This window comes from Acipenser ruthenus, chromosome 10 (assembly GCF_902713425.1).
Source record: "Acipenser ruthenus chromosome 10, fAciRut3.2 maternal haplotype, whole genome shotgun sequence".
NCBI lineage: Eukaryota > Metazoa > Chordata > Actinopteri > Acipenseriformes > Acipenseridae > Acipenser > Acipenser ruthenus.
Genome location: NC_081198.1, coordinates 46,637,747 through 46,698,694, shown reverse-complemented (window position 1 = coordinate 46,698,694; position 60,948 = coordinate 46,637,747). Strand labels below are relative to the sequence as shown.

The 60,948-nt window shown below is 36.2% G+C and overlaps 1 protein-coding gene across 3 annotated transcripts; it reads left to right on the top strand.

Annotated features, from left to right (window-relative positions):
• Window positions 1–261: 261 nt before the first annotated feature.
• LOC117412190 (rho-related GTP-binding protein RhoE-like) lies at window positions 262–32,579 on the top strand. 3 transcript variants are annotated; one of them, XM_059032381.1, is made up of 7 exons: window positions 262–504; window positions 2,874–2,983; window positions 17,254–17,425; window positions 17,857–17,944; window positions 25,940–26,049; window positions 26,839–26,973; window positions 28,421–32,579. In XM_059032381.1, the coding sequence occupies exons 3-7, from the start codon at window positions 17,276–17,278 to the stop codon at window positions 28,667–28,669; spliced, it is 732 nt and encodes a 243-aa protein (XP_058888364.1). In that variant the 5' UTR covers window positions 262–504; window positions 2,874–2,983; window positions 17,254–17,275; the 3' UTR covers window positions 28,670–32,579. The 3 variants fall into 3 exon arrangements, with proteins under 3 accessions (XP_058888364.1, XP_058888365.1, XP_033876190.2); XM_059032382.1 differs by lacking the exon at window positions 2,874–2,983; XM_034020299.3 differs by lacking the exons at window positions 262–504; window positions 2,874–2,983 and having other exon boundaries at window positions 17,084–17,425.
• The last annotated feature ends 28,369 nt before the right edge of the window (window positions 32,580–60,948 follow it).

The following is a 60,948-nucleotide window of genomic DNA, read 5'->3' as shown; positions in this document are numbered from 1 at the left end:
ATCTGTGCATGCCTTAGGTACAATATACAGTGCATAGGCAATTTCACTTATAATTACTGTTCATTTTATTTCGTACTGCACATCACAAACAAAAATATACAAAACAATTAAAAACAAATCATTGATATCGTACTGTTATCATATGCGCACGCATTGCACAATAACACAAAGCAAATTAAATATCTACTTGTTCACGCGGTTTTTATTTTAGCCAACCAGGTGTTCACTTGAGTAATGCACTAGCAAGTCGCAGGGCAGTGACGTCAGCTCCCTAGCAACACGCCTCCTGTGTCGGGAATGGGTTCTTTCAGTGCAGCGGGTTTGTGCATTTGAGAAAGAAGAGGAAGACTCATGAAATTAATTGGAGACTTAAGTTGATGAGAATGAATTATCTTCCGCAGTACGAATTAAATCGGCGTGCTGCCTTTTATATGAAAAATGAGAAAAAGCAGGTTGTGTAGAGGAGTTATACTGGACCCTGACGCCCCGATAAAACGAGGGATGGTGAGTATTCGTTAGCTTTTTTTTTTTTCTATGGGTCTCGTTATATCGCGGCCCTCGATATATAGCGGATTTATATTGGACCCAGACACCTGCGATATATCGACTGGGTGGTGTACATTGAACCACACAGGTGTGGCACTTTGAAGTTTGTTGTAAACCCATGTACAAATTAAAAAGGACATGTTTTTATTTCTGGAATAATAGCAGTAGTATCATAGCATGCTACTGTACTTCTATATTATTAGTAGTAAACGTAGGCAATGTTAGCACATCATGGAAAACAAATACTGAGATCAAACACATGGGGTTTGGCTGTGTACACATTGTTATTGTACACTGACAAAGATATAGTTTTGAGTGCTGCACATACAATGACTATTTGTCCCTAACCACTATTCTCTTGAAACTTTTTTTGCCTAACATTTACTGTTGTTTGTCTAGATTCAACCCTCTGATAAAAACTTCAGCTTGCTCTATTAGTATTATTAGGGTGGGTCGTCCACCCGAGTGGGCTGTCTACTTTCACAATGACATTCCAGAACCAGGTGTGGTGAAACGTGGTTATATGTCTGAATACCTTGTTGATAAAGCTGCTCTTCAAGTCTGACGGTACACTCGCTTTGTAGCAACAGTATCATTGGTTAAATTAGTAAATGATACGGATCATTCCTCCAAACATTGTTCATAAATGCTTCATCTCTTGACTAATTGATTCCAGAGATATATGTGCAATATATACAGTTTATAAATATTACACAACTCTTCAAAGCAGGCTGCAGCTGTACCCAAGACACTTTGTGGAAGTTTTCGTTTGTGAAATGTATGTTTAATTCAGTTCAATTAATACTGGCCGCAGGGCACCAAGGTAAATGAGATGGGACACCTTTGCAATTGAGATGCTGATTGCTTAACATCTTTTGAATATATTTGAAGATGGGAAGATCTATTTTGGGATGCCAATCTATTTAGGAAGTGATCTAAGTGGGGTAAAATGGAAACTAGAAAATAATTCTGAATGTATCCATCTCTACCAAGACTTTGGATGGTAGTGCATTTTACAAATTATAACAAATAACCTGCGTCGTCCGTAATTTTAAGGTGATTACAAACTGTGCAACCTTGGATCTTGCAGCGAATGATATGTGCATAGCACAATCAGGTTCCACGCCCTTATTGTACATATATAAAAACAATGACAAATGGATATACTGTACAGTGTAATGTAAAGCTTAGTCATATAAGTACACAAGGAACTGGATGTGAGACACTAAAACACATTGTACACTATATCCATAAAAAAGCATTCCTGCTGCTGATATCCATTACCCCATTATTATCCTTGTACAGTATATAATGATAGTACTGCATATGGCTTTCACATCAGAAAATATAAATCAATAAACAGTTATGCATTTTTGTTATCAATGTGTTTTAACTAAGATTTTAAATCAGCTGTCTTTTCTCTATGTACACTCTGGGCTCTAATACATTAAGTACAGATCAGGATTATCATTTTCTAAAGGTTTTTTTTGTTCGTCTATCCTGCTGCAGGTTGGTTTGGGATAGTTATCCAAAAAAAAAAGCAGCAAACAAAGCACAGATGCTGTTTGATTACAGGTATCAATAGCAGTGTATTACTTTGGGACATGTTCCCATAATAAAAAAGCAGACGTTTCAAATATCTGATTAGGTATTGCCCAGGTGATACTAATGGATTCAGTCTCCTATTATAAAGGAAATACATTAGCAGTCATTATTATACCATCTTTCTATTGTAGTTGGATTTGATTTTTATAAACCACTTTCTTTACCTCTTTAAAACAATTGTCATGGTTATTTGTACATTTTTATAAATCCACTTAAAACTAACAGGAACAAAAGCTAGGAAACAATGGAAATGAGCATGCAATGTGTAAATGCAGTAGATCTAATTACTCAATAGTCAGTAACACACAATTAAAGCCAAAGAAATATAGCTCTGATTAAGATGAATAAAGCTAAAAGTATTACAAACTTCAGTATTTTAACATTCAGGCTTAGTTAAAAATGACTTCTAAGACATTAATGTAGTTTTGCTGAATTGCATTTTGGGGTGCACTAAAAATCCCTCACTTGGGTTTAGCCGCCATTATTCCCTGAAGAAAACTGTTTTTTTTTATTTTTTATGTGAGACACACACTCCAAACACAGTTGTCATTTCTAATCTCTGTTCATTGGTGCTAGTAATGGCGTATCCACACTAGAATAATTCAGTAAAACAGAAGTAGTTCCCTAATAGAGGCTGAAAGTGTTAGAGGCTGTTACAAGGTTAATGATATGTCTGAAACAATACCTTGATGATTTATTATGTTCAAACCCTAATCGCACAGCTCACCTTCCAACCAACTGGCTGCATCATCAAAGGGTTCTCGAGCAGCATGGCTGCTCAAACCACACACGGGTATAGAGTGGACACTTGGAGAATCAAAGGAACCAGCAGGTAAGACACCCAGAAAAGAATCCACATCTATAAACAGATATAAATAGTAAAAATTCCTTAAATCTTCATGGGCTGTAAGAAAAGTATATATACAAAAAAAAAAACATACATGTGACTGATTATGTTTTTTTTCTTCACTTTTTTGTTGTGTAATAGTCTAAGACATAATCTTGTTAAGTGTTAAGATTAAAATACATGTTTTAGTGGAATCTTAATGGCACTAATTAATTTCTCCCCTGAAAATAATCAGTACATACAAAACCTCTATTTGACTGGCTGATCCCTTGATCTGTTCAATTAGACCCTTTCTCTGATGAAAGCTAGAGAGTCCCAGCTAGTCTGAAATAACATCCTCATCTAATCGGCAACACGATGCCTGGTAACAAGGCTTCATAGGCCCAAACTTTATATCTCTTTAGAAGTTTAAATTAACTGGGCTGTGGAGGAAACCCATACTGTACTGTACAACTGCGGATATGTCTGGGGGTCATGGGAATCGTCAAGTGCAAATACCAAAGGAAAACGGTATAGCACTCTGCTAACTTAAACATTATTTCAAATAAAATCAGCAGTCCACTTTTTGTAAGCTACTATTATAAGCAGAAGGAAGTTTCTTTGTCACTCTCAGTAAGTGATGGTTAGTGATGGTTCTTATAAGTGTTTTCGTCATAGGTCCTGCCCCTTATCCTATTTGAAACAAACAATCCAACCAGGCTGATTGGCTGATTTTCAAACAAACAATGATAAGCATAGAGCTACTAACTAAACCATGATAACACTTTGAATAGTCATTTTACAGTGCCCAGAGGCACACAAATAAATTACCTCATGCAGTTTTGAGAGTGGCAGACTTTCGCAAACAAGACAAAGCAGTAATGAGTCAGTTTTCACCAGTAATAGTATGTCTAGAGCTGTATGCATATCTGTGTTCTGTGATGCTTTTATTACAACAACACCTTTTCATAAATGTACTTGATAAACCATATTGTATATTCTTTATATATATATATATATATATATACCTGTGAACTTGATCAGGGTAATTGATGGAAAAACTTTGTCTTCAGACCACACATACTGTAGTGTAAACTGTACAATAAAAAACACGCATTCCATTGGACTCTGACGGCTGAAGAGGATGTTGTTCTAGGTGGCCTTTGACACTTTTTATTCCTTCACCCAGTAGGTGAAGCAAAACAACTGAGTGTTAGAAGCATTTGTATATCACTTTTTTACGAGGTGTCAAATGTATTTCCCTTATGTCTAGGGCAGGGTCAGTCTGAACCACGTAAGAGTATACTTTACTTTTAATGTGATATCTTGTAACAATTGTAAGTCGCCCTGGATAAGGGCGTCTGCTAAGAAATAAATAATAATAATAATTAAGTACTCCATTACCTAAGGGATGAACATCATACATCAGGAGTCAGTTTAGCAAAGCACTTTTAGGTAGTAGTCTACTAAATCCAGTTTATTACTGTAGAAGAAAATAATAATATTTTAATAATTTAGACCAGCTCAGCTCAGCAACACTATATTGTTCAGTCTTGAAATAATGTGTGGGAAACAGATAGAAAGAATGCAGGTAGAAGATATATTTGTTTGATGGCTTAAGTGGAAGCTTACGTGTTGAAGGTTTCAAGTTCCAAATGGAAACTTCTGTAACTGAATTCAAAGTCTTATACCTGCACTGTGTACTGTATCTGAACATTAAGAGACAAGTTAGAAAAAGTTAGCTTTTTATGTACAGTACTTATTTTTAAGTTGGCGTTTTATTGACCCCAGTTTCAGCATGTCTCGTTTAGGGTCATAAACTATCGGTTCTTATATTCCATACTTGGTTTGGAAATACTATTGCAATTCAGAATCATAAAAATGCATTTTACCCTCCACCTAATCCAACAGTAAATGTCACTGATTTCCTGACTGAATACATTGAGACATGGATCACTGTGGGCAAAAAACAATTAGTGAAAGAAATTGGGCATGCCAGCCATTTTTACAAGCCGCTGACCTGATCTGGTCCTCAGTTACATCCTAAGGACAACTATCTATTGACCTGTGGGTTGTGGCTTAAACCTCTTTTCTCATAACATGTGCTGAAATTAAAGATGCCCTGCTCAGAGACCCATATGCCGTGAAGAATGCTCATCATTCAGTACGCAGGGTTGCTTTATTTCAGTTCAGCAAGCATGTGCTCACAAAGAGGTCCACTCAGTGATGAGCATTTGTCCACAGTAGGGCAGGTTTGGAAAGCCAGCATTCCTTGGCACATCTCTATGTTTACTTTTGTTTTTAAGATGGTTCTGTTCTTGTTGAATGTCTCTGCTCTTTGTGGAATGGTACTGTTATCTACTTAGGGGAGGTCTATTCAGTTAATCTAAACAGTGGCAGAACTAAATACAGCTAATGTTTAGGTTATTATAAGCACTGTTCCTGTACCAGGTTATGAAAAACAACACATCTAAGAATACATGTGTGTCTCTCCAGGGTATTCTTGTCTTTAAAACCATGTAAAATAACAGGGAATGCTGTATGTTAATTATTTAAATGGCAGCAAATAAAATAAAAAAAACACACAAGTCCTAGGTCTTAAAAGCATTAAAAAAAAAAAAAAACCTGTACAACTGACAAATAGAACAGCCACTAAAACACAGCTTCATGGATCACAGACATTTCTTTTTCTTATTCTTGCTTGATGAATCCTGGCATTTCCTAGACGAGGAAGCTTGTCAGGAAACAAAAATAAAAATCATAAATTAAAATATTTAAATAGGATACTAAGACAAACAAGCATAGATTCTGGAAGTATGATGTGCCTTTTCTTTTGAAAAGCAGTTCAGTTACAAAGAGAGATAATGTCATGAAACATGGCAAGCTAGCTGACACTGATATCACATAACTGAGCTGTTATTTGTATTGGGTAATCATTGTGCAGTATTTTTCTTTTTGACAATGCACAAGGCTTTTCTTTGTTGTGAATATGCAGTAGACCTCAAGAAACGATCCATATCTTGTTTCTTTTCATGTTGTTCCATGTGAATCAAGACGGATCCTTACCATTTAGAAACCACAGGTTAGTTACATTCAATGGAGAAAAAAATATTTTGTGGGCTTCACTCTGAGTCGGCAAGTGATCGAAATTTAGCGACCAAATCTATACATTAAAGATTATTTATGTAGTTCTAATTAACTATAGTGTTAAGGTTTAAAATGCCTACTTGTACAATGCTTTCTAATTATGTTTCTAATTATGGACGTTGGTGACAAAATTAGTTTATTAAAGCTATGTTAATACTGGTATAGTAAAAACTTGTAGAACTATTGTTAGGCTAATATTCAATGTTGGTTTTTTTTGTTTTTTTTTAAAGCTTACTATTCCAGTAAGCCAAAGCTTCTCTGCTGTGCCCCACTGTATAGTTTTAATGCTCCACACTGTACAGTATTGCTGGAAACATGAACATTGTCAATCTAATATATGATAGGCGAGCCACAACACCCTAAGTGGTCCAGATTTTGTGAAGTGACATTAATAAGGCTGCAGGCATCCCCAACACTGGCTGTCAAATCCATCTCCTGATTGACCATCCGTGGTAACTCCTCAGAGAGATGGGTATAAATGATCTAGTTTCTTCCAGATACTGAGACCAACTCACTATTGTCTGCAGGCTCATAAAGTCGCAAATTTGCATCATTTCAGCAGCATGTTAAGGATAATGGATAAGCTGCCACTAGCATAGCGAAATATTCCATTTTGTTCCTATTTGTAATGTCAGATTAAAAAGATCTGGTGCTCTGTGATAATTACAATTACAATTTCTCTATTTATTTGTTTTTCATGTTTTTTCTTTGTTTTCAGCTTTATAGTAGCTCCTTTTTTAAACAAGAAAGTGATGTCAGACCATCCTTCTAATTCCCAGCCTATTCCAGTTGCGCTTTCAACGCAATATTGCTTTCCTTTAGAAAAGTGTAAAGTATTATTGCTAGTAATTGTATTTACTGGTGTGCTTATTCTTTGTGAATAGATCCAGTAAGCAACCTTGAAAACTTGAAAAAGAACTATCTTTGTTGGACTTAGAGAGCAAAATCTACTTGACATACAAAGTAAAACTAGTAAAACAAATAATGAAAGCCTGGCTATTTATCTTTTCAAAGTTACTGAATATTAAATATACCGTGCCACGGTTGCTACATGCATTTCTACAAGAAGTTTATTGCACATCAATGTAGCTATATTATAGCACCCCACCCTCACCCTAGAGTACCAGACTTCCAAATGACAACCACAAATATAACATAGACATTTGCTAAACTTGTTTTATCAGTGGAAGTCATTCAATACAGTCTGCAAGTCTCCATTCTCAATTTTAGTTGCTATCCAGACATGATGTATAATAGCAGGCTATAAAGTTCTAAGTGGGGGTATGGAAATGACCAAATACAGGCCAAATTCTTTAACTTTAAAGAACCTCTTTAAACAGTCATTGGATGGTCAGTTGTTCTCTTTACTTTTCATATGATTGGCTGTTGCATTGTGCTAACATGTGATTTAATTGTTCTGAGGAATACATATATTGAAAATCAACAACAATATAAACCGGACACCTTTCCTTTTCCTGTAGTTTATTTAAAAAGGGAATCTGGTCACTGTTTGTTATGCAAACATCGATCCCATACTGTGCTAATTGCAAACCTGCAGGGATTGTGATTCTCCTGCTGCTTAAACAGTAGCTGCATTGAAGATTAGCCCAGCTTCATTGCACCCAAACACAGAAGGTACTAAAGCAATCACCCTCTAGTATTTCCTGTTTATAGGGGTATCTCTGCAACATTTCAAAACAGAGGGTGTTGTCAAGGTGTCGAGCATCATAAAAAAGTCAAGATGCTTTTAAGGATCCTAAGGGCTGATATAATGTGTGCAGAGGTCTCCACCAGCCTGCAGTCGTGCCACCTTAGATTCCCCAGATCTCATCAGATAAACAAGCTTGGGCCTGGTAATGGCTTAGCACATGAATGGGAAGGGACTCATTCAAGAAATACCAGCTGTGTTGCAGAAAGTGGTGTTCGAGGGTCACTGCTGTTGAAAACGACACCTTTGGAATGGAAGTTCAATGGAAATGTGTTTGTGGTAAATCTCTTGCATCTTTCAAGTACAAAATCATTTTTAGAGAGAATGTACAGTACTATCCATAACGGTTACTTCGAGAATTCATACTTCATCCAGTCCTTATATTATATATATATATATATATATATATATATATATATATATATAATATATAAACGTAACACTCTACTCAATAGAATATACAAGTTTTGTGTTTTCTTTTATTTCACCCATACAGTTATCTGGCGCCAAGACAGTTGTTCTCTTTATTCCTATACATGTCTGGGAATAAAACACATGAACAAAAAAACCTGACACATCAATGCTGGTGGCAGAAATAATGCCATCCTAAAGTTTCCCTTAGGTCTTTTCGAACAACATGCTGCATATTTGTGGTGAGGAGGATATAAAAATAAGATGCAGTATGGTTACAAAGCAAAGCACAACAGGCTACTTAACTTTACAGAATTACGTTCTGGCTTTTGTGGTGCCATACTGAATATGGTTGGTGCCTTCTTGACAAATGACCAACCCCCCAGTCCTTTAACAATGGAACAGAGTGGCCCTCACTTTCCCCATCAGACAAGTCTCTTTGGGCATGGACTGTCTCTTTAGAAACTCAACCTACCTATCCTGCTTAAGTCAGACAGGGAAAACTAGTCGGAATACATCATAGGGTGGTAACCCTGTCACTCAGAATATTTTTATGATAATACCTAAAACTACAGCTAATAGTAATGAATACAGTCAGAGGTGCTAATTGGCAGGCACTATGCAAAACCCACAAAGCATTAAAGGTAATATAATGTCCCAAGGCACTGTAGAGAATGTTGGCTTCCAATTAAGAGGCAGGAAATGCAACTATAACTAAAAAGGTTTTGGTCTAGAGAAAGTCTGGATTTCCCTAACACCACTTTGGAAAGTATTCTGATGGAAGCGGTGTAAAAGCCACAGGAATGGCCTGCAAAAGGAACATATTGTTAAAAGACATAGATTATGGCTAGGGAACAAATGGCTTGGCCATTTCAAATCTTTAAAGCCAGGACATAAACCTTGCAGTTAACTGTTTGTACAAATGGTAGCCAGTGATAAAATTGCAGTTGCATCCTGATGCATGCTAAATTGAGTGAGTGAAAACTTTGAGCGTATTCTTTAAACAGGACTAGAAAGCAGGATGTTGAAGTAGTCTTCTTGGGTGAAACCAAAAGCAGGGATCAAGGTCTAAATCCAAGGGCATGTACTGGGATCTTAGGAACCTGTATATGGAAACTTAGGTGCTTTGTAAAATATGTGTAAAAGGTTTGGAACAAATACTGTACATTGGATGAACTCATTAAAACAATTAATTTCTCATATCTCCAATCTGCACCACTGTATGAAATTCAGGGTCCATGGTTTGTGCTCAGCACTGTATGTCAACAGCCTTAACACTGTCCTGTTCATACCACTTGTCGTAAATTTAAAAAAGGGATGTTGTGGAGATGTTTCTTTTTTTTTGTTGTCAGTTAAGCTTTGGTTTCAGTTGGGACTTTCAACATTGCTAATTAATAAGCAAAGTAAAAACACGATTAACATTCTGCGAAGGCGCAGGAAACTCATCAATAGGATGGTCTCAGACAGAAAACCAGCAGGGAAATGCGTGTCTGGAATATACTCTGATGTTCTTTGAAATCTTTATTCTGTATACTACATTATTAAAATGACATGTAACACCTGTAGTTAAACCAAACGTTATATGGGGAATGATCCATCCTAATGCTCATTTCATCCTGTTTCAAGGGTGAGGTAAGTAGTAGATTTTGAATATCACCATGCACAAATATTTATAGTTAAATTAATTAAAAGGAGAAGACTACAGAAAGTCACATTTGGATTCACAGCTATTGCTTTTAACCACCTATATAAGGCATGTCTGAAAATCTGATCTAAACTTACAGTTGTTTCTGTGTAAAGCATGGCTATAAATAACCATGGTTTTATCCATTAAATGCCAACTGAAGTACGCGATCGAGGCATTTACTGTGTGGCACAAAATAAAGGCATTACTTTATGGCAGTAATGAGGAGACTATAATGCAGGCGGGTATTAATGTTCAGGATCATGTCTTTGAATTTTTATTCAAACATTGTCAAAGAACATCAAATATTTACACCAATTATATTTCTCAATGGTCTATTTTTTCTTTTTTTTTTCTTCAAGGTACAGCTTCTTCAATAGGCACCTTATACCCAGCTTGCTCTGCACAAGACTTCTACGTGTTTGTTCACAGAGTACTCTGGAACAATTTCAAGTAACCAAATATTGAACGTTTTATGTCATCATTCTGTATCACGGCTGACAGAGAGCTGCACTACTTTACGGTATATACATTATTACATTCTAAATAAAAAATTACAGGTACGTTATTAAAAATAGTTGCAGTAACAAAAGGGGATGTATAACGCTATATTTTTCTGCTACTTAATCTTAAGACCAGTAACAACATGAGTAGTAAGCTGAGTTCACCAGCAATTTGTTAAATATAAATAATACAACTACCTTACACTAAATAGAATAAAGTAAAGTATAATTGCCCTAGTTCATTTAAAGAGCATTTTGTTGTTCATATTTAATCACGGAAAGTATTTGAGATTTAAAATATATACTTCATGTATCCTTCAAGCTGTATTGTGCACAGCCTAATGTTATAACAGATGGTATAAAACAGTAGAATGTTACTTGATTCACATACAAAGCATGCTACATATTTGATTTAAATAATAGTGGTGGGACTTTGTATTATTAAAAGTCTGACTGACCTACAAACCAGCTCAAAAGTGTCTCATGGACCAGGACATTTATACCAGTGGCGGCTGGTGGGCAAAAAAAATGGGGAGGCAGAAAAAAGGCAGAGGTTTTGGGGTCAACAACCTCAACATTGGTAAACTGTTTTTGAGTCTGGCAGTTGACTTCAGGGTTGACCTAGTTACTTTTCAGATTGGTGACACAACACTGATCGTGTTGAACAGCAGTGCTGAGATCTAGAATGCGCAGAATATTTGGATTCTGAACTACTTCTTTATACTGATGACAAAGCAGATCAGTCAGTCATGGCATTGTAGCAGATAACCAAATGTTTGTTAACTTGTAAATATGTCGCTGACTTAATGTCTAATGCACATATATATATATAAACCTGTCGTTGCCAGGAACTGCAGCCTTGTGCATTGAAACACTACTAAATCTAGAACAGTGAGGACAACTGATTAGGTTTTGTTGTGGGAACTGTAACTCCTTCAGTGACCTATTGTATAAATAGAAATAGCTTGTCCCTAGCTGTTACTGTAAATCTGGTGTTTCCATGGTTGGTATTCACTTGACCCATCCCAAATCCACAAACAATGAATTTACACTTGCCAGTCAAACTTAAAACATGTGCTCAAGTCTCTTAACCGACAAAGAATGGGTTAGTGTCTGTAAAACTACATATTTAAAAAATAAATAACGTAAGTTGTATAATTTAATAGCAAAAAGACTGCTGTGATGTAGATGTAGCATAAAATGCACATCTCCCTTATAAAGATGGCGACATCACAGTTTCATTTTGTATTGCTCTAAACCACTATAGATCATGTATTTTGTTACAACTGCCCCCCTTAAGCATTTTTGAAGACATAAACTATCATGTTGAAATTCAAATGGTAATATAAAAAAATGAATGCTGAAATATTTTCATTTGAATTATACAGTACTTTATATGAAATGATCCTTTAAGTAATGCATGTATTTTAAACTGTACATGCACATCACATTCCTGTTCAGGCAGCAGATGGGCCTTGGGACCCCAGTGTATTCTGTTGCATAAGCTGAACCACAGGTGCAGTGTTTCACTTACAAATGGATTCCCCTTGTGGAAGACTTACAGTATCCATCTCCAGTTCTACACTGTGTTTCCAGTCAATTTAAAGCAAACACACCTAGTGATCCTAGCCATAACAAATCCTTGCAACAAAAAAAAAATGATATAAAGGAAGAAGATAAGATATTACAAGGTCTTGATCCGTTCCAGTTTTAGAGTTCAACCTTATTTTTAAATAATTTTAACATTTATTGTTTTGATAAATAGCATCCTCAATGAATCCATGGGGCAATTTGCAATCATGTGTTCTAAAAAGAAAAAGAGAGGTATAAATAATATGTAACTAAAAAGTAACAAGTTATTGTCCTGCCAACATTTGAGCTTATGATTCATAGTCATTGCTGGATTCCAAATTGTATTGGTCAAAAGGTCCAGATGTTAAAATGACCTAAATTGTGACCTGTGCTGTGCCAGTAGATGAAAAGGGGTAGGTTTCATGTGCAACGGTGGCAGTGATTTTCAGGTCTGATTTCTTTCCATTGATTGAAACTCCACAAAACAACCTGCCAGCACAATGCTGATGTCACAGGGTTGAAAACATGCCAAACCATTAGTTCAGAATAGATGTAACTTGACCTTTTAGATTGAAAACAGTGGGCAATAGTACAATAAAATACAAGAGAGGCACTACCACCAACCATTATGAAACAACAATACAGTATTATCTGCATTTTGTGCAAAGGCTATGTAAAACATGTTAACACTGTGAATAAAAAAAAAACATCTACTTTCCTTCAACAAGCTGTGTGGAACAGTAAATGAGGAAAGCGAGGTAGACTGTTTAAATCTCACACCTCAGGAATGCTCAGGTGTTCATCTTCTTATACTGTTTACACAAGAATTATAGACTGGTCACCATGGATACATGCTTAAGGCAGGAAATTCCAGCTGCATATTATCTAAACCAAACTGAAATTGTTTAAACAGCAACATGCTCAGAAAGCTGTAGATCTTCATTTTGCTGTAGAGAAGCCAAAGTAAAGTCAATTTGCTCTGGTATGGTTGATCTACTTTTCTCACATGAATATGTGTTTAAAACCAATACTACTACTACTACTACTACTATTATCACGACTACTACTCATCATCATCATGATGCATACAAGTATGTTTATTTATTTTTTTGTATTGGATAGCAGACTGTTAACCATAAAATTAGAATAAGATTAAAATAAGATGGCCTGTGTCCCAATACCTTCACAATGCTTTTGAGTATTGTCAAATGTTCAAAAATCTTATATATATCTCTAATATTCATATTAAAAATTTAAAAAACACATTTACTACTTATTCAAAAGTAAATATATCTAAATATCTTTTAAAAAAATGAGTCACCAAAAATAAGGACAATAGTCAGAATTCCCAAGGAACATGAATTAGATCATTGGCCACCTAGATTGAGACCACACCCAAAGTACTGCATTATTAAAATTACTCAGATAGGGGCTGTGGTTAGAATATACCATGCTGTCACCTGACTAAAAAAAAAACAAAAAAAAAACAATGCAACATCCCAACTTTTAAACCAACATTTGTTCAGACCAAAGTCAATTAGCACAGTCTGGTGACGATTTTCATGTTCATGTGAATTGCGGAGAATGAGGCGTTAAACCATATAAACCTGCTTCATTTGCCTCATGCAAACACGTCCCCTTAGGAGGACAGATGTACATTTATCCACAGATGCTCACACCTCTCCTTGCCCTTCTCTGAGCGGAGGTTGCTGGTGGGAGAGCTGGGCCAAATGCCTGTAGATGTCAGCTCTCCACGCCTAGTATCAACATTAATATTGCATTGCTATGACAACCAAAGCAAATGCCTACAGGCCAAGTCATTACGAATACTTTGCTTGCAAGGATCTTTTGTTTGGATTTCAGCAGGCAGCACAAAATGCTAACTGTAATATGCCAAGAAATTGACCAATTAAACTGTTGTAAGACATTAAAAGACAGCAAGTTTATATATTATGTTCCACAAATCTTACTGTGGCAGGGCAAAGACCCTGCAGATTGTAAAGCTCTGTAAATATTGTATGTATTATGTATTGGAGCAGGGATCCTAGTTGGATGCTGTATTTTCTTCTTTATTTCCTCTCCAACATGCAGGCATGCCAGCTGTGAATGTTCGTCTGATCTGATTGGAGAGGAATTGAAGACATGAGTGAGAATGTGGCTAGGGTCATTCATCAATTAATATGTGAGAATGTGGCCAGGGTCATTGGTTCATTGATTCTTAATTTAACTCAGCCACCTGTGTGTGAGGGGAATGGCTTGTCCTCTCAGGTCAGTAGAATCTGACCACTCAAGAGAGCAGAGTCTGTGCACACTTCATGTAAGATAGCTGTTTACTTGACGTAGTGCCAAGGGTGCTCTGGGCCTGGTTTGATGACCCCAATCTGGGCAAACCCCCCCCCCCCCCCCCCCTCCCCTAAAAACAAAAACCCCAATCAACACTAAGTGATTTTAAAAAGCAACCTAACTAGCCTTCTCTGAAGCAATGTCATTAATTATCTGTCGTAGTTGGAAAAAAGAGATCTGTTACAGATAGAAATAACACTGCAGGAGCCAAGGACCCCACGTCGGAAGAAAAGGGCAGGAAGAAAAAAAAAAGGAAGAATTACATTTTTGGGCTCTTTACGGGCCCCTCACAGGCCCAGGCCTTGTTCCACTGGAACCGTTGGAACCCCCCTTTCACACGGCACTGATGACGCATCCTTAAAGGGTCAGAACATTTATTTGGTGGTTACTTGGGTTTTTTATTAATAAATGGAAGGGTGCAACCCTGTGTTAAAAGACTTGTGTGACTTATGCTTGTCTGCCTGCCCATCGGCTGACCTGTCATCTTTACCTTAAATGCAGTGCTAGTGATTAATTGGTTAGTTGAGATGGCATGCTTTGAGATTTAATAATTACACCCTAACAACCAGATGCTGGTAATGATCTTACCATAGTATTTAATCTTTTAATTTCATATGCATGTAATGTGGTGTGTTCACCTTGGCAGATCACAGGATTTTACAGATGAGACAATGTCAAATACGCTGCCTTAAAAGGCTACCCTTAAAAATGCTGTATATAATATATAATAACTCTGCAGCTGATGCATAGTTCACACACCCTAGTCTCTGTAAGTTGCCTTGGATAAAGGCATCTGCTAAATAAACAAATAATAATTAATATATGATAAACTGAAGTACCGTAACAGGGTGACTCTCCCCTGTGCTCCTTTTAAATTAATATTTCTTTTAAAAAAAGGTTACTGAATTTGCGCTCAGAAAAATACTGGGCAAATACTAATACCCACGTCCAAGCAGTTTAGCATCATGTGTGTGCCCCATACATGCTTGTTTTTTTGTCATTCTCCAGAAATGTGTATTGATATTCTATGATTTGCACTGAACCAAATGATTTTCGGGGGGGGGGGGGGGGGGGTATCAATTGATAAAATCCACAACATTTCCTGACTTAACTGTAAAACATTTTGTTTTTAATCTCTATATTCGTTAATACTGTGACCTGATATTACTTAAAGAATCTGTTATTCTTTCTACTATTATTATTAGTGTAGTGTAACTGGAACATAATTTAATAATTTTAGTGTTTATTTGTAATACTGGGCTACTGTTCTGGATGCTGTTTCAAATAAGTACTGGAATAACCTTAGTGTGTTACATGAACAACCTAGGATATAGAAGGCAGGTAGTTAGTATTGATTTTGTTTGTGTTGAGATGACATTTCAGTGTGGAGTAGTGGTTAGGACTCTGGACTCTTGACCGGAGGGTCGTGGGTTCAATCCCAGGTGGGAGACTGCTATACTCTTGAGCAAAGTACTTTACCTAGATTGCTCCAGTAAAAATCCAACTGTATAAATGGGTAATTGTATGTAAAAATAATGTGATATCTTGTAACAGCTGTAAATCGCCTTGGATAAGGGCGTCTGCTAATAAATAATAATAATAAAGCAGGGTGGAAATATAAAAATACTGTGCTAAATATATCAATGCTTATGTTTGTCTTTTTTCAGTACATTATAATCTGCTTTAATTTAGGAGATTCATTCCCTTACAATATGTTACTAAATACATTCCTTTACAATATGTTATTGTGGCATTTTGCAACATTTGAGAGAATTATCATTTAATCTTCTTACGCAGAAACTCCTTAAAGGGATCATTGGAAATAAAAAGGGAATCTCATTAACCCTTACTGATGATGCATTACTCGATATTCAAGAGTTAACTTTTTTTTGTTAAAATAAAACAAAACAATAACAAAAAACAAAAACAAGAACATCTGCTTGTAAATCCCTAAGTAAATGACAGGCTCAACCTTAATCCTTAATCCGCTGCTAGAAGGGGAAAGATTCTTGCTTTGCTGGAAAGTAAAGGTTTAGACTTGAATGCTATGCAGACAGGTGTAGGTAGATGTATATCAAACACACAGCATCTTTGATGCACTTCAGTATGTGTTTGCTGCATAGCTCCACAAACAAGTCTACAGCATTTTTCTCATATTAGTTTTGCTTCAGTGTCAGTTTACAGATGTTTGGGTGGCTGCTGTGTATTTAGCAAGAATGAACGTGACTGCTGCATAATGATTGTATATTCTGGATAGTTCAATACTATTTCTATTTTAAATCATGAAAAATATGCATGGCACTAAACAAAACACACATGTTGTTGGATTGTACATCATCCTTGTTTTATTAATGCATCATTGTTTGCATTATATATATATATATATATATATATATATATATATATATATATATATATATATATAATGATACTGTCGTCTAAACAGTTGTTTCTTGTTTAATTTTACAATACATGGTAAGGTCAAGCACTTCTAAAGTTGTATGCATTGTCCAGACAGGCTAATAAAATGTGTGTATTTTTTCATACCAAAGTGATCTAATTTGCTCAGTATTTACCTAAAGTATTGCTAGGGGGCGCTTGACTTGTAGTTTTATCTGCAGCACCCCTCAGTAATGCAAGTCCCTCTCTTGCCATATTTGGAAAAGTAGGCTCGTCCTGTGTGTGTGCTTGGAATGCGAAAGAAAGGGATTGGTTAGAGCGACGTATATAAACCGGCACATGTGGTACAGAAAGGACAGACACAGTAAAAACTGGTGCGTGTGGTGTGTGGAAGGAAAACTACTTCATATAGAATTAGGAACAATTGCCTTGGTTTGTTGTCTGGGAGATTTCGAACTGTTTTGATAGCACAATCGTTTTTTCTTTTTTTCCCATTGCTGGTTTCAAGGACGATTTAGAAAATAAAACCAATGAAGGAAAGAAGACAAAGCCAGAAACTATTTAATACATCCGGGATGGATCCTAACCAGAGTGTGAAGTGTAAAATAGTAGTGGTGGGAGATAGCCAGTGTGGAAAAACTGCTTTACTTCACGTGTTTGCTAAGGACTGCTTTCCTGAGGTACGTTGTGGTTTTTGGCATCGCCTAATTTGGAATAATAATAATACCCAAACTTATTTTCACTTGCGAAGAAATCCCATTTTCTTTGCCCTATACTGGATTAAAAAAAAAAAAAAAAAAAAGGATTTTTCATATTTTATCATATAGCATACAGTAACCTGGCTTTTTATTATTTTGAACGTTTGCTTTGCTTAGTTTGTTCTTTATTGGTAGACCGAAATGTAGCCTATATTTCCTATGTCTTAACTAGTGTCTGATGTAGAAGTGGAATTCATCGGCAGTGTATAAGGTCCCTTGCATAGATTATGACAGAATGTATTTTTACCAGTACAGTACAATCTTAGTTTAGGCTGCTGTCCGACTGTTACATTGCTTCTTTTTAATGTGTGACTGGCGTTATTTATCTCAAATGTGCTTTCCTTTTCATTTAGAACTACGTCCCTACAGTGTTTGAGAATTACACAGCCAGTTTTGAAATCGACACTCAGAGAATTGAACTGAGTCTCTGGGACACTTCAGGTAAGACAACAACAAACTAGCCTAAACACTTCTGTGCCACGGTAATGACATTCCAGTCTAGTTAGTTGTAGCCTAGCTTAACAATACAATGTTATGTCATACTGACTCTTACATGTTCTACTGCCTTGTGACGTCTGTGCACATCGATTACATTGTATTTTCCCCAAGGTCTCTCAACCTGTAGCCTACATTACGTAATCAAATGAATATGTATATTATAAGATTAAGTCGACCGAATCATTTTTTGTATATATGCCAGCCCAGTCTTCCAGTAAAATGCTACTGAAAAAATGAGATGCAATGTAAACATGTATACAGTAAGTGTAGATGGGGACAGTCGTATGCAGTTATTTGACCATTGCTCGTGTATATACCAGTGCAGTACTTTATATAACGCCACCCATTCATGCAATACATAATTTGTAATGTGATAAATCTAACTGTAATATTTTGGATGCAGTAATATGAATTGCATTACTACTGTTGTACTGCATTCCGAGTTACTGTGTCCAAAATACTGCACTTTATGGCAGTAATACTGTAATAGGGTATAAGATTTCAGAATATTCATAATTGAATTTGTTTAAAAAGGGCGTTTCTGTATGCTGGTGTTCATGTTTTTCCACTTGGTATTTCAAGTTGTTGCAGTTATAATATATGAAATGTCTTAGACCTGTAATACATTTTAAGATTGTCCTGTCCATTTAAGACCCGTGTCCCCCCCCCCGCCCCCTTGCAGACGAATTTGAATATGGCTTTGATTCTTTGCAAACTGCAGAGCACAATAAAAGCAGGACCTAGATCAAAAGGAGCAATATCTATAGCCATGAAATACTGGTTAGGGGAGGATCAGCAAACTTCAGTGCAATATTTCTGTAACAGTTTTCCACTTCCTTGACCTGCCTTGTTTAAGATCCAAAGCTAGCTGACGTTGTGTTGCTGGCATGAATGGAATAAATGTGATTGAGTGCAGAGTCAGGCAGGAGCGGTAAATTGCCCTTCTCCCTCCCACCCCACCCCAAGACTTGCTCAACAGAAACACAAAGGAGGACCCAGCTGATCATTGCAAGCCAAATGCCCTGTTATATCTGTATCGGTAGCATTAGAATTATTGTATACAAAAAAAAAAAAAAAAAAAAACGAATACAATTACAAGCTTAAACACTCCATTCCGAGGGATGCATACAAAATCTTGCAGGCAGGCAAGCTGGATGGATTACATTTTGTATCGGCTTCAAGCTCTGTATTCCCCTGATCCCTGAAGTCTTTTTGGAGCTAGACTGTATGACAATGCATATTATACTGTCACTGCGTAGGATCAGTAGTTAAGATGTTTGATTTGTGTGCTGTATTCCCTTGCTTGGGAGGTGAGCATGCTCAATGTAGTTAGGGCAGAAGTCCAATATATATATTTTTCTCTGCAAATCATTAAAGGCAAAGCTGCTTTTTAGTTCTTTCAAATAATAACAGTGAAAAAAATCTGCCAGATTCTACTCACTAGAATAAATATTTGAAGTTTTCAATTGGCCTTGTATGAAACTATAAACCCCAACAGAATCCGTTTAGCAAGGTCTGGCAATAATTAACAGCTATTGTTAAATTCTTCCCGGCTCGCCGTAATTGGCTGAATTCCTTGCAGCCATCTAACCTGCTTGTAAGCAGACATGTACAGCTGCGGTCCATAGCGGGCTGGAGGGCAGGCCAACTGACGTCTGCCAGTTAATTCCTGCTCTTGCCCGAACGCATCAAGCCATTCAAGGAGCTTCATCCTTCAAAACAACAGGCATTTCCTGAGCAAAACCAAACATGCCTTAGAGTGTTTAAAGTATAGGATTTGTTACAGAGGGAGTTGAATTGTTTTTTTTTGTTTTTTTTTTACTGTCTTTTATTCTTTATCTAGACTTGAACTGCTATCTAAAAGCCAAGTAAAGTAATTGCTGAATCTAAATATATTTAGTTTTACACTGGTGTAACGTAAAACCATTCATAGCTACAAAGAAACTTTAAGAACAAGTAAAAAATAAATTACTTATTGGGTCAACTGGACCAGCAATAAACCTGTCAACCAATCAATTCCACTATCCTTAAATATCGGATGATATTTGTCTAGGGTAACCCTTCGACTTAAGGCTGGTTTATTTTTCTCCTGTACTTAAGGCTTTTAATGTCAATAACATTTGTAAAAAGGGGCATAGTTGTCATTTAAAGTGTTGGATGGGAATATCAACCCTACTTTGTATCTCATTCTCTCTCTCTGCACTCTTCTGTGCCTGCCCTTTCCCAGTTAATAGGAATGGAGGTAATGTTTATGATGTAAAACAAAGCTCTAAAAGATTAAAAATGGAGGAATAGGTCTCTGTGCAAATTCCTCAGACAACCTATAAATCCAGAAATATGATAATCCACTCATTTGTTTTCAATGGATAAACTTTGAACAGCTGCACAGCGAGCTGAGAATGTATTCGACGGCTGACTTTCCTCCATTGTGAATTTCTTTTTTTTGTTTGCAGAAGCATTCATGTTTTATTCTTTGTGAAAATTCAGTTGAAGGGCTCAGCGGGTGTGTCCGTTCTTCCATGTCAGTTTACATATATCTTTGACCTGTGTTTGCATATCGCTGGGAACAAAAGAACGCCAAGCATGCTAGTCAAAAGAAGTTGAGGAAATTGTAGTATAGCTTGGGATAGTGCTACTGTAATTTGTTGGTTTATAATCTGTGTACGTGGTAGGAAAGGCTTGTGTTCTCAGTAGCTGTTACAGTTTTAGGCAGGGGTGATCCAGAAATGTCTTGGTTTTACAGACCGAGATGCAGAACAATTTACATTTGTGTGGCCATGTCTGCACATATCCCTTTTGAGGAAGCTGTTAATAGCCCTATGACCTCCGGGGGGATGGGGGGGGGGGGGGGGACTGTACCTATTAAATTGACACTTCTTAATCTGTGTAAGTGACTGGAATATTTAGTGAGAAAACGGGCTGGGTGTATGTCGGCTAGAGCAGCTGTTAGATTGACTCTTTGAGGGGAGTCTATCAAACATCCAGTCCAATCAATACCTGCTTCTGCTTATCGCTGGGCAGGCAGAGACTGAGACAAAGGGCAGAATGAGATTCTGCAGCTCCACTGAGGATCCTGCTGACCCTTTAGAGAAGGCTCTTTCACATGCCTTTGTTCTCTGGTTCTCTCCTCCTGGGTTAATGGATCTGCATTGTCAGTAGAACAGGGTCTGGTTTGGAGTTCAGTTACTTGCTTTAGTCCCCATAAACACTTAAATTCCTTTTAAAAGAAAAACAGAGAAAAAAAAATATATGCACAGGTTCTGCTAAATCTTAGAAATTCCATGAGCAATTTATTTTAAGACATGCATGATTACCATTACTTGAGAGTAGATGTTAAAACTTCATGCTGATTTGAACTTGACTCTCACCAAATAAGAAGTAGCTTTACAGTAAAGTTATGTGATCCATCTGCATCTCCATCCATTTGTTTCCTTCCATCTGATGATGTAGATATCCTGGTGTTGATGGCTGAAGTGTAATGCTGCCTCCAGGGATCAGCTTATTTTGCCTCCCCAGTGCATCAACACACACAACGGCTGCGATGCTGGCTCCACGGATCAGCAACATTGCGGTCTCCTCAGCGCATCAGCATGACAACTTCCTGGATTGAGCAAATTAGGGTACATCTCTGGGGTCTTCAAGTGGGCACCTTCCATCCTCTGTGTTTTGTCGACTAGCCCATGACACCTCAAGAGGGCTCCACTGATTCTGGCGTCCCAGCATCACCCCCCTCCGTCCCCCACTCCACTCAACCCAGCTTACTTACCTGTACATCAGTGTTTCTTTCTTTCTGTTGTGCTTGAGATCCCCAGCCAGAATCTTTCCGTCTCAACCACAGCCAGTTGCTGCTCCTCTCTGCTGCTTCAGATAAGTTCTTCACTGTGCGACGCAACTCTTGTAATCCTCTAATTCTTTTAATGTGTTTATATATATATATATATATATATATATCTCATGCATTTTTACAATAACTATATAATAATAATTATACACTATGCATCTTGGTTACCTTGGAGTAAGTTAGTATAATCCTGCTTATTGGGAACGTACAGTACATGATATTAAATTAATTTATTTTCAGTGGTTGGGTATTGTTACAGATATCTCATTACAAAACTCACTGCTGAGTAAATGGAAGCTGCATGGCTGAGATTCCATAGACTATTCGTAAGGGTTGTAACTTTTACAGTACAATGGAACTGTTGTTGCTGCATTACAGTGACTGTTTTCATAAAAAAAAAAAAAAACCCTGCTGATGAGACAGACAAATCTGTCATATTGATTTTATCATTTTAAATCCTGTTATATTTGTATACACTGTCTACTTTTTTTTAATGAAAAAATATATATTTTTTTGTCTACTAAAAAAAAAAAAAAAAAAAAAAAAAAAGTGGTGGACTACTCGGTAAATGTGTCGCGTCCAAAGTCCTTTTAGAAAATAATGAAGACCCAAAAATGTCGACCGTCTGGAGCATTAGCATGTAATTAAATTCATGGATGCCTTTGGGGGCCTCAAACAAATTAGCTGTCCTTTCAAAAGACACATGCCAGGTGTCGGCAGAACTGTATAATTAATTCAATTGGGATCTGCTGGAAAGGTGCCTTGTTTGGGAATTAACACACATTTAAGCAACTTGAAATCTTCACTTATCCACACTTTGGTTTATTCCAAAAACAAAATACACTGTGTCAAATAAGGCTCTTTGTTCATCTCCTTTAAATGCAAGCTGTTTGCAATGGAAGTGGTTCAGTCCCAGCTGTAGACTTTAGTTCAATCTGGCTTCAGTTAAAAGTGAAGTATTTGATATTATTTATATATATATATATATATATATATATATATATATATATACTGGTTAGTTATCTTAATGGAGACCCTGGTTACATATGAGAACCACAAAACCCAATAACCATCTGCTGTTCATTGTTCAAGAGAGACCCTTTAATTGAATGAAACATAAAACTGAACAACCTCATACTGACAAGTGTCTAGCAGCCATAGCAAAAGAGCATGTTTGTTTTAAGCGGTTGATACTAGTGCACAATACAGAGCCATATGGCATTAGGTATGAGTAAACATGAGTGGCATAGCACTTTAAAATCCTTTTATGGTATGATTACCTTATATACATTTTAAATGCAGTTTAGAAGCATCCGGTATGTTCTCCAGAGTGTCGGATCCATAAGTACTTGGTGTTTACCATTGACATCCTGTCTGATATTTTACTTTGAACTTTGTCTAAACAGGCTGTTCTGAGCTTGTTAAATATGAACTGGATGTTTCCACTCTTCCTTGGTGCAGTTTGTGATTCGTACCTGGAAGTTACATTTTTTGGAACAATTAACAGGTTTAAACTGTGAGAAAATAAATGGTTATAAAACACTAGATGTCTTTGCAGGTATCTCTTCCAGGCCATTTGAATAGCCCTGTTTAAATAAATAAATAAATAAATTAAAAAAAAAACAAAAAAAAACATAAATCAAACAGACAGAGGTGCGTTTCCAGAATAGGCCTGTGGTGAAACTTCATGGCATGCTGTCACTTTGGAGTATGGAAGTATGTCAGACTGCAGACACATTTGTCATGCCCTGTTTTTATTTTCAAAGACGGAGAGGAATAAAAAAATTAATAAAATTCTAAATTCTACTGAAATAATTCAGTTCTACTCGCCAACAGGCAGGCAATACATGTAATTTTGTTTCAGGTCTCCTATGCCCAGCGTTTGTTTCCCGCATCAGTAGTTCCACCTCATGCATGTGGGTGGCAGTTGTCCACTTTAGATACCACAGATCACTAATTGCTTAAGTAATGGTAAGGGCAATGCAGGGCTGCCAGAACCGATGGGCTGTTTGGAAAATAGATTTCGGCCTATCTGGGTTTTCTTAAAACTAGCAAAGAAATCTGTAACGGCTGGTAAACCGGCTTCTGGATTCAATAATTCGTCTTTTTGATTAATCTGTCCGTGGACGCTGCAGAATCAGTGTCAAGGGGAATGTCCCTAATAAGAAACCAACAGGACAGGATAAGCATGAAAAAATTCAGTTATTACTAAATTTATTTGTATTTATCGATTTTGTCATTTCCCTCTTGGAAAAACGAAACCACAAACCTTGTTAAGACACTTTCTTTAAAACAGCCTTTCTAAACCCAAGTAATTTTCTTTTGCTGACAAGTGACTCATTTAAAACGGCCAAAGTTACCTGCTTAGCACTAGTTCCAACTAAAAACGAGCTAATCGCCTCAATGACTTAATCAGTGAATATGTTCATCACAAGCATATCCATGGTTACTGAAATAAACTGTCTACATGCTGCCTTCTTACAATATATATTTTGTTTTATATTAATAGTTCTCGGTAACCCAACTGTTTTAAAAGGTATGAAACAAACAGATGGGTAAACTTTTGTTTCTGCACTGCCGTGAATTCATGTTTCAAGCATAAGGAAGGGTAACTCCTTTATTTCAACTGCCAAACTCCCAAAGGCCATCTTCTACTTCGAAAACAAAATTCCATAGATTCCTCGCTCTGTTTCTATATGTACGAGAGCTGTTCACACAGTCATTCCACCTTGACGTAATGCTATACATACTCCAGAGAGGAGTTTCAGTCAGAAGTGAGTTTGTCCAAAAAAGGCTACAGATCTTGGAATTTCAGTCTGGGAATCTGTATAGCACACTGAGAAATATCTGACTAATCCAGAAGACTTTTTTTTTTTTTAATGTAACAATTCTGACTTATAGAATCTACTTTTTTTTCATAAATCTGCTTATTGATTCACAAGTTTACTTAATTAAAATACTGCAATGGCACTTGACGACAAGGTGAAATTCAACACAAAACTGATATGCACTCCTAGACTTGAAAATATAATCAATATGTTATACTTCCCATTCCATAGTGTCAGGGTTAGCAAGCTGTCAGGCGGTACTATGAAATAGCTGTAAAATAAAAGCAGCTGCTACCTCAGTGTTTAGATTTGTTAATGGCTTCTGTCAAATCAAGTTAATTCTAATCTCATAGACTAGCAACACAAGTGTTCTGTCTTTGGTCAATGATGCCATTTTATTAAAGACTCAATTTTTAAAGACTCAAATCCATCAGTGCCAATACATGTCCTTGTTGTAATACCTCACCAATTGTTTTATTGGTAATTTTATTTTAAGCAATTCTTGAGAAAAATAACTAATTCCAATAGTTCATCTGTAAATGAGACCACACCACACAGCTGTGGTTCGACAGGGCCTCTACTACTTGGTTTTTAATATGTAGAATTAAGTGACGGTACTTTAGGACTTGGTCAATTTTAATAATGAAGGACATGATTGGAGCAGAAACCTGAACTAAGAAAGGCAAGGTTGCGTAACCCTGTATGATTGCTGGAAAATGTATGTATTTATGGTAGGCCCAGGGGCGTATTTCCAGCTAGAGAGTATTGCATTATAATTGAGATATTTTATCAACCCATAAAAGAAATATGAACCGCTTCAGTAAAAGAAAGGAAGTGCTTAAACATTTTGGTTACCGGTTCCAACTGCATTAACAAATCATTAGTAAGCTCCCTTTGTCCTGCAGCAATGATTGTAATCTGAAGATATATAGTACTGTAGTATCCTTTCATGTGAGATTGTAATGATTATGTTGGAAATGGCTGGAACTTCATTGTGGATCTCAGTGTGAAGGACATTCCTGCCATGGCTGCAGTTTTCAGGGGTTTGATATTAATTGTACAAGAAGTTTTGTTTTTGGCCTCATATGGCTTAATGGTGGTCTCATTGAACAGAAATGTATGTTTGTTTTTGTTTCATGATAATCACTCCTTTCGATGCTATTTAATCAAATTATGCTTTTGAAAAAAAAAAAAATAAATCTGGATACAGTTAAAGCAAGAATGAATATTCTGAAAAGGTAAATGATCTCGTCTGTTTTTTGTTTGCAGGGTCCCCTTACTATGACAACGTGCGGCCTCTCTCCTACCCGGACTCTGATGCTGTTCTCATTTGCTTTGATATAAGCAGGCCCGAAACCCTTGACAGTGTCTTAAAGAAGGTGAGTACTGGAAATAATATAAAGCATGTTTTCTAGTCAAATGTGGCCATCACAATGTGGAATCATTTCCCAGTGTGTTCTAATGTTTAGCACATATGTTATCCGGTCCCCTAGCTTTGGGTTGCTCCTAGCTTTTTAAAAGTGGTACGGTCATTTCCTAAATGTTTCCTTCAGTATGTTCATGCCCCCCCCCCCCCCCCCCCCCCACACAGAGAAATAGGTAGCAATTCACTTGGAAGAACTGCTAAAATGTTTGTCAGCTGGCCCTTCAAAGGATAATACTTGCCTTTTGAAACATGATGTCAGCTGACATGCCACTGTTTTGTAACCTATGACTTCAGTGTCTGAGTCAGCGTGGCAGTTGGCCTGTGAAAACAATTGCCAGACTGAGCACCGTACAAATGCTATGCTGTGGAGCATAGAAGTCTGAATTTAGGTTAATTAGTCATGCACAGTGTACATATTAAACTGTAGATTACAAGTTTTTTTTTTAATTGAAAAGAACTTTACAAGGTAGTGACTACACTTCTGCTAACACTGTTCTGGTCACTGTACTGTCTGAATGTACATACAGTTTAGGATTATAGCTATTACAATGATCTCGAGCAGATACATTGTGAATAAAGGAGGAAGTTGGGCTAATTCTCTGAAATTCAGCCAATACTGAAATTATACAAACTATATTTCATGAAGAGAGTGATTGTTGCCACGAATGGAGTTTTGACAACTGGATATGTAAAAATATAAATGCTTGTTGTGCTTACATGCACTTTTTTTTTTTTTTTTTAGTGGAAGGGTGAGATCCAAGAGTTTTGTCCTAATACTAAAATGTTACTAGTGGGATGCAAGTCCGATCTCCGCACCGCTCTCAGCACGCTAGTAGAGCTGTCCAATCACAGACAAACACCAGTATCGTACGATCAGGTAAGCGTTTTTGTCTTTCTGTTCACATAGAACCAGTATTTTACATGATGACTAATAAAAACAAGTTGTTTCTGCCAAAAATCCTGATGGGACTAATCTGACAGGGCTAAGCCAAAAATACACAAACGTGTACAGATCACTTAGTGCCACAATGTTCTGTTTAAAAAAATAAATAAATAAAATAAAAGTGAGAACTTGTATTTCCTTTTTTTTTTTTTTGGTCAGTTCAAACTGGTTCATTTGAATGCATGGGTGTGGTGCATTGATGCAGCATTATTCTTCTAAATTGCTCTTTTTGGTTTTCTTTACCCGTATTAAGAGTTTAAACTCTTCATACTGAAAATGAAGTAACAGTACAAGTGTCTTCTCTTTCAACAGACATTATATTCCCAATGAAGGTACACTGTGTAAACTCTTTCACGGGCGTCTTTAAAAATAAAATACTTAAGCCCCCAAGATTTCTATTTGCTCGGTATGTTAGCAGTAGTGCTTAACAATGTTAAACTTCTCTGCATGATCAATTCATTTCTCTTTCCTATCTGACAGTTGTTCAAATGACTAATGCATTTTAACTGTATATTTAAATATATCAAATGCATCATTTGGAATTATATAGATGGGTTTACTGTATTTGTATTGAGTCAAATACAATACTTAACAAATGTTTTGGAGAGTATTATCAGGATCTCTCCCACAAACGATCACTGCCTTCTACAAAAAAGAACAAATATATTTTGAGGCAGCCATTGATCCTCAGAAGAAAAACTACATGTCTAAAGCAGACTGTGCAATTAATCTTAATCACACAGACCATGTATAAGGCTTTGACATTTTGAAGTTGAACTAATTCTCGTTTGCTTCATTCTCATCCATTTTATTTTATAATCTTTAAGAGCTTTTTGGAAATTAATTTAATGGTGAGGAATTAGAGTTCAGATTGAATCCATGCCATTAAAAAAACATGAAAGCAATGTTACATTTGATCAGAATTAACAGTTAAACAGTAATTTTATTTTTACGTCAACAATTAATTACAACTTGTATAAAGGGAAAAGTGAGAAACAAATTGGTTAATTAACATAATGTCTGGTCTTTCCATAGAATTGTTCATGCACTGCATTATACACTTGTTGATTCTAACTGAAAGCAAGCAGTTTGAAACAACTCCTTACAATAATGTTTAGAGTTGTGTGGTGTTTTTTTTTTTTTTTTTTGAGTGAAGCAAGTGGTGTCAAAATATTAAGACTTCTGAAGCAAAGTCAGGCTATTCCCGATGCCACTAAACTTGGAATACGGTTGCTGGTGTTCTCCAGCTGACAGCGTGTATTCTAATGCAACTAAAAGTTATTTCAAATTACCTTTTGGGATTCCCTTGCAAAGTAGCAATAATTTGGATGGCTTTAAAAAGTTGTGCATTTTTTTTCATTTCTTTTCTATCTTTTTCCAGGGTTCCAACATGGCCAAGCAGATTGGAGCACCATACATAGAGTGTTCATCTTTGCAGTCAGAGAACAGCGTAAGGGACATTTTTCATGTGGCCACCCTGGCATGTGTAAACAAAATGAACAAAAATGTCAAACGCAACAAGTCAACAAGGGCAACCAAGAGAATTTCACACATGCCTAGCAGGCCAGATCTTTCCGCAGTCACCTCAGAATTGAGGAAGGACAAAGCAAAGAGCTGCACAGTAATGTGAGGAATCTGAACTGGAGGGACGGAATGCCAATACTTTTATGGACAAGAAAGGCGGCTGGTGAAGATTCAACGAGGTGCACTGCCCCACAGATGTGAAACAAGGGCTCTGTCAGCACTTTAAAGGATTTTCTTCACCCTTGGTTGTGGTTTTTATTTATATGCTTTACAACCAGAGCAGAGCACTGGAATTAAGGGTGTAATTGAAGCAAAAAAAAAAGTGTCTTCACTGTTTCTGGGGGGAAAAAAAAAGCCAAATACAAACAGAGAAAAAAACCTTAAGGTCTCAAAACTAAATATAAAGTTATATGAACTCTAAATAGTCATTTATAATTCACTCCAAATGTATTTGCCTTTTTACTTGAGCAGTCATATCTGACCCAATTTCCTCCATCAACAGGAAATGACCTCATTCTGTTCTAGCTTCTGGAAGTGACATCTTGACAGTTTGGGAGTTTAGCAGGAAAATGTCAGTACTGCCAATTTCTTCAGGAAAAGGATTGATATTCTCTAAGCAGCATAGCTTCCTGAAGGAAATGTGAAAAGCACAACCTTTTTGATGTTGCTTCATCTCTCTCCTAATGGGATGATTCCTCACCGATCTAAAAACATACCGTAGGCTGCTGTGCTCTTCAACAAAATGGATTTCATGTGCAGGTTCTGCAGCCCAGTGGTGCAGGACGCATGGCAACAGATGCCAAATAGCAGAACATCACTGTGGTTTAATCCAGTTTAAGACCGCGTTTGTGTTTAGTTGGCTTATTAAGTATTTGCTCTGTATTGAAATTCATTTTGCACCATCACAAAATGTCTGAAAGCAAATCGATACCCAAAGAGTTTTCAGGATTAAATTCTACAGGGTAGTACCGTGGGTGCATATTTGCAGACATATCCAATCCCATTGCTCAAGTCATTCAGCATTGCTTTCATTTGCCTATATACAAACGGGTGATCGTTCCTAGTACAGCAGTACTAGACAGCAAGAAGTTGCCCAAGTATAGTCAATACATTTTCATAATGTTTAAGGTATGGCACTATAACTATTTATCTGAATTCCTTTATAAACTTCGCAAGGACTAAAGAATCCTTTGCACCTGGTGGCCTGACATTTTATTTCTTATATAACGGTTTCCTCGGCTATGCAACGGTAGCATATCGGTATGGCTCAGTAGTTTGACAAAACAAATGTATCGTCTTTAACTCTATTGGTTGAAGGGCACAGCAGCCTAAAAAGAAAACCGTAATACTTCATTTATGAAGGGTTTTATTTGGGATTATCTGAATAAGAAGCATAGACCGGGTACTGAATACAAAACAGCCCCACAATATTCAACATGTAACAATTCTCATAGTTGCACTTTGTTTTGTTTTGCAAGAGGAACAATATCGTTCCTGTATTTATAATACCCCACTTAACTTTCTATGCTTTCAGATTGCTGCATCAGTATCCTTAAGGGCAGTATTATAAACTAGCTGGCAAGTGCTTTCTGTATTTAAATGTAAAGAAGAAAAAATTAAGTTATATATAAAAAAAAAAAAAAAAAAACCATTCAGCATCACTTTTTTGAATGTTGAAGTCCATTTGTAAGTGTTTTGTTGATGTTTCTGCAGTATTTATTGAAGTATAATTTTTTTTCCCCTTTTGAAATAAATACAAAAACAAACTATACATTCTTCTTTCAGTGAGGTTTATTGTATGAAATGTTGTAAAGATATAGAAATGGTAAAACACAGTACATCAGTTAAAGTATGGTAAACTGCAGGACTAATGTACTAGCATTCACTAAAGCTGACACATGAGCATTCAGTGGGATTTGCATACAGCCCTCACTTTTCCTTGGAAAAGATTTGTGGTAACCCAGAATTATAATTAAAAACACATTTAATTTGGAAATGTACTTTAATCAACAAAAATGTTAACAGTTAGGAAGTGAAGATACTCCGGACAAACAAAACCAAAAAATTACAATCGAAAGATGTGTCTTTTGAGAGAAGATGGTGGAGAATATGTACAGTATAAAAATAATACAGACCTGGTAAGGGCCATTTACAGTATAAAATAGACTTGGTAAGGGCCTTTTACTTCTGGAAAGTTCTTATATTTTCCTATATATATATATATAATATAATGGGTCTGTTCTTGATTATAACATTCTTATTAGCCTTGAGAGCCATAACCAGTTTTGGAATGTAAGAGGTCATTCTGAGGAAATAATATTTGATGTGGCATTAAAGGATCTCTGTTTCGCTGCTTTTATGGGCTGTGTTTAGGTAAGGATTTCTTAAGAACTGCAATGCGTCGAACTCTAATAACAAGGGGGGGAACAGACAGCAGTAATTTCACAGCCTTAAAAATAACATCGTTCTAAAAGAATCTCATCATACATTCAATCAGGGATCAGAAACATTTACACTTTGATAATTCTTGGAACCATTAAAATACATTTAATCTTAGTCATTATTTTTCTTTTAGCTGATACATTTGGGTTATTTATCTGATGCTCAAACATATCCCAGATACTCTTGTCCAGACTATTCCATGCCATAGGGGCGCTACTTGCTAAAAACTGGCAATAAGTTGACTGGAGCTTTTCTTGAATTAATATAAATACCAAATAGCTCCACATTGAACGGTATGCCAGTTTCATGCCAGTGACAGATGAAACCAGTGTGTCTTCAAGCAACTCTGGCCTGTTTACCCTGAGTACGCCTTGTTTAAGTCAGGCCAGGTCTTCACACTTGATTATACAGCAAGCTTTCTGAGCATTACTCACACCTGATCAAATAATGTCCTGGATTCATTCATTAAACTGGGATTACAGCGATGCCTATCTATGGTTCATAATATGGCCTACCAGCATGATTCTTGTCATGTCATCTACTGTGGTATACCGTGGAATACAAGTAGACATAGTAAAAGCACCTTTACCATTTAAACCTTTATAGTTCTATGGACATTTTAAATGGGGAGTTTCAGCTTATTCTGGCTGCATTGCAATTTATTACCTTTTGTGTGACCAAAAATAATAAAATAAGGAAAGCAATTTGTTTAAATAAAAATACATTCATGATACTATTTATACATTTTTCCATTATACAACGCACCATGCAACACAAGGGCAAAGGTGTAGTAAAGCATTGTGAAAGCATTGGAAAGCACAGCGAAGCATAGCAAAAGCAAATTAACGTGTGAAATTACCAGGATAATACCTTGAAAGACCATGAATACATTTAGAAAGCTAACTGAGCATGCTAAGATTATACATTTAGTGGCAATTATGATTGAGTTTTATAATTACTGCTATGCAAAAAGACCCCATGAAGCCGGAAAATGACCAGATAAGCATTTGACTCTTTATTCACAAATGACATGTTAACATGTGAAAGCCATAAACCTGAAGAACGACAGCAGGGGCACGTAATGTATAAAATAATAAAATAAAATAAAATAAAATACTACAAGAAGGAAAAATTGTATATTCTGTGTAATGCTTTCCTAACTGAAACATAAACGTTTTATCATTAATATTATTTCGATTTAAGAAAAAACATACTTTATTCTCTGGTTTTACTTTTTTCTTTTATTTTCGACATGTTTCATACAAAGAAATAAATAAATTTTGTATTGCTAATGAGGAATAATATATTCCACAATTATATTAACCATCATATGCTTTCATCACATAATTGCCTGCACTGTAGATCAAAGATCACAGTACCTCACTGTCTCTGTACTGTGCATGTAGCATCTATGTCACGATGTACGTTAGGTGGGTACAGATGTTTTGACAGTTTTTTAAAACTGTATAAACTGGTAACAAAAAATCAAGCACATGAGCATAAATAAAGGTTCCCACTGAATCATTGAATTATTGTACCAATCAATATGTGAATAAAAGCCTTCATACACTCAATATGTACCAGTAATCCAATAAGATTGGTAATGAATGACTAGAATGGAGTTATTTTCTTTGCTGTGGTTTCAGCTATTTCTTCAATGGATTATGTCTTATCAATAAAACACTACACTACTTTCATTTAAAATTTCAGCTGCTAAAGGAGACAAGAGATATGAGAAAGCTTCCAAGAGCAGATATAGACTGAATCTCAATAAAACAAGGATGTTGATTAAGAAATGCAGTAAACAAAACAACAACATGATTATTCCCACTTCTTTTTATTTTACTTCATGGTACTGATAGAACACTGTGGTGCTGCCTAGTAAACTGCTGAAAGAGCCTTTAGTTTTAAACAATGATAATTAATTCTCAACTTCGTTTCCATAGCAATGATGTGTAGCACAAATTAGTCAATACAGTTTAAATAAAAGCACTGCTGCCACCCCCTTCCCCTTGATTCCTTTAATATTCATAAATATAAAATCAACACAAACCTTTAATTTTGGTGCTACATAATACAACCTTTCTGAACACAACCATTTTGTACACACATTAATTAATGAATTAAAAAGTTTGCTTATAGAAAATCCCATGCTACCAATAACATTTTGTGAGGTGTATTATGTTCTACTTGCTTGCTACACTAGTTCTGTTTTATAATTGATTTTAGCAGTATGAAATCCTCAGGGCACATTAGAAGGTCCCAATTTAATTTGCAATTATGAGTTTGCAGGGCTACAGCATAGCCAACAGGTCTCTTGAATTGTATCATTTGGAAACTAAAAAAGAGATGGGGTTTGAGCATGCAGTCTACTACACGTGACGTATAAAGCACAATGCATATTACTGCCTTAACATCATCCTAAACCACATGAGATAACATCTCATATAATAAGAGACACTCTACACACAACTTAGTACCTTATATTGAATCCTTCTGTTTCTCTTTCCTTGAGAATGGCTCTCTAAAAATGAATTGTTGCACAAGTCAATGTATGTTTATGCTTCAAATACCGTATATACTTATAAACACACAAGCATGCATGCACGCACACACACACACACACCACTAAAATGTGGTTATCTCAGGAATAATTACTGTGAAATGCATAAAGTAGAATGTAATGAGTGCTGGTTGCTGCAAGGTGTATTTTAAGAATTTTCATCAGGCAAAGATAAATCTGAATTTATAGTCAGGGTAGGAAGCCCCTGAGGGCAATAAGTAAACTCTCTGTATGTGGGGGTCTGCCCTGCAACACTGTTTTGCAAGTCCTTGAACCGAGAACTTTGTATCATCAGAATATTCAGCACAACTCCAAAACTATAAAAGAGAACAGTCTCAGCCAAAGAATGGAGGCATTTGTCAAACTGATATCTGGCATTCTTTGTTTTTATCAAATTGGTAACTGATTTCCAAACAAGAATTTAATTTGCCAAAAGCCATTGTTCAACAGTAAGATTTATTTGTTCTAGCAAAGGTACTGTCTCATAGAAAATGCGCTACTTAGTTATTTTTCCTACATTAGGAAAAATAAGAGGTTAACAATTTATATTTGTTGCCAGAGGAAAAAAAAATGTTTTCAAATGTACTGTATCCATAATGATTCAAAAGATATCTAAATTAATTTGGACTTGCCAGCTACTTTGAAAATAAAAACTGGGAATTAAATAAAAATGAAATTAAATGAAATAAAATTAAATAAAGTTTTTATAAAATGAAAATCTAAAAAAGAAAGAAATGCAATGGAGAAAGCCTCTGAATTCATACTCACATGTTTTAATTGTTTGGCCAATCTAGAGTAGCCAAGAAGCACACAGATTCCAACCAAATTCTGCAAATGACAGTAATCAGTTTCACGCTTCAAACCATACTTTTTTTTTTGTAATTTTTTTTAACCAAATCCCAAATATCTGATCTTTTCATTAAACTGTCGCTCAAACTGTGGCTTCGATAAGTCTTTTTACATGTGCTCATCCTTTCTTGCCTGTAGTGCTAATCCTCTTTCAATCATGAATACTTCTTTATGGGGGGCTTCTCGGACCCTGATTAGCTTTAATCTTGGACCACGTAATGTTACCTTAGGGTAACCCATAATTTGTGCTGTTCAGGATCTGCGAAACCAGCCAGTTATTTATGACATAACTTGAAATGTTCTGACATAACTTGAAACACACACCAGGGATAGATTTCCAATTTAAAAGGAAATGAAAATGTAGACACTTTCTAAGAAAAGCCAGTTTGCTTATAGGAGGAGGCTGAGGAGGCTGAGGAGGCTGTGTGGTCCAGTGGTTAAAGAAAAGGGCTTGTAACCAGGAGATCCCCGGTTCAAATCCCACCTCAACCACTGACTCATTGTGTGACCCTAAGCAAGTCACTTAACCTCCTTGTGCTCCGTCTTTCGGGTGAGACGTAATTGTAAGTGACTCTGCAGCTGATGCATAGTTCACACACCCTAGTCTCTGTAAGTCGCCTTGGATAAAGGTGTCTGCTAAATAAACTATTAAATTAATTAAAAAGCCAATCTTAAAATCATAAGCACAATTGCAATAATGAAACCAACAAAAAGGTGTGTTTCACATTTTAAATGCCTTTGAAGGAATATCAAGTGACCTGCTACTGGGCATTGGCTGGGTTATTATGGGAACTATGGGGAATTTAAAAAATGACATCCTCAATAAATAATATCTGGTGATAGAAATTAATCATTATTGCAAACCGGTGACCATAAAAACACAGGCTTGACATAGACATTTAAGATTAAAAAAATGGAATCCCTGAAATGCTCATAGATTTGAAGTTTTAAATAAAAATAAGCATTCCTAAGCCTTTGAGAAATCTTTTCATTAAAACTAATAAAACTAAAACAAAGTTGTTTCGTTACTTTAACATTTGAGCTTTGTTTGTAGAACTACTGATGGAAAGGCTGCTGAAGGGAGGTGAAGATGCTGTTTTTTATGTAAGGAAGGCTTTTGCAATCGGTAGGAATGGCTTTGCATTATACTATAGCACTGTTGACTAAGCTTTCGTTCAACAAGCATTTCATTTTCATTCTGCAAGCGTTTAATTCTACGCATCTGTAGTGACGGCAGCAGTGTAAAATGTTCTTATCACGTAACGTTCCTGTCAGGTGTGAAACACATATACAAAATAATAGCATGTTTATCAAATTAAAAAACAAAAAACAGCAATGGGAAATTAGTGCTTTTCAGTCCTAAACTAAACCCGCTTTACAGATCAACAAAACGTGAAAGTGAAATGCCCACTCACGTGAACGGAGAAATCACATTTCTTGCCAGTAGAGTGTGAGAAGGTCAATCCAGTTCTCCACGAGGAAAATGAACTGACAGTTTCCTATCTAAATCATTTACAAGAGAACCTCATTTTATTTTTTTAAATATGAATGGAGCACTCTCACTTAAGAAGGAATTCACATTTCGCATGTGACTGTAGGCTTGAGCCTGAGGGCTACAAAAAAATATGAGGGAGGCTACCTTGTTGAAATGCTGCAAGAGGTTATCTACCCGGGCGCTAAACTACTCCTCCACAGGTACCAGATGAGTGAAAGGGGGATTCAAATCCTAAATTAGAAGCACAGGGGTCTGACAAAGCCATCAGAGGCCTGTTTTTATATATATATATATATATATAGCAAAGAACTGGTTCTGAATTATTCATGGGTTTCATTGAAATGCAATTGTTTCAATCCAAATTCATCTTTTATATATAAAAAAAAAATGAAGTATTTGACGTAGGAAGTTTTGGAGACGCCTGGTATTGCAAATTCAAAAATGATTACATAATTAAATTTAGTTTAAATAGAAAATAAAAATGCACACATTCTCTTATTGTAAGGTAAATAAATATGGAAAAATATTAATAGCAATAAATTCTTCATTGCATACTACAGGATATACACTTTTAAATAATGCTTGAAAATCACATTTCTACAATTGAAATGTCATCTGTATACTGTAAGAGCTATTCTACTGGAATTCCTATAGATTTGTAAACAATTGAGATCATTAGAAACATGAAATCTTTTTATATACAGTGTGCAGTAATAACACTACAGTATAAAGGCTCACACATGCATGGTATTGAAGAGACATGGAGACTTAGTGAGCTTTGCTCTGGTGTGTTAAACTGCTACTCTGGCAGCACATTATTAGTTTACTTTTTCATCACTGTCAGTTTAGATATCTGTCTCCAGAGCTTGACTGCCTAGGTCGAGGATTTTCTGTCTTAAGATGATAGGTGAATGTTTGTGTGAGGGAAAGCATAGAGTCAGTAGATGTCACACTACAGTCCTACTAACACCTGGTCAAGGCTTACATTGGACCTGTAGCTGTAAGGCACAGTGCAGGAGTGTCCTGTTAAAAAGTGTGATACTGTACAGATATATATATTACATTAAAAACCTGTGCTGGTTTGTGGTGCTGGGGCATTTGGGCATTTGTTGTTAGTTTTACCCTAACCAGGTATTTCCATATTTTCTAACTAGTCTCTGTCTAGAATCCTCATGATAATTTCTTAAAAAGAGTGGCATCCATGTGATGGGCCTTTGAGCCTTTGATAACGTCTGTACTGGTTATTAGCTTCAAACTCAGGGGGAACATCTGCTCCCCTCTATTTAGAGATGATCATTCATAACAAGGAAATACATTTCAGCCAGATCCCTTTTGAAGGGGGGGCTGTCAGCAACACAAGCCCCATACCACTGCTGATTTCCATAAAGAGCGTAGGATCTGATGCATGACAGCTCTCACTGTAGTGGTTGATCCTTTTTTTTCCACCACATGTCCATCTGTAAGAGACCATTTTTTTTTCTTATTTTATTAATTTGCTGTTGTGTTTTTCCAATGGTAATAGCATTACATTGGGTCATATTAATAGTATGTTTGTCATGCATCCCAGTGCCCACTAATAAATAGGGAAAACACATGCTTGGTATTTTTTAAGTTTAATGAAGTATCGATGTATAACACCCAGGGAATAAAAAATATCTTTAACTTTAGCCTAAAGGTTTGAGGTTTGAATGAATTCTGACTTTAAAAGAATGATATATTTAATATTGCATGTGAAAAATATATCAACCACGGTCTATGTAACATTGTCTGGCCAGTGTTTTAAGAATTAGTAAAATGCATATGATTCTATAATATTATCAGGGTGAGAAAAACACAATATTTAAAAGTAAATGATACATCTAAAAGGCATAAGACAGAACATTATTCACAAGTGTATGAATGTACTCCAACCATATGCACCCCACAACTATATATCACTACTTTGCCCTCATTACTACACTGAAACACCATTGATTTAACCACAGGAACATGAAATCACTTTAAGATCTACATTCTAGCTGGCTCCTAGTTGATTTATGACTTTAATTTTACTACTAAGGATCTTCAAATAACTGGTGACTCCCAGATAAAAAATATATATTAAAAAAAAAATCACAGATAACTCAGTGGTATGGTTAGAACTGTTCTATATAAAAAATCTGGTTACTAGTTTATTCCAATTGAGATAACAGCTCTTATTGCAAGGACAAGATCAACCATTGACAATCAAAGAAGGTGCTATGCCAAAGCAGCAGATGGAGAGGTTTTTTAGTCACTTTGTTCAAGAACAAAGATAATCTTCACAGATTAGAAGCTCTTTCATTATGGCAGCACATTAATTCACACTGCCTGAGACAAACCCACAGGACGATTGCAGCTGAGGGCTACTCTTGGTTTCATTGCTAATATCAGTGGGGCAACAGTGCAGAATCCACGCAGGCATTAATGAAAAACTAAACGATTTTGATCAGAAGATTTTATGAACAGACGCCTGACTACACAATGTATGGTACTGTTTGATATTGCAAAGTTTGCAGGTGAGAAGCTATAAATACTCATGTGAGTGTGAATTTTCTAAATCAGTTTTGTAATAATGCAGATTTTTTTAAACAAATATACAAAACTAAATGATTTAACAAATGCAAATATGTGTGGGGATATTCCCTAATGCCTTTTGTCCTGTCTTTCAGAGTGTCCCAGAAAAAGAATAATGTGTGCATATAAATCTATTCCCCTTGCAGTCTCGGCTACTGTTATCCATCATTGTTTGATAATTACATGAAGCTGTACCAATTCACTCATTAGTAGTAAAAATAAAAATGCTATAATGTCTCTTTTCATTTCTTTTTGCCAGAATTGTAAACTTGGTTGCTTTTCTGCAAACGAGAATCCACCCCTAACCAATACGCCATCAGCAAGCGCATAAAAGCTCCATGTGTTATTCTTTCATGTTGCTTCTTTTTGTATCGGCTGCTCAGTCAAGCGCTGGGAAGCCGAAACGGGAGTTGACTGTTTAGAGCCTGGAGGAAATGCTGCCCTCAGCCACGGATTCACTGAGGTTTCCCACTAATTTTTTTTAAATATGTGAGGTTTTTCCTTGCCTGAGTGCTGAGCGGTTCGTATTTAGTTCCGCAGGGTGAGTGGTCGGGCTGGAAAGGCTGGGCTCTCTCCTCCAGTGCAGTCATGCTATGGGGGACGGGCTGTGTCTCAGCTGCTGATTTTCATTAAATTCAATATCGGTGGCTGGGTGCCACTGTGGAGCGCATTAATTATTTATTTTTATTCATTCATGGTTTGGCGGCCTTGTCTTTTCGGGGGGGGGGGGGGGGCGGCCATATCCACTTCCTATCTGCGGCACTGGGATGCATGTAACTGTTCATGTATTTCCAGCCGGCCTCACACAGGTAGCCGTCGGGCACCCACGGACGAGGCCTTTGGCCAAATTTGTCTTTCACTTGGGCTCTGAGTGCCCTCCACAGTTCATAAATCATCTGCAATTGCAATCATCATCATTCATTCATTGCCATTCATTCATTGCTGATTCTCCGTGCTGAAGCAACCTTTCAGTTTTGATGAGTGAGTGGTTCACGCAATGGGGGTAAATTCATAATGCCTTTTGCATCATTTTTTCTTTCAGTGGGAAACATGATTGTTTCAAAATGATGTCACAAAACTAGAAATAAACAACTTAAGAATACCTAAGAATACATTCCTGAGTTGTTATTGCTAGGTTTACAACTGTGTGTTTTTCTTCTTTTTAAAAAGGGTACTAGTAACAGTAAATGGTTTTGTGAACTTCCCATTATATTTCTAAAAGAAAGAAAAAAGTTGATTAGAGCTATACTAAAAGTAAACACTGCCTCACAGTTTCTGGGTGTGCAGCTATTGCACTGGCCCCAAATGCTTGTGGTCTCATTACATTACAGCTTGTGTTGTGATGTGCAAATGCAGGCAAGACCACGAGTGAGTGGAATGACCACAATGTACACAGGATCACAGGTGAGTGATATGTTAAGACAGGAACAAATATAATGTGTATTCACATAAACTGCACTGAATGACATGGTACAAACACCAGCCTTGCCTCTGAGGCTGTACAATACAGGAGCTGGAAATAAAAAAAACTTTATTTTACGGTCAACAGCATTGCAATTCATTATTAAAGAGAACGGTTGAGCGAGCACAGACAAAATAAAGAAATCTGTTGTAATCAATCAAAGTCCATGTAATTACAAGTGTAGGCTAGTTTATTCTAGCACTTCTAGGTGTTTAGTATTTAAATGGCCATGCCTGACAAGAATGCTTCAATTTCCAATATCATTTTGAAATATTTTGTGAAATGTGTTTTGTGTTATGCACTCACCCAAGGGAATGAAAGTCAAACGAATGACTCTTGTTTTGTTATATACTGGACAACAATGTTATTTCTGATCATATATAGGCATGTTAAAAGACGGGAGCTTAATTCACATCTTCCCAGACTCTTGTCATCTACATTTAAATGTAGCAACTGACATAAGCTAGTGAAATCGAATCTGTGTTGTTTTTTTTTAATGATCAAAAAACAGATCCAATCTATTTTAATCAAACCCATTCCACCTCCTTGTATTACATTATTATCTATTTGGAACACCTCTGTAGAAGAGATCAATACACTATGTCAAATTACAGCCAGTGGGGAATGCGGTTGAAGCAGGTAGAAGAACCATTACAATGATAATTTGACCTGAGGTTTAACGTGGGTTCACATTGGCTTCACGGTACCAGTATAAAGTTCTGAAAGTTATGTATCTGTGTACCATGGTTATATGTCATCTGCCACAGTTTTCTTTAAGTAACACAATACATTCCTGTAGGACCATTTAGTTGAGTTATTTCTTTTATTATGTGGTAATAGCTTTTTGAAAATACAGGAACATTTACAATGGTGAATGTTATCAATTATGAGTTATATCTTAACCTGAATGGCAATTACAGGTTCTACTATTGCAGTATTATAAATAAATACATACAATTGTGTAATTTAAGGGTTAAAATGGAAACAAAATGTAATGGTGCAATTTCGTTTCTCCGTTACTGATTGTTTGTTTACTAAACCATGCATGGCCATTCAAGCGGAAAGTGGAAATAACTGAAATGCAAATGTTTTATGCGGTCTTGCTCATAAATTTACAGAGGATGGGATTCAACTATTGGTGTTCTGCCTTTGTGGTACAACAACGGTTGGGTGGACTCTTTACAATCATCTGTATCACAGGTGCATGTTTTTCATCATCCATTGTTCCATTGAAATGCATTTTGGATCTGTGTCAGCCACTAGCAAAGGCTTTTTTGGGGATAATTACAGCTGTTGCACATGAGGTCAGCACGGAGTTGAAATAGAAAGACAAAGGAAGTGACTAGGTTTCCATTTCCAATGCAATTTGCATAATATATTCCATTTGTGGCAGCTGTCTAGGCCACAATTGGAAATTAGGTCAGGGGTCAATCTTCCTTAAAAACAGGCTAAATCAAGCTAATTTGTATGGCTTTTTTAAGTGTTTACCATGCAGGTATCTATTTGAGAACTCCAACTATGAGGACTGGGTTCAGGATGTCCAATTTTACTGTTCCAGAATCCAGCACAAGGAAAAACAAATGATTTAATATTTCCAACATGGAAACATGTTTCATATAATGGTCCTTTATTCTATAGTTGTATTATTAAAGATTGTATATTTAGTAATTAATGTATTGCAGCTGGATCGCTTTATTTACAATTCCGCTTTTGTCCTCCCCCCCAAGGGTCAAATAAAAAAAAATCTGATTTGTAACCAGCCAGTGTAATGATGTCAGCACTCATGCACATCCTGCGGCTGTGAAATCCTCAGGTGTGTGACTGAGTGCTGGGACTCTGGGAAGCACAAATTGTCCACAAATTAACAAATCTGTGGGAGGAAGTGGGGATGGAAGGAAAAGATGACCGAAGATTGAAGTAAGATCATGGGTATTTTTACTGAGGCCATCTGCACAGCTGCTAATTGAGCATCTTTGGGGCAGAATGGAGTTCTAATTGTTTTTTTAATTAGTCACTACCCTGGAGTGAAATTCGTTCTGGGTTTATTATGAGGTACGTAGGTGGAATGTTGCAAGGCTAAAGCTGCAAGCTTACTCAAAGAAAGGTGTGGAGGGGGGTTAATGTTGATTTCAAAGAAGCAAACCTATACATGTTTTAATATGTATGTTATAATATGTAATTATAGCCCTATAGGATACTTACTGGGACATATGTACCATATATATTTTTTGTAGCTATTCAGTATAACCTGTTTAATGTTATTTTTAGTGCTGCTACTGCATGCTATTTTGTTGGTTGTGCAGCTGTTGGGCTAGTGTATTGCAAGTGAGTTGTAGGTTTTGATTGTTCTCATTATTGTAAATAGATGTGCCTATAAAACGAGTATACAAAGAAACTGAACTCATAGTTGTCAGTGCGTTGCCAGTAACAAGTTAAGTGACAATAATCAAAAAGCATCTACTGATGTAACTGTTCTTTTTCTGTCAAGTCATTTGATTGGTGGAATGTTTTAAATACACGTGGCTGCTCCCTCTCCCCACAGTATGAATAAGATATTCAGGGGAAAAGAATGTGGAGGCTTGCAAGCAACGACAGACTGAAGGAAGGGATGAAATTAAATAGGTGTCACTGATTAATAGTGAGGTGAGTCTTTGCAACATGGTAATTAGTGGTTAAAGCTTCAGTTCCTGTGTAGAAGTGACTGGACAGGATTTACTGTATGTTACAAAGTAGATGCTTAACAACAGGGCATAAAAACAATCCACAAGCTTACATTTAATTACACATTTGTGTTTTTCAGAGGTCAAACTCCATCTGTGTTTGTACTTTGTTGCTCTAGATGCTAAGAGGGTCTGGATTTATATCCAGAGGAAACCAATGCTCAGAAGGTAACTTTCACTTTTAAAACTTAAGAGGGACATGCCACAAAGTTTTATCTTTGTCTGATAGACATGTCAAGACTCTAGATAAAGCAGGAAACACTGGGAGTATTGTGTATTAGAAAATAAATAAATACAAACTTATAACAGATGCCTTAAAAAAGGGTAACACTTCCAGATGAAAGGTTGAAGTAAACCCATCAAAATCTGAATGCAAGCAATAAAAAGTAAACACAGAGGTGTAGCAGCATGAAAAGATCAGGATCAGTAATGGTGACTTCAACATTGATGCTGTTGCTATTTAGTAGAATCCTTTATTAAAGTACAATAACATGTAGTGTGACAGCAACACAAAGTTAGAACTCCACAGAATAAATAAATGTAACCTCCTCCTGGGTATGTCAGCCTAGGCATGTGTAATAGAAGGACTTATGAAAATAACCAAGGAATTTCTGCCTTGGCACATCTGCTCTTCTGTGAATCACCCAGCTGAAAGCAAACTTTAATGAGGTAAAACAAGGCTGCTGCAATGAGAAATGTTATATATTGTTTTATAATCCAGCTACCACCCTTGAGTCTGTGAGGAGGAAACTGCATTTATCTAGAGGCCCAGCTGCAGGACAGTCCTTAATCTACTGTAGGGGGTTATAAGCAAGTCGTTAGACGGAAAAATACACACACTTGCACAAGAGTGCTGCCAGATAGGGTTTGTAAAACTAGTTTTCCAGCTCAAAATCAGGGACTGTAGAGCCTCATACAAGGGACAACATACAGGCTGACATGGTACAAAACAAGTCCAAGGAACATGCTATTGCAGTGTTTTCTTAATCCCCTCCCTCTCTGTGTTGCACCACAATGCACTTTATTCACTATTCCACCACATTTACGCTGCAGGTAAAATTGATTAACTATTGTAATGAAGTAACAGTGCTGTCTATGTTAAGACTGTCACTGTGCTAGAAAAGAAAAGTAAAGAAGTTCATTCAGAATCCATGAGAATGAGAAACTCAAACAGCTGACCTAGTTTCGGCAAATGTTATTTTGTATGCAGATTGAAAAGTTAAATACATGTTAAATGATTCATTACAGAAAGCTGCCGTGTACTTGTAACCTTAATAATCTAGCTCTTTGATCACATACATTTAAAAAAAAAGTCAAGTGAACACAATTTTGAAAAAAAAACCATAAAAAGTTCCTTAAATTTTGTTCTCAATGTTCATGGCCACAAAGAGAAAACAAATGATTGCCTTATTATGCATGCCCATTTATAGATTGAATATGTATTTTTTTATGTTGAATTGTCATAGATTAATTAAAATAATATATTTTGTCTGACAAACCATAGTATCTATCGTTAAAAACATCTGTAAGTTTAAGACAAAAGTAATAATGTATACATAATGTAATAAATGTTTGCTTGCTTCACCTCATCAACTTGTGAATTCTGCTTAGGTTGTCAAAACGCTCTGTGATTGCACACTCAATGTGGACCTACTTTACACACATTCACAGACTCCATTGTGGACGGCTCATATCTCAGCACTGACTATTTGCCTACAGGGCTTTCCTTAATTGTCTCACTTTACAAGGCAGTGATATTTCAAAACCCAGACACCATTGCCAACATGTTTTCTTAAAGATAAAAGTATTTTCAATGAAGTTCAGTGAGTGAGCTTTGTTTCACCAGTACTGCCTCCAGTACTGTTGGCTAGCTGTACAAAGTATTTTTCAATTCTAGACTTGTCAGTGATGTCTGGTGATAGGTAAAAAAAAGAAGCTTGCCCCATTGGCGCTGTACTAGGAGGTAAACAACAACTGCTGGGACCTTGGTTTTATGCCATACACCCGGAAAAACTCACAAAATGTGCCCCACTTCCCGCAATTTCGTCGGGTAGTGTGTCTACCAAATATAAAGAATACATTTATATTATTTTTCATGAACTTTCTCTGCCACCAGATGTACTGTATGAATCACTCTATCTAAACTTAGAAACTGCATAGACATGAGCTCATTAAATGTTTATTTATCCGTTCATACACTTTATGATTTTATAGCTATTTAACCTATGAATACAATACGTAAAAAATAAAACCAAGGTTGCCGCCAGCAAGCATTATGCTTCCCTCCCTAATGATGAAATTACTGGCGAATTTCCCAGTGTGTGACATTTAAAAAGACTGTGGTGCAGCAAATCTGGTTGATACTATTTTTATTGGGAAGATCTCATTGTGTGCTGTGTCTTATCATTTACTGGCATTTAACCAGGCAGCCCCAGAATACATACACACGAGCAAGATTTGTTGTAAACAATAATTGGTACAGGTTCAGAACAATACAAGCCCACACTGAAAGCATTCCCTTTATTTAAACACATGAGCTCTATTTGATTTAGGACCCTCTAACTTCATGGCCATTCATTTCAGATTCCAAACATGATCATTATTACAAATATTAGAAATATTTGGTTGAACATGTATGAAGTGTTTCTAATTACTGTAAATGTACATGTGGTTGCACGGTAGTTACAGTGTAAATAAACAACCTCATGTGGAAAGAGTATTTGCAAAAAAGTTGTTATTAAACATTAAGTTGCATTGTAACTACACACTACACATCCGTAACTACTGTATTATTACATGTAATTATTTTGAATTCTTTATCAATTTATTGATGGCAACTAGAGAGGTACAGATGTACAGCAATGACTTTGTTTTGTAAGAAGTTTGTATTCTAAAAACGAAATAACTGTCTAGTGATGTAACTATCACTATTATCTGCTGTATTATTGAATTGTGGTTTGTCACACTTGTACTTCACTTGAACAAAAGTTCTTGTATTTCTTGCTCTTATTGTATTACTTGTATTGTAACACTTGAAATGTATTTGCTTACGATTGTAAGTCGCCCTGGATAAGGGCGTCTGCTAAGAAATAAATAATAATAATAATAATAATAATAATAATAATAATAATAATAATAATAATAATAATAATAATAATAATAATAGTTAAACACTTATTTTCACTTTCATGGTCAGGTCCCAAATATTGTTTTTGAACACCAGTTTCAACATCTGCTTCACCTTTAGACAGTGACTACTTCATAAAACATATACAATTTAACAGAGCATGAACAGGATCACTGAATCAAATCAAGGCCAATTCTAGCCTAATAAAGCCATACTAATTACTTTCAGCCCCCCCCCCCCCAGGATTATATCCAGTCTTGTCTATGCTGTCCTAATGAGAGAAAGATGCTTCAACAAATATGAGATCACAAACAGAATGTTTACCAGCAGGATGATTATTAGAAAAGAAATGGAGCTTCACATTATCACAGCTTCAGGCATTGACGTATGCATCGCTTTTAACTTTTTAATCATAGCAGACAAGTGCAGCAGAATCCCATTGTCACTTTCCTCATACCCACAGCTTTGAAATCACTTTTTTTACTTTGTGGAATGTTAGCTACTGCCTAACAGTTTAAACATAATATATATAGAAATCTTTTTTTTTATTATTGTATATCCCAGAACTAAAGAGCTAGAAGCAAAAAAAAAAGATGTGGTAGCACTTTAGATTACAGGTATGAATAAGCTGTCTAATTACATTGTGATAATTGTACATAAGTACAGTGTAATTACACAGGAAATGGACCTGTGAATAAGATTGTGTTACTTGATGCAATTGCATGGTAACACCATGGTATGGACCATTTCCATGTAAATACACACATATTCCAATGGGTACAATGTAAGGACAAACCAATGGAATTACCCAGTCATTACCATGTTATTACATGGTTACATATGCCCTGTAATATAAAGTGCTACCCAACTCTTCATGGGATATTTAATTATACTGAGTGGATTCAGTGCCACTTTCTTGACATTATTTTTTTTTTTCATGGTCTTTATGTTTAGAATAATACTGACCCCTGTGAGTGAACAAAAGATAATGATGGGATATAAAGCTGTGAACTACCGGTGGTTTTGCACCATTGTTCTGTCGCTTGTGTGGGGACTGTAATGCAGTTAACTTGTGTCCAGCCTCCAACAGATACACTTATTTCTCAGATACTATTTCTTTTATATCCCTTTTATTTCCTCCTGGAGCTCTTAAGCAATTCATCCGATTGGTAAATCAATGGATATGTGCTTCTCGGGTGTTAGGTTAGAGTTTTCCAACAAGGGATGGACATCTTAAAGCAACCATTCATGTTTCGTATGGCCTCATCATGACAAACACAGGGGAAGAGATATGAGCATATTACTTTTTGGTCACAAAGCAGGAAGGCCCCAACAATTAGAAAACCCTAGGCTACTTTTGCAATAGATATTACTGCTCACTAATGTTCTCTGGTCATGTTAGGTCACTCTAGCTGGGGCAGAACATTACTGTCCAGGAATTTCCAGACAATCAATGCAAATGAGTGATGTGTGCAGTAACCGGGTGTACGTGAGACATTGGCCTAAAGGAGAGCCACTATTGATTGAGGCATAGATGGTGGGAAAGTCTGAACTGGTCTGCTATGACTTGCTGATATTCTAGCATTTTAAGAGGGGGTTCCCCGGATCATTTACCATTTAATGATGTAGATGAAGATTGAAAGAAAACTACAGGATGTTTTTTTTCTGGTTAAAAAAAACCTTGAGAAAGCGGACCAGCACTGCTGGTTTTATTCCCCACAATAGCCATTCTTTTCAATCAGAGCAGATGCCAGAGGGAGAACGATCTGGAAACACTACTGGGGTTCATAAGACAAATCCTCATTCTCAGTGAAAGTAGAGCAATCTTTTCAGTTTTATTCCTCATGTGATTTAAGAACAATATAAAAACAATAACACAGCAAAAGTTAAGTATTGTTTTGTAACCCGTTTGCAAAATAATTCTCACATCTGTTTACATTGGTTCCATTCTCATTACCCTACAACATGCTGTAGACCACAGGAAAGGGTATCTGTATGTTAAGCAATTGAAAGTAAACTTTTACTGAATTTTGTTTCTACTCTAAAGCACTTGTTATAAGTAAAGAGAATGTTGTGTCGATTTATTTATGTATGTGACAATAAACAGTTGATACAAAACTAATTAAGCTAAACATTGCATGTCAAGCAGTTTGATTGCACAGATTAGAGAATATTTAAATTTGAGAAACTAGTTAAGGAATACATCTTTCCTTTGAGACACTGTTGAATGTATAATGCTTTACTTTAGTGAACTATTTCACCAACATGAAAAATACTAGATTAGTGTCCTTATTGCCTTCAGTCAGCAGAGCCATATGGAATGATTAAGTGTGGCATATTTCAAGGGTCAGGAACCTGTGAAGTGGACATTCCAATCTCGGATGAAGTCATCAGCAACCAATCCAAACAGGTAACATCATTTTTCATCCAGCAGTCTTAATTGTGATAAATCTGCCAGTGCCGGTCCTTGAAAGCAAGCTATTTGTAGCATTGTCCTTCTTCCTTCTGTCATACCTCTCCTTATTGTTGTGATACAGTCGTTTGCGATTTCTGAACAGTTGAAGTGCAATGACTCATGCAGTTTGCCCTTGGTGCTCACTAAACCGATTTAATAATTCTAAAAGACATGAACCATCCATTACATGGTTTAATATGTGTACCTTTCATAATTATAGGCACCACAAACAAATGGCAATAATTAAATTTGACCGTGAATGAGACAAAGAAGGCATTCGATTTTTGTGCTCAATACAACTACTAGTGATGCAAAATACTGTCAAATTGTAAGTATCCTGGAGTAGATTAGATGTAATTCTAGTGAAAAGTGGCTCTTTAAACGTATGTAAAATAACAGGGAAAGAGCACTTTTAAAGCATTTCATTTAGAATAAGCACCATTGCCATACAGTGTTTAATAATTCATACTTTGTAATACAATGGATTTGTCAAAATATAAACATACCCCCGTGGTATGATTCCAAAAGCTCATAAAATTATAACTGCTACCATTGCCACTTAGTGCAGAAACATTGTATTTCCATTGAAGATCATTTCAATAAACTTACAAATAAGGTCAGTATAAATTTAATATGGTGAGAGTGGCTAAAAGAAAAATGACATCATTGCACAGTATAAAAAATAAACCGCACAGTTTCATGCTTGACAAAGCAGGAAATGACTGCAACCAATGGCAAATAATGAGGCCTTCTTTTAGAGCTCAACTAATTTATCTGTGTTTATTTTCTGTGAATTCTGGTTTACACAAGTGGGCTCTAATTGGTTAAGTTAAATTAACTGAAACGGTAAGGCGAGGCCTGAGTTTCTATGAAAACAAGGTCACACAGAGCGCTGCACAGATACAGCGGATTTCCAGCACACTGCATGTCTTTAAGAAAGTATATGAAGCTAGAAGGAAAGAAATTCACAGCTTGAGATCACTGCCGCCTTAATTACCAGCATTCTTCCAGGACTAGTTGTCTTCCAGGTCTCAGTGGATCAGTTTCTGGTATGCACAGGTGCTGTGCTCAGCCTCAGCAGATTGGTTAATTGAGGAAAACTTTATATGCATAGTCCAACACTTGACTGTAGGGCCATTCTTGATTCCTGATATTTTGGGTCTTATGGACAATTGAACACTGATTATTATTATTATTATTATTATTATTATTATTATTATTATTATTATTATTATTATTATTATTATACCAGTACACCTTTTGTCTTTAAGTTTACAATGAAAATAATTTTAATACATGTGGATTAAATTAATTGACCTTGTTTAAACATGTTGTATTTAAGGCAGTGTGCCTAATTGTCCCCATGAGTTTAGGAGGTAATTAGGAACAAACAGAAAACAGTGGAAGGCACATCTATAGTACTGCTGTTTTTCATATAAATTCTGGGCAGCATGCTTTGTTTCCTGAGTTTTCCTGGTTTAACTACACTGTCTGGTCGAAAACACAAATAAATGCATCAGAGAACACAGTGCATTAAATATATCTATAACAGCACTGTCAGATTGTTATAACTGTGACACAGGCCATGTTTCCATCCATTTTTTATAGCGAACACTGAAAAACAGACTGCAGAATAAATCTGTGGAAATGACAATAATCCAATACATTAATGTCACTTAACCGACCTCAGTGTTCACAAGGAGAAGAAGCTTTTTCATACAATGTAAAAGTTGTGCATAAACATAATGGAAATGGCTTTTGATGATTGCCATAAAATATACATCATGTTACCAGGCAACAGGGATCATAAAGGTTAGAAAAAATGCATCTGTTAAAGGCATGCATACAGTATAATTGCTGGCCTGCACATTGCATCTTCTTAAGATTAAAAAAATCAACACATATAAAGCCATGTTCAAGAGACTGCAAATAGCTACAAGAAAGCATGCTTTTTTGTTCATAATTTTAATTCATAAATGCAAAACTAATTAGATTTTACTTGCAAACATTAAAGGGAATTAATCATATTGTAAATTATTAAATACAATAAAAACGTTGAATATATTAAAACACATACATGGCATCAATTACCATAATTTAATGTAATTGTCAGGATTAATAGAAACAGATAAAATTATATATATACAGACGTGCTCAAATTTGTTGGTACCCCTCCACAAAAAATGAAGAATGCACAATTTTCTCTGAAATAACTTGAAACTGACAAAAGTAATTGGCATCCACCATTGTTTATTCCATATTTAATAGAAATCAGACTTTGCTTTTGATTTTTTATTCAACATAATATTGTAAATAATAAAGCAAATGAAAATGGCATGTACAAAAATGATGGGACCGCTAATCTAATATTTTGTTGCACAACCTTTAGAGGCAATCACTGCAATCAAATGTTTTCTGTAGCTCTCAATGAGACTTCTGCACCTGTTAACAGGTAGTTTGGCCCACTCTTCCTGAGCAAACTGCTCCAGCTGTCTCAGGTTTGATGGGTGCCTTCTCCAGACTGCAAGTTTCAGCTCTTTCCATAGATGTTCGATAGGATTCAGATCAGGACTCATAGAAGGCCACTTCAGAATAGTCCAATGTTTTGTTCTTATCCATTCTTGGGTGCTTTTAGCTGTGTGTTTTGGGTCATTATCCTGTTGGAGGACCCATGACCTGCGACTGAGACAGAGCTTTCTGACACTGGGCAGTACGTTTCGCTCCAGAATGCCTTGATAGTCTAGAGATTTCATTGTGCCCTGCACAGATTCAAGGCACCCTGTGCCAGGCGCAGCAAAGCAGCCCCAAAACATAACCGAGCCTCCTCCATGTTTCACTATAGGTATGGTATTCTTTTCTTTGAAAGCTTCATTTTTTTGTCTGTGAACATAGAGCTGATGTGACTTGCCAAAAAGCTCCAGTTTTGACTCATCTGTCCAAAGGACATTCTCCCAGAAGGATTGTGGCTTGTCAATATGCATTTTAGCAAATTCCAGTCTGGCTTTTTTATGTTTTTCTTTCAAAACTGGAGTCCTCCTGGGTCTTCTTCCATGGAGCCCACTTTCGCTCAAAAAGCGACGGATGGTGCGATCAGAAACTGACGTACCTTCACCTTGGAGTTCAGTTTGTATCTCTTTGGCAGTTATCCTTGTTTCTTTTTCTACCATTCGCACTATCCTTCTGTTCAATCTGGGGTCGATTTTCCTCTTGCGGCCGTGCCCAGGGAGGTTGGCTACAGTTCCATGGACCTTAAACTTCTTAATAATATTTGCAGCTGTTGTCACAGGAACATCAAGCTGCTTGGAGATGGTCTTGTAGCCTTTACCTTTACCATGCTTGTCTATTATTTTCTTTCTGATCTCCTCAGACAACTCTCTCCTTTGCTTTCTCTGGTCCATGTTCAGTGTGGTGCACACAATGATACCAAACAGCACAGTGACTACTTTTCTCCATTTAAATAGGCTGAATGACTGATTACAAGATTGGAGACATGTGTGATACTAATTAAAGAAACTAATTAGTTTGAAATATCACTATAATCCAATTATTTATTATCTTTTCTAAGGGGTACCAACAAATGTGTCCAGGCCATTTTAGAATATCTTTGTAGAATAAGCAATAATTCATCTCTTTTCACAGCTTCTTTGCTTTATTCTATGACATACCAAAGGCATGCAAGTATACATGATAAAATAGCTTTTAATTTCATCACTTTTCAGGAGGAATGAAGCATTATTTCAATGAGCTGTAATATATATATATATATATATATATATATATATATTTAATGACATTAGCAAACTGTGATTGAATTACAATCAGAAATCCAGGTTATATTGCACATTTATTTCAGTTTACACTGCCACGTTTTTTGTTCAACAAATCAATGAAAAAAAAAATGTCTGCATTTATTTTTGGACAGTTATGTATGCTGTCATCTACTGCCGTTTTTCATTAAAAAAAAAAAAAAACATTTTTCAGCTGTATTCAAACCCATTCCCATACTACACGGATATATTTGCTGGATAGAAGTAACCCCACCCCTTCCCCATTAGACCTTTGGCTTCAGCTGCAGGCAATTTAGGCTAAATGCTTCTGTCATCGATGATGGGCGTAGAATGAGCTGTCCAAACTCTTTAAGACCTGTGGGTTACCATACTAAACATAATGGGCAATAGGAAGATCTGCAGAGAGGTTTATTAAAATAGAAATGCATGGGATAGCGTTAACAATTACCAGCGTCACAGCATCAGAGTTTCCAAGCACTGAATGCATTATGCAACACTGCTTTGGAAAATGCTGGGGTTTGGGGATTATGGAATCTATAACCTCTGATCAATATAATCTCTGACATCCTGAACCCATTAGTTAGGGAGCATTAATTAATTTTAATATTTGACCTCCAAACTGCTCCAGAAAGTTATTAAGCAAATAAATTGGATTAATTTCCTATGGGAGAAAAATAATTCTGGGGAACAAATCAAGCAACGTGTACTGCATTGTGATGAGTCATATTTCCAACAACATCCAAGTAAGAATTATTTCAAGGATTTTTGGTTTGGGTTTTAGGGTGTGCATCATATTAAAGAGCTTTAAAAAGCTAAATTAATATTGTTTAAGTCAAGATGAGGGGTCAAGCTGCTAATATGTATTCATCCCCTGTGTTCTTATTGAAAGGATTTTAAATTGTGTTTAATTAAACTTCAGCCTGATTACATTGTTTTCATGAAGACTCGGCTATAGTAGACCATTTTAATAAATATTACTGCGTTTTACAAGATTTATCTTCCAAAGATGCTCTACATTTAAACAAAAAATAAACTGCTATAATTGAACAAATCTCTGTTTTCTAGAGAAACAGTATTTATTCATAGTTTAGACACTGGATCACAAAGTCAGATAGGAAGTGTCCTAGTTTTTGTCATAAAACAGAAATAACTGTAACTGCTTGATAATAATAATAATAATAATAATAATAATAATAATAATAATAATAATAATAATAATAATAATAATAAAATAGATTATATATACTGTTCCCAATAATTATGTGATGTTAATGCATAACCTAAGGAATCAGTCAATTCATTTTTTTTAAACATCCCATTAAACAATAAGCATTAAATACTGTATATTTTATATACTTACTGTTGTCATTCTTCATTTGAATGATTATTTTTGATTGAGCTTTGCAATTTCTTCTTGTACCCGACCGTTTTTTTCCATTTTTATATTTCTGCTTCCACTTGGGCAGCAGTGTATTGAAAACAATCTTTTCAACCCTAAAGGGCCATTTTAGGTCTTGCTTTGAGAAAAAATATATATTTGAGAGTATTTGAAAAAACTCTTAAGCATTCATTGAAGCAACAGTCCTGTATGTGCAGGGTAAAAACTGCTGTTTAAAGACACACACGTTTGCATGATTTAACTCTGATGTCATCCCTTACTGAAAAAAAATTAAAAAAAAACAATTTCAAAATACTGCAGACCTCACTGAATGTTAATGGATGCTTAATGGAAGTGCAAAAATGTCATATACATTTGTGGATTATAGGAAACTTAATCCTGATACTGTAAGCACATCAAAGATTACATTTTTTTTGGTACACATCTTCAAAGGAAATGCATTACCTTAAATACCACAGCTCATTTTTCCCCATCTAAAATAATCCTTCTGATGGTGGTGACAGTATTGCTTTAGACAGCAGTGGGGTTTAGTCATCCGACGAGGCACAGCAAAGCTTTCAGGAATACCTGTCTACATACCTTCCTCGTTATGGTGCCCCCAGCAGTCTACAGAAAACCTGCTTTTAGAAAACACATTCCCACTCTGTTCCCTTATTGCAGCTCACAGTGATTGATCTGTCTTGTAAGTACTGTCATTATGAAACCAGATAAACTGAACTGTTTAGATAAAAGGTGCTAAAGGGCTCTGGTGTAAATATATTCTCACAGAAATCAGTGTGGTGCCAAATTCTTCATGGTGTTTGTTCACTTGCCAAGCAATTAGTAATCTGATAACGAATGCTGTTGTGTAAACCTATTTAAATGAATGGCTCCAGCAGGTTTACATAGACCAGAAGAATATGAATTAAAGCTGCAATATTGCATTTTTTTGTCTCTGTGGTATGAGGTGTTGAATGTGCAGCAATTGTTGCTTTGACACATTTTACTATTGGACAAAAACACTGTGTGTTTCATTCTATACCTACTCCCATTAAAGCCTACTGTATTTTATTAATTTATCATGACCAACTACTAGCTTTGAAGTGTGAACATTATAGTACAATATACTCTAGGTAAGAGAAATTAGGTCTGGGTTTTCAAAAGACAAATGAAAGGTACGCAGCTGCTCAATTATATGTCTTATACAGTGCTCATAGTGAGAGACACTTTAGTTTTTTTTTTTTTACAAGTTCTGTGCTAATCTGTCAAGTGGGCCAAGGACAATAGCCTGCTTGTGTGGTGACCCTTTGCATCAGCAGGCGAGCAGTTTGGAGCCCTGCAGTTCACATCAGGGTGGGAGTCGTTTAAAGCTTAAGTAGTGTGTTGGGTTTGTTAGGTCTCAGACAACAGGGGATTATTTTCCTCAGTGTTATCCCTGATGGCTCGGCTGGTAGCTGATTATGAGGCTTCTTGAACAAGGCATTGCCGTGGGAGTTCCCTGCTGCTCTCATCCTGACTCTCTCAGCAGCAGTGTCTATGGAGTGAAGTGACACCCTCCAGGCAGTGAAAGAGTTAGTTACCAAGGATGAAGAACAGATACACTCAAACCTGTATTAAGAAACTCCATTACAGGGTGACCATCTGTCTATAGTGACCGGTCTCATGGCTTCCCATGCTCAATTGCCTGGTTATAGAGTCCACCTGTCACTAACTTCTAGACAGTCTTGAGTCTATGACTATACAAGAACAAGACAACAATTAATTAAATAAATTCATTTTTATTACACACGTATTAGTACAGTTTGTCAACCTCAGCACATCATGTGAATTATTTGCTCCAAATAAAAGCATTTTTTTCACAAAATGCATAAATGCTTTTCTGCAGCTTCCATGAGCTTTTAACAAATTGTGCTGATGGAAAATATTTAGGAGGCATGAAGACTTAAAGCTTGCATTAATCATTTTCTCTTTTAACAAAATGGAAAATTGAAATTCTCTAAATGATTTAATTATCACTGATAATTGTTTTATAGCTTTTTGTCTGATATTATAAACATAGGTTTGCTTTACCCCTGTTGTTAAATAGCCTTATTAAAATGCTGGTGTCATAAGTGTTCACAAGTGCTGGGTGATGAAAGCTTTGTGAGGACAGCAGACTTTGTCAGAGCAGTGATTCATTTCCCTGCCACACCACAGACACATTCATACCTCCTGATGTATAAATGAATTATACAGAGCCTGCCAGCCTAGTTTAAATTTGGCTTGATCAAGGTTCTTTAAAAAATATATATTTTTGCATATATTTAGTTCCCATTAAAGATGAGAAATAGACTGAACAAGAGCCTGAAGGCTTCTCTTGTCACACGCAATTTGAACTGAACACAGTGAATGGGCTGGGATTTGGGTATCTCCGCATCCTCTCCAGTGCCAGCAACATCCACTATCACTGATTGTATCTATAGTCCAGTCTCTATACATATTCAGTGATGTGCTGCATGAGCAAAACCAAGACCCCTTTTTTTTGGCTCACCAAGGACTGATTTAAATGTGGTTCCATCACACATTAGCTTTGTACCAGGAGCACTCTTTTAAATAAATTTAAAAAAATCACGTCACACTCAGAAGTGACCCTGGACTAATACATGTGGAAAGTATTGTTCCTGCTGTTTTATACTATGCTCTGCATTGGGCCAGTACATACACATTCATAATGCAGCCCTAAACCAAGAGAAATGTGACATGTTTCTTATTTTGTGAGGATTTGTTTTATTTGGACAGGTTGTCCACACTGATATAAACAAGTAGTTGTAATGCATACATTGAAGACATAGGCTCAAGATAATAACAAGTGAAGTAAGCTGTTTGTCTATTTGTTGAAACAACAAGGTCACAAAAGCAGTGGGTTTTTATCAGGAATGTCTGATAATTGGTTATTGACTGAACAAGGAAGAGGCTTCAGTTCCCTCATGAATGATGACAGGCATAACCAGTGAAGAAACATACACAGTAGGTCAAGAGGAAATGCTATAATTGGTCCTTTTGCATGATAAGAATGTTCATGGCTTAAGGAAGTTACAGTATAACAGTTGGAGGTCTACCCACAAATAATAGAGCCTTCAGACACAAATACTTGTTAAACCAACGAACCTGTGTTTTATTAGGTGTTCTTTATTTTTTATTTTGTTCAGCCTATTCAGTACCTATAGCATTTCCTTTTAATGCAGCACTGAATTCAAGGCTTTAATGCCATACTGTACCTTCAACTGTGAGAGAATCTGCACATTACAAAGAGGCACAGAACCATGTGCAGTCGAAATATACAGGTCAGGTTGTTGTTGTCCTTTAGCTTTCTGCTCACTCTTTACCTCCATCTTATCTAACCATGTGCTGTGTCTGGCTTACAGCCTGACCCCCCAGGTCTGTCTTTTTCCAAACCATCTGGTTCTTGGTTTACCCTGTGGTTGCCATCCAAATGGTAACCATTTCAACACCGGTCTTGGCATGCTGTCTGCTTTCAACCACTGTTATGCATCCTGTCCAAGACAAGACTACAGTAACATCCCGCAGTGATGGACAGTTTTCAAACCTAGTGAAATGAATGCATATCCTTCACAGTCAGCCAGGCAGCTGGCTGTCAATCATCAATAGGGATTAGCACAAGCAAGCAATGGCAATGTAGGAGTCTGTGGCCATCCTGCTTCTTCAAGTGGAGCCCTGTTAAGTGAGGCAAGAGCCATTTGAGAGACAAAGGGAGGTCCCCAGGAGTTATCAACCCACCATACCAATAAGGGACTTACAGTATTCTGCTACTTTTCCTATAAACATAACACACTGCTCCATCCCAGTTCAATCCAAATCCTTTTCAGACAAATAATGCCCATTGTGTAGTGCTTTTGTGATCTAGAAGAAGCCAGTCCAGGTAAATCGAGATCACAAACGGTTACTCATAAATCATTTTCAAAGTTACTCTTGTGTAATTAATAAAATACATTTTGATATCAATGAAATTGCTCTAAACTGCTGTTGGCTTCTTCAGAACTGCCCAGGAATGTTTAAAGAATACCAAGCTATTTTATTTATAAGATCAGTCTTTTAAAAAAGCATTCTTTAAATAACTATTGAATTAGGGCTTTGTGAATAGGGCACCCCTTCCCAAGATATTTTACAGTATAATCAATTGTTTACAATAATAGACCATAACCTGCTCTTTAATACCTCTATGATTTGAACAGTTGCTGTAATCTTTTTTTCTGTTGAGCTTTGAAAAGCAATTTCTCCACTTTATTAAAAACAATAAAAAAGATGCAGTTATGCCGATGTGTCTTTTAAAAGGACTCATTATAATAGTGAATCTCAAGGGAATAACGATATTATGCAAAAGGGTGCAAATAATTTGAATTGCAGTCTGCTATCAGAAGTCCCTTCTTTCTATGTAATACCTCAGGGAGGACAGATGAGTAATTATCTCAGCGAAAGCAGGCTGTTTATTTAAATCACTGGAAAACCTGGTGCAGTAAGTACTTTGCCGTGCAAATGCAGGTGTTATTTTTATAATGGATTTGCTGTCATTTTTAATAGACTCATTAGAAACAATGCAACTCTTTTCTGAAATGCAAGTATATGTCATTGGGCTCTGCTTACCAGCAGAAAGGGAAAGCAAGTACTCTTGAGTACACATCTCAAAGTACATTTACCGTTATGGTGGTAAATATCAGAACAATTATATATAATTAGGTTCAGATGATGACTTAATTAACCCGTGCATGTGAATTTAAATGTGAATGTTGAGTAAAACTGGTATTTTACATTTGCGGACTATATAATAATAATAATAATAATAATAATAATAATAATAATAATAATAATAATAATACTTATTATTATTATTATTATTATTATTATTATTATTATTATTCTGTTGATTGGCATGAACATAGGCTATGAGTACATTTAAATGTGTTGTTTTGTATCATAAATAAATAAGTAAATCCATAAATAAATAAATAAAAACCCATCTCAAGCTACATGCTTATTTTTTTAAAGCTACCCTGACAAACCAGGAAAAAAAGTGCAAGAAAATAAAACTCTTTCACTGATATTCCTTTTTGTAAGTATTTCTATAGCTTAACGCATTTCTTCCATTAACAATGTACTGTATGTGTGTCTTTAACAATGGTTTCCCCTGTGGATGCTCTACTGTATATTGATTTTCTATTAAAACAATGCACCTACAGTATTTACTAGCAGGTTCATGACTACATTGGTCATGCTTGTAATGTTTCATTGTTCTCCATTCCACCTTTCTCCAGTATTTCAAGAACAAACCTCATTTAAAAGTAATTGCATCTACCAATGTTGGCCAATTTTATGGATTAGACTTCCAACATGTCCTTATAGGTTGTATTGACTAGGTGGGGTTTATATAGTAGACGTTATTGGTTGCTTATACAACAGGGAGGTTAATTGAAGGATGCCTTTTGTTTACTTTTCCCTCTTTTATAAGTGATCACACAAAAGCTGGAATAGCAACTAACATAAACGAAGACATTAGGACCCTATCTTCTAAACTGAGGATGGTCATGCGACCAAAACGTTTGCACTGAGCCCTTTTTGCACTGTAAAGTTCTTTTTTTGCATAATTTTGATTTTGTAGTGTTTTTTTATTGCCACTCTTCAATGTGTGTGTGGATTATTTTGGACTTTTAATTACATTTGGAGATCTATGCACCTGGTTTTGTTTGTTTGTTTGGATTTCGCTTTTAAGGCGCAGTAAGGACTTCATCTAAAATTAGACACAAGACTGGAAATGGATAAACTTAATAAGACTGTATTTAAGCCTTTTGCTCATTAAGATTAAAAAGCAATTATATATATTTTTAAGAAGTCACAGTCTATCAAAGTGAGAAGCACAAAAATATATGATATTTGTGAATGATGTCTTTATAGTCACCTTTTTTTAAGCTAAAATATTTCAAGAAAAGAAGTTAATGGACATGAACCATGTTGTTTTCAAGACTGTCATCCGGGAGATGTTTCAGGCAGAAACAGAAGGGCAGAATGGAGCCGTTCCATTATACTCACATTCCACCATCAATTATCAGCATTAACATACACAATCAGTTTCCAGGTAGCAGCAGGGTTTTTAAGGACCTGAGACTGAGTGGGTGACTTAATGTAATCAGAATTTATCAAAATCCCAGCTGGATATTTCTGTGATGTTGTGATCTGATCTATTATGTTTCCTTCATGGCAGCTGATCTGTGATTTACCTATGTTCATTAATGTTTATATATGCAACTTTATGGAACTGCTGGGAAGGTATGTTTGTGTCCAGTCAACAGTCTGTCTCTCTACTGTGACAAAAAAACTATGATGTGAATGAAAAATGAAAAAGAGTCAGGAAATGTTGATGGATCAGGAGATCTTGCTGAGAAAAAAAAAAAACTGGTTTCAGATGAATAAAATGCCTCCTCAAGATGGATTAAGGATTTGTCAGACTTGAATTACTTGTACTTTGCTTGAACAAAAGTTATTGTATTTATCTTGCTCTTATTGTATTACTTGTATTGTAACACTTGAAATGTATTTGCTTACGATTGTAAGTCGCCCTGGATAAGGGCGTCTGCTAAGAAATAAATAATAATAATAATAATAATAATAATGAATTAGAAATCTGAATTAGAAATTATGTGTTTACGTGAATGGCTGAACTTTTCATAGATTTTTTTTTTAAATAAAAGATAAAAAAAGGAAAGTATGTAAAAATAAATTGTGGAGAAGCATTCTCATATTAACATCAATGACCCAAGCACATGGTACCAAATTCACTTTGTAAATAATACACCAACAGAAGACAGCTGCCACGCTTATGTGTTTCCAACAACAAAATTAGCAACCATGGCTTCCTGTTATTCTTAAAATGTCCCAATGTCTGAGGGTCTAGGATGCTCTGATGGCAATGATGGATTATAAATTATGCAAACAGATGAATGGTTGCAAATCAAAAGATTTTGCATCTTGTTCTGTGGGCTGTGACCGGCTGAAATCCAAGCTCCTCAGGGTTTCCTTGCCTATTGACTTTTAGGCCATCCGACAGCTCCAGCCCCAGTGTGAGGTAATGACATTGACTGAAATGGATGGATGCCAACCAAAGAGACAGTGTTGTTCTAGTGGAGGGGAAATCATGCTCTCTCAGTATGGGTTTTTATGATTTCTCTTCTAACATATTACTGTTTTCCATATAGCACTTCTTGCAACGTGATTTCTGGTTCTACAGCCACACTACACACTAAAATAGATTAATAAATCCATTCCACCACAGCTAATTTAAATGCAGCAATGTTCCAAAAGTAGAATTTGTGTAACTAGCACATAAAAAATTGAGAGGCGAGATTAAAGCAATCTCTGTCATGTAAGGAGATTTCAGAAGTGCTTATCAGCCTTTTGCAGCTGAATGTGTCCCAGATTACAAATGATCTGATACGAGACAGACCCTGTGTAAAAGCCTGGCT

Bases quoted from the DNA above. Each gene is read 5' to 3' on its own strand.
- LOC117412190 (XM_059032382.1), top strand. From the start codon at position 17,276: ATGAAGGAAAGAAGACAAAGCCAGAAACTATTTAATACATCCGGGATG. The intron at 17,945-25,939 runs GTAAGACAACAA...TTTTGTTTGCAG, and splicing joins GAGTCTCTGGGACACTTCAG to GGTCCCCTTACTATGACAAC. The intron at 26,050-26,838 runs GTGAGTACTGGA...TTTTTTTTTTAG, and splicing joins TTGACAGTGTCTTAAAGAAG to TGGAAGGGTGAGATCCAAGA.